This window comes from Anser brachyrhynchus, assembly GCF_964034855.1.
Source record: "Anser brachyrhynchus genome assembly, chromosome: 19".
Lineage (NCBI taxonomy): Eukaryota > Metazoa > Chordata > Aves > Anseriformes > Anatidae > Anser > Anser brachyrhynchus.
The window spans coordinates 7,462,854-7,534,942 of NC_137712.1; the positions used below are offsets into that span (position 1 = coordinate 7,462,854).

General features: G+C 42.5%; 1 long non-coding RNA gene across 1 annotated transcript; it reads right to left on the minus strand.

Moving 5' to 3' along the window:
- Positions 1–12,714: 12,714 nt before the first annotated feature.
- On the minus strand, positions 12,715–31,739 carry LOC308180200. The gene is made up of 3 exons (XR_013940808.1): positions 31,533–31,739; positions 30,963–31,120; positions 12,715–17,155 (listed from the first exon to the last, which is right to left on the minus strand). It is a non-coding gene; the product is annotated as an uncharacterized lncRNA (long non-coding RNA).
- Positions 31,740–72,089: the final 40,350 nt, after the last annotated feature.

The following is a 72,089-nucleotide window of genomic DNA, read 5'->3' on the forward strand; positions in this document are numbered from 1 at the left end:
ATCGCTCACCGTGGAGCCTCTAAGCAGATGGTTGGCAACAGGGTAGAAAAGCGACTTGAATGTTCACAAAGGAAAGTGGGATCATGCTGCAAAGCCGTAATAGTTATTAATTATCTATTACCAGATTAGAGGTGCATTAGCGACCTGCACCACTTATTCAGTGCACTAAACCACACGGAGGTTCTCATAACATAATAAGGTTAAAGCAATAATGAAACGGTACAGGAACGTAGCACACCATAGTGCAGAGCTCTCGGCATCAGGCGGGCTCCTGGAAGAGCATTTTAGCTGAATGACACGAGTTCTCATGGAAGTGAATCAGGTTACATTACGGGCATGGAAAGGGGAGTGGATACCACAGAAATAACTGCTCACAAACATACCTAACATTTTCCTTAGGTGATGCTCTGGGTTACATGAATAACACTGGAGATAATCAAGCTCCTCTGAATGCTCCCATTAATTTTTGTGGCTGAACTCAAGCTGCAGAACTTGCTCAAGCAGGAGGTCATTAAAACAGATAGCGAGCTCGGCTAAAATGAGAGGGACTAGCCCTCGACCAAATCTCAGTCACTACAGTAGCTTAAGAAGATTTTTCTCTCTCCCTCTGTGTCCCGGTAAGGATTTGCAGAGAAGGTGATGGAGAAAAGTGGTGGAGTCTAAGAGCTAATGCTAAGCTATGCGGTGTGAACTGGCAGCCATTGGATGCAGGCTGGACATCAGCCCCACAGCTCAGCAAGGGCATCCCACGAGCACAGGGCCCAATGATCTGCCCAAGTGTTTTGTTATTAGCACCACTGGACTCCTGTCCAGACATCCCCATCAACACCCGAGACCCTGTTTAGGGGTGTGCAGTGCACAGAAAAATCTCAGTTCTTTCGCCAAAGAGCCAACAGTCATCAGAGCATCTCCCCCAAGATCTCCTTGTGCTCCTGAATTGCTCCCCTCTGGTGCTGCCCTCTCCTTGGAGTAGGAGGCAGAGCCTCGGACCAGTTTGGAAGCAGCACAGATTAATCCCTCACACATTAATGAACCTCAGTGAGAAGGGCTCCCTGCACACCACCTCTCCTCCTGACACACGTGCAGACACAAACATTCACAGTCATTGATGTCTAGGGCAAAAAGCACTTCCAGAAAGATCACTTACAACCTCAGACAGCCGGCACCAGAGGCACGTCAAAAGGCAGTTTTGACTTAGGCAATGACTACAAAGCCATTGGAGGAAAAAAAATAATTAAGTCTTAACCTTGTCTCAAGCCAGAATAAGAAAAATTCAATAAATCTTAAATTGTTTTCAACGGGGATGGACAGCAAAGAAATTAAATATTTTGGCAACTGGCCAAGTGTACATTTAACACAAAATGATGCCAGGAAAAATTAATCTTTTCTCCTTTTAAAGCCCCCTCCTCTAAGCTGACTATCCCCCCCCCCCCCCCAAAAAAAAAACACACAACACACACAACAAACAAAAACCAAAACACCTTAGCTCAGATGCATTTACTCTGAGTAACAACCCAGCAGAGTTTATGGCACAAAGCATGAGCCTTGTTTAGAAAGCATTTGGTTGGGGTTGCTGATACACAGCATCACCAGAGACCAGTGCAGTCTGCTCTGCTGTCTGTGGCTGAGCTGTCTTTCATCTACTGCTGATTTAGAGCACAATTAAGACAATGTCTATGAGATCTAAAGCAAGTACCTACTTCCAGGGGGATACTTCTAGATCTAGTTATTATCATGCGAGCACATGAAGTATCTCTTTCCAAATAAGCACCCAAGCCTGCTGATAGTCTCCTGACAAAAGGTACAATCCTGCAAAGTGCTGAGGATGCTCAATTCCCACCGAATTCATCAGAGGATGAAGGTGCGTATTGCATTGCAGGTGTTCAAATGCTAACATTCAGAGCTCAGCATCTTTCAGGATCTGGTCCAAAGCATATTTTCATTTGGAATTAAGAGCAAATAAGGTCATTACTTTTTTTTTTTTTTTCCTTCTTCCTTATCAGTGAATCAAATAAATGGACAGAGCGTTATTTTTCCCCTGAATATTATTTGTGCTTTTGAAAGATTCTGCTGGCAGACTGATTGCTCTGCAATATTTAATTTACTTATTTTTTAAATTTATGCTGCATGTTCATTCACTATTCTCTAGGTACACACACAAGGAAAATACATACATATATTTTTTGAAATATACCACACCACAGAGATCTAGGTAAACAGAAATAAAGGGAAGGTGGAAAGTAAGCTGAAATGAAAGGCTGAGCCATAAGCACAGCAACATCCAGTTCTTCTCATTGCTTGGCAATTGTCAGTATAAATACAGCCACCATTACCTATTGGGAAACAAAGGCACAGAGCATGTCTGCAACCTAGCTGATACCTCCGAGCACTTGGAGCAGTGTTAGGAATATAATCGAGTGGTCCTAGTATGAAAATCTTGTTTTTTCCCTCCCTGTTAGAGGACATGATTATGTCCTATGAATGTTCCCAGCCTTGGGATTACCTCACTTTTCCAGTGCTCCATTAACAAGATGTTCTAAAAAAAAAAACACCAAGCTATCTTAATGTTGCATCTGTCATAAAAGTTAGGTACAAATCAAAAATCAGTTACAAAAATATTGGAACTGCAACATAATTAAGTACACAGATGTCTAAAAGCCATGCTTGTGCCAATAAGCACCAAAAAAAAAAAAGTCAGTTTGGAAAACTTATATGCATATATATAAATACACACACACACGCACCCAAACCTCAAAAGCTAGCCTTCAAAACCAACTGCATTTAATCTTCTTGTAAATTCTTTCCTTTTTTTTTTTTTTTTCCCAGATAAAATTAGCAACATGCTTATTGATTTTTGTGTAGCTGGAAATGTATAGGTAGAGCTAAAAGAAGAGTAAATAAAACATAATGGTCTCTCAGGGTTAGATAAAAGAAAGTGCTTATAAATGCAGAAGTCCATGAGCAGAACAGAGACCGTGAAGGGTTCAGGCAAGAGGCCAGGAAGCCGCCTGCATACTGTAAACTATTATTTGTGTTGAAAATCTCCAGGAATTGACTGAGTACCAGCTTTCTTAAGCAAGACCTTGAACCAAGATCTATACAGTTATAATCATTCCATATTACTTATATCACTGGAATTTCCGTAAGAATTACCCTGCCTCGTCTTTGTAAACAAAGGAACCAGTGCAGGTGCACGTGGACAGATTAAGCAAATTGGTTAACAGGGGTGACATGATGTAATGTTGTTAGTTTAAGTGATCTTTGATCAATAGCATTCATGACAACAGCTGAGATTGTTTGTCCTTAATGCCAGGAGGTATTTTACCACTTCAGTAATCTTAAAACTAGGGGGCTGAGTCCAGGAAAATCAATGTGGAAATGAAACTCTACATCTGCAGTGGAATTTGCAAAAAGGTGGGATGCAAAAATGGTCCAAAGCTCAACAAGAGTTGGGGCTCCTTGGATGCATTGTGCATTCACCTATTAATTCTTCAGGTGACAGAGCAGGTCATTTATCTCCTCTTAGCCCCACTTTCAAAGTCAATTTTAGAAATGAGGAGGGCACAGGAGTGCAGGTGCATCAAGTCAATAAAATCTAGGGTGAGATTCAATATCTGAAGTAGCTAGACCCCAACCATGTTGGGATTTTTATAAGTATAACACCAACATACACCAAAGGCAACAACTACAACACATGACAAATCAGGCTTTAAACCTATACAGATATTTAAGTATGCATATGTATGGATATTTAAAAATATAAAGTGTCTTTATCAAAACTAGCATAAGGAGAGAGCTGCCTGTAGCTGATAGTTCTTGCGGATCAATGTTGCCTTGACCTTTGCGTGTCATGTTTTTGATGCTGTTACATTTTTTCGCAGAATCAGACAAGCTCAGACTTCTGCAAAGGAATTTACTGTATCTCAGCGATACAGACTGCAGAGCATTTAACCTTCCCATCCTGAGTTTAAATGGGGTTGAGCACACACATGTGTTTCTGCATTGCTGGGCTGTGGATAATTTCTACTTCCCCAACCAGTCTCATAAGTACAGGGCAGATCCTGCATGCAAAGTGACTTCAGAGTCAGTATACACAGGACAACATGAGCCACAATGCACAGAAGTTGAGTAAATGAACCTTTTAGAGCTGTTGGATTCACATAAAAAATTAAATGAAATCCAATATTTTTACACGACACAAAGACGGCCAAGAACTGGAAGACAATCTATTGGCTTGACTGCCGGAACACAGGACCATACCCAGCTCTCCTGCACAAAGCTCAGTCACTTCTCTGTTTTCCCCATCTCCCCTTCCTGCAACATCAGGAGCCCCCTGAGACAGACAGCGCCCAGTCAGGATGACATGAAGGAGATGGGTCCATTTTGGGGCCTCTGGTGGTTGCTGTCATGCAAATAATTATTAATATCACAAATAAAGCAACGAACATGAGTAGCAAGCTCAAGTGGGTAATGGTCCGATCCCGTATTTATGACCTCACCCTGCTGCATATTCGCTGCATGATGGTGACCACACCACTCCTCTGAATGCTTGTTACCACCCCTGCCATGGGGAGGTAACTCTACCAACCAGCGTGCCTTAAATACTTGGAGGTGTAAGTACTAGGAGCTTTGAGATGTAGAATTTGTACCAAAGACTGCAGTATTATTCAACACCCAGACATAATCAGCAAGAAGGATGACTCAGATATGGCTCTCATTGCTCCAGAGCAATAAAAATATCTTCCACAATAAATTTTAAAAATTAGTCTGTGTCGCTTCTGAGTTACTGGAAAAGTAACTTTGCTTGTTCTGTTCTCATAAATAAAATGTCATCAAATTATCACAAACAGCGTGAAATGTTGTTCAGCAGAGGCAATCCATAACAAGGGGTCTTTTTGTGTTCATAGACTTGGCTATGTGGTCCTACTGCAACTCACCTGTGGACTGAACCCTCTGCAATTAACTTAGTTCTGGTGGTAACCAATAGCTATTAAATTCACCCATCAAAAGCATTTCCTTATGTAGAGCATCAAGTGTTTAATCTCAGACCTGAACAACAGCACCAGAAGGTTTTATTTATCAAATCAAGTCACACTGTGTAAGTGTCAAAAGAGAGATTTAAAAATAAGGTTTTAAGACTATCGGGAGAAATTGGAGCGTTCCAGGTACAAATAGAGAAACACAGTCTGTCTGTCACATGGCTAGCAGCAGAGAGAAATGTAATCTACAGTAACAGAACTGCTTTCTCTTTATTTTCACTTTGCTCAAAGGGCACTTTTCATCTGCAGTTTTCAGCCTGGTGGGTAGCAGCTGCAACACGGGCTCCAAAGTTGGACCCAATCATACAACACCATCCTCATCTCACCCTGCAGGACTTAGGCTCAGGTGAGAGACGGTAGGTAACTCCACCTGGCCCCAAACAATTTGCATCCTTGCAAGGAGGAACACAGGTGAAAAAACAAAACAAAACAAAACAAAACAAAACACTTTCCTGCAATGAGATCTGCATGCGCAAGGGCTGGTCTGCCATGACTTGGGCTTCCCTGATTAGGACCCCCTGCAAGCCATTGTGTGGCTCTGCAGGGAGCTGTCTTCTGAGCCTACATCTCCTGTGGCATTGCCCTGAAGCTGGCATTCTGCCTATGGCATTGCAAACGCTGATCAGTTCTGCTGCTGTGCATATAAATACGTTCATTTATTCCCTCTATTCATTATTTCATCTCTTCTCCTAGGCAAGAAGCAAGAGTAGTGCCTATGACAGTCACCCAAGAGTGCTGGGACTGATTTTTCTTACCAGTTCACATTAATACCACCTTCCATGCTGTGCACCCCTGCCAGTCCTTTGTCCAAGAAGTGCTGGGGGGCACTGCCAGCTGCCTCACAGTCTCCAGCTCCACACCAGCTCTCCCATTACTGGCAGCAGGGGCTGTTGCAGGTTCAGCTCCCTCCAAAGGGCAGAATTAGTTGCATTTTGTCCTGGAAGTTAAGCGTGACTTTCAAGCTGAAGATTCTGTTTGGTTTGTAAGACCAGAAATAGGACTGTGGATATTAACTGCTAGCAAATAATTTGTCTGATACAATAAAGCAGAACATCACCTGCTCCCTCTGCAAACTTTTCCCTTTCCTGATGCCATTGAAAATCGTCTTTTCTCTCCTATTTCTGAGAATGCAGCAAGGGAGACTAAAGATTTGCTGTCGTAAGGCAGATACCAGGATCCATTTACACCTTCTGTGGGGAATGGGGTGCTGGCGGCTGCAGATCAATTTGAATTAGCAGACCCTTTAATTCCAAATTTCCAATTTATTTGCTGTGCAATCAAGGCAAGAACATAAGGGCAATGAAATAAAAATCAAGGTCTCCACTCAACAGTATTTGGGAGTAGATTACCTATGGTAATGTGCATAATTTTCCATCCCTTATCTGTCTTCCCCAGACAGGTGACCCAGCGTTATTAGCACTGTTTATATCATTAAGCACTGGGCTGGGATTATAGTCCAAGTGACTGCACAACACTATGCGAAATTCAGATCTCCTGAGCACTTAAACATCACCCGCTAATCAAGTTCACTTAGGCTGATCTTCCATCGCCAGCTCTGACTAATCTGGGATGTGATAAAAAGGCAGGTAGCCTCCTCTGTCCCCTTCCCAGCCTAATCCACGTAAGCAAAGACCATCAAAAGCACGCGCACGCTGCGAGGAAAGGGGAAACATCACCCGCAGACGGTCAGAGCTGGGGCAGGTGGTGAGACAGCACAAAGACATTTCAGCGCTGCCCTGTGAACGTCGTTCAGTGACATCAGACTAAATTAGGGGAGGAAAAAACACGCAAATACACCTGGCTGAGAGGCACCACTGGAGGAAAAGTGCTCTCCTCAAGTGGAGCAGAGCACCAAGATGTGGCAGCATGTGCCATTTTGTGCATCTGCTTTATCAGTTGGAGGTCAGGCCAAGCAGGTAAATAGTGCTTATCAGCAAGGATTCATTAACGTCTTTTCACTGCTGCCACAGATGCTCTCCCGTGCTCAGGTTTGTCCCCGTGGTGCGCAGGAGACAAATATTTGCAGTGCAGGATGGGCTGTTTGCTTTTAAGCGAGGTGTGCTGTGGCACAGGCACTGCTCAGATATGTCCCTGGCTCCCTGGCTGCACGTCTACATCCCTGGGGAGGTGTGAGAATGGGAAGGAAGAGCTGCTCTATCCACGGCATCCCGCTAAGCGAGGGAGCTGCCTAAATACTTGCAGAGCATCTGAGGTCGAGAGTGAGGAACATACTAAATTGGACAGCTACATACTGTCCTCTACTTCTTCTTTGACAGCAGAGAAAGCCAGGGTGCAGCCTCTTTGAACAGTGAGCAGTCCAAATTTTTTTTATAACCCCCCTAAGGTGTGATGGGATAACAGATAGCTCCATTTTAGGCACCACAAAGCAGTCTGAAGCGCTGTGTCCCCAGATATTTGGCAGCAGTGCAAGGCAGAGTCTGCACCACCCAGCCTGCTTTGCCCATAGAATTGTCTTCCCTGTATAGGATAACTTTATTCTGGTTTTGTTAAGAATAAATCTATTTCATACATAGATTAATTTAAAATAGAATAAACCATACTGCTGTTACTATAGAAATGTACTAAGATATAAAATAAACATCATTGCCCTGTAATTATATTTCAGAAAAAAAATATTCTATATTTAAAATCAATGAAATGTCAACTAACATATGTTTCCAGAAAGTCAGGGGTATTCCAGGCCAGGCCTATTGCTGATAGCTGACGGCTGAACTCTGGCATCCTCCTCCCACGCTGGGAGGTCTCCTTCTCTTTGAGAAATCTTGCTGAACCTAATGAGGCTCCTCAAGATACAAGGTACTTCTCAAAACAACAATATCAGAGTATTAACACTGAGCCCGCTTCTTGGAACCACTGATATCAGCAGGTGTACTTAAAGGGAAGTGTTTAATCAGAGATATAATGAAAAGAAATGAGGTGTGAGAGTCTGACCCCTCAGTATGGAAAAATCTGTTGACTTGAACGCTGATAGCTGGGCAATGAGAAGTGCTCAGCACGGGGAGCCACAGCAAGCAGCTTTCCTCCCCTCTGCCCCAAAACCTGTCTGTGCCACCTCCTGCCCGCAGGAAGGGTAGGGGAGATGTGTCCCGCACAGCCCTGTGGCCTGGCTGTGGGATAGCCAAGCTCTTGAGAGGCTGCTGAGGTCTCACTCTGAGCCCAGATAATGCCTGAGGCAGCAAGGAGGGATTTTGGTGTTTCTACATGAGTATCTGCTCACTGCAGAGGTGACTGGTAAAATACCCACAACTCACAGCTCATTTCTTAGCATATCAGGAGTCATTGCCTCAACGGAGAGAGCTGCAGTTGCACTATGGACGGCTGCACTCCAGGTGCTTTGGTCTTAACTAGGTGAAACAAGTCACTGACCACACTGCACGTACACACTTCTTCCTACAAAGCATAGAGCAGAACAGCAACCACAACAGCCTCCTGTGCATTTTCCCCCAGAACAGCCACTGCCCGAACATCCCTATGCCTCTCTGGGTCAAGCTCCATTTTGCACCTGGAAGTACAAGGAGAAGAGGAAGGGTTTGCCTGTAACGCTCCCCAGCAACATGCATAGCCTTAACCGCAGTCCTGGTCTTTCTCCCTGACCTGCACGACTGCCCTCTCCAACCCAAAGAGAGGACATCCATGTACTTTTGGAATTGAGGGGTCAGGGATGGGGGCTGCAAGCACTAGGCATTCCCTATCAGAGCAGAGGGGCTGGGGATGCTCCCTGCTCTCCTCCAAAACCAGCAGCTTCGCCCTGTGCCAGGAAGCTGTGGGTTGTGCTGCTCCCCACTTCTGCCTGTTGTCCTTTGGCAGAAGCCCCTCACCCCAGGAAGCATGAGGCAGGGGGTCTTGTTGGGGCAGATTTACCAAGGGAGTGGATTTTGGCTAAATAAACAGATCTGCAATGTTCAGCTGAAGATGGACATATGAGAGAGCCCCTCCTCCCTTCTTTGTTTCTGAAGTTAAATAAATAAAAACCTGTTGTTGCCCTAGGCATGTTTCTGCTGGATGTTCAGCTGAAACCTCAGTGATTCACTTAACAGTTGTGAGTATGATAATAGCGATAATAAAAAAACAAACACCACAAAGGCAAAACAGAGGGTTGTGCAAGACTTCATACTGGTTGCTCCAAATATCTGAAATGCCATCACATTTTTTTTTTTCATAGGGATGGGTGAGTTGGAAAGAACTGGCTTGTTTCATTCTTATTCTCTTACTTATTTGACATTGTTTTGATTAGACAAGAGAAGCTATTGGCACTGGGTGTAATAGCTTTTGTACCTCTCTTCAGTGTCAATATTAGATGCAGAATTCTGCTCGCCTACCAGCACAAATTACTCTAACTCACTGAAAAGAAAAAAAAAAGCAACTTTGGTAAAAAAATGTTGCTCACTTGGAAGTTATTTTTTATGGATATTGAAAAAGTCTTCATCTACGCTGCAATCCCACAACCTGTGAAAACTTCCCATTTGAAACAGATAGAAAACTGCTAGTCTATGGCCAATGTGGTTTATCTAGTACCTCCCTGAAGATTACTGAAGTTCACATTTCTTGAGGAATAAGTTACAGCTGTAAGCATTATGGCTCCCAAAGAAGTTGCTAAAATGTGACAGAGGGAAGCCTGCCGAGAGCCCTGGAATAACAACTATGGGCTGCGAGACCCAATCCATTCATTTCAAGGAGTGATGCATGTCATGAAGGTGAACACGCAGGTCCTTGCCCTGTCCCCTCTCCAGTCTTGCCAGATAGCACTGGCATGGTTCTGGTGTTTGAGGCATGCATCCTGTGAAGTAGGAGATGGTCTCAGGATGAACCCTGGCTGATTCAACAGAAATGTGGTCCACTGACTGCTGCTCTGAGCAAAAGCATGTTTGATATTGTCATGGACAAAGTTTCAAAGTCTGCAGGGCTGGGGCTGGTGCCAACATCATGCCTGTGCCACAGAGAGCACAGGACAGCTCACACATCAGATGGGAGATGTTTCAGCATTACCCCCAGACAGCTCCCTGTGCATCCACAGCACACGCTTGTTATGTATCACACCGCACTCAGCAAATACACTACCCGTTGCCCCGTGTGTGCTGATTGTAATGGTCTGCGTTTCATCTGCTCAGGTGCTCATTTTGAACTCATTGGAGCTGACATTTTCCTAGCTGCATCGGAAGCAGAAGATCTGGCAGGATACATTTCATTCTTCATAAACTGTAAATGCTGACACTTCCCAGCCTTGGCGTAAAGCGACGTGGATGCAGCTGTGAAGGAGATGAATGAAGCCTGCATATTCGCCGAGGTGCTCACTCATTTTCCCAGCGCACTCTCCCTGCATGTCATTCTGAAAGCAACAAGCATCACTGCCTCTTTTGGGTTGTCAGTTTAAAATCTCACTCATGTAGGTGCTCAAACACAGGTGACAAAAGGGAGCCCTTTTTGAGCTGACACAGCACAGCAGCACCTAGCAGAGCTGCACTGGTGAGAGTGCAGATCAGAGGCAATCAAAGCCTTGTAGCACTTCAAAGCATTCAGATTTACCAATGATGACAATGGGGAAGAGTCCTAAAAATAATGGTGTGGAAAGGGCTGTGTTACCTTGTTATACTGTATGCTGGGAACAGACTAGTTTTAAAAGCAATTTGCATAATTTAGCTTCTCCACTCTTAGAATAGCAAATTAACAGTTCATTTTATGACTCTACCAATCAACACCTATAGCCCATTAAATTTAACAACAAACTTGCCTTACGAAGGAGGTTGCAGCTGAGTCTTTCCATAAGGCCTCCTTATCACTTACTCTTTCCCCTGAATTGTGTTTCTTTGTTTTATAAACTAGCATTTCTATTTTCTCATTAGCAAGCATGATGCTAAATTAATTCCAGGTGTTAATTTACACATTGGGTGCTAAATTCAAAACTCAGCTCTATTGGTGTCAATGGAGGCTAACTGTAATGCGTTTTCCAATCTCCAGAACAAATCCAGAGCAACCCCATGCTGCTCCCATTTACTGCAATGGGAGCCTCTACTACATCTCCTCTGCTCTCTGCTACTGCAGAGGAAGATGGTGTAGCTCCACTAACCTCATTCTGTCCCCAATTACTGCAGTATGAAGAGAAAGAAACTTCGCTGAGGGGAAAAAAAAAAATAATACTCAGGGTGTATGTTGAATATAACTGGAGGCAAAAATTGGCACAAGAACCAAAAGCACAAAAGAGCTTGTTTTAAAGGTTCATTTTCAGGACCAGTTTCTGAATATGGGGTCATTTTAGTAAACAGATGAACATGCTGCTAATTGAAAGGAACGCCACACCACATGGCTTCACTTGCAAAACCATTCGGAATGAATTATCAATATTTTATAAATACGTTAAGGTGGTAATAAAAGATGCATGATGTAGTGTGTAGGTAGGAAGCCCTCCTGAAAGGAAATGAAGAAATTATAGATAACCTTGACATGTTGAAGTTATGCAGTTGGAATTGCTAAGGAGAAGGGTTTTAAGATCTTTCAAGGTAGGAAAGTAATAAGAATTCTTTAAAGGAACAATGTCACATTGTTTAGGCTTAAAATCTGGTTTGCTAGTAGGGAAATGCATCATCTCTTATAGGGATAAGTTTAAACTGTGAACTTTTGATAGACATGTTTCTACTCTACTCCCTATTTCATCTGGGCATAACTACCCGCCCAGAAGTATTTGGACAAAATTGTGCTTTTCCCAAAGATCTGGACTGAGTGACAGAAGTGGGGTAACACAGCATAGACTTGCACAAAAAGGCAGTGGTGAGAATTCATGTTTCCCTGGTTGTTCTATTCTTGGCTGATAGGAAAGTGAAATTTCTGTGGAGCAGAACTGATTTACTGCAGGTCCTCATGAACTACAAGGAAATCCATGCAGCCTGGGCTCCGTGGCTCCATCTTACTTCCGCTACGATGATGATGATGATGAGCAATGCGATAAAGACTACACAAAGGTGTGTTTGCTATGAAATCTTTAGAGCAATAACTTTTACCTTCAGCCTCCAGACACTGGAAAGAGACAATTGCTTCCAAAAATTACTGGTCAGAAGGTTGTGCTGGAGCTCAAGTTAAGAGGAGCTGTGGAATGAAGACCACAGCTGCTTTGCTACGCTTGTGCAAAAGAGAAAGGGAGGCAGAGGTGGATTTGGGGAGGAGGCAGAGGTCTAGTTATTGGTTTGGAGCTTCTAAATATCTCCTGGTCCTTTTGGCGATCTTCTGCAGTGTGGTGTAAATTTGCATGTGTCTCTGGAGTTATAAAGGCATGTCTGAGCTGTGTCACGGCTGTGTTTGCTAGGGCGATCCACCTGGGATCACCTTCCTATTGGTTCCTAAACCAAGTGGAGACGGACAGCACTGATAAAGAGAAAAATTTGGAGACTGCTAAACAGAGAGAGACCCTTTAACACAGACTTCTTGAGGGTGGGAGATTGCAGGAGGGAAAGGTGCCCTTCCTGGCTCACGTCTCCATGCTCGAGAGCAAACAGCTGGCAATGAGGCTCTTGGCTCCGCTTCGGTTTGGCCGTTCTTGTGCCCGTACAGTCCCCAGGGTTAGCTTTGAATTTTAGATCCCATACTCCCTTCTTCCAGGAGAAGGGACTCAATTAATGAGCACATCCTTTTATCAGAAGGATGTGAAGTGCACTTGTCTTCCACCCACAGAGCGAGTGTGGACGTGCCTGAACGCCAGCTCAGCCACACGCGCTCCAAACAAGCAAATCCAGCGTGGATGGGGATTAGAACTTGGAAGGATGTTACAATTCGGTCTTGCTGCCAAAGATTGCTGTAAACAGCTTCAGTTTCTATTCTTCCATCCTTTGAACATACATTGCTGTGTGTTTGACCTGCATGTTTTTAGAAGAGGTGGTGCGCTCTGTGAGAACCTCGCTGGCACAGGTGCACATAGCTGAATTTGCACCAAACTGTGCCAAGTTTTGTGACTTGACTAGCAGGTTAGCTGTGCTATTTGTTAAATAATATATATGCATAAGCATGCCATACAAAGCACAAAGACATGCTTCTTCCTTGGTCTAAATAATAACATCTCCTGGCCCAGGCAGGCGCTAAAAGCTGATGCATAGGTGCCATTTGGCCACTTTTGTCTAAAAGTAAATCAGGGATCCGTGCAACATGCTCCATACTTGGAGAAATTGAATCCTGAAGTGCAGTTCCTACCCTCTACCCCATGTGTGTTATTCTTATAGGAAATTATATCTCATGCAGTATTGTTCATATTCACCCAAAACACCATGAAGAGGCAATGCCCTAGATTAAAACAGATATTCAAAATGTCCGAAACAGTGGAGAAAAACAGGATGAAAATGTGTTTTGAGAAACATTTGTTAATTTTCCACTGTTTCAAGATTTTCTGCATTTTTTTCAGGTTTACTAAAAAAAATCCCTATCAAATCCCTTTCAGTACTCAATTATAAAAAAAATTTGTTGCCTTTTATTTTAAGGAAAAAAATCAAAAATATCACTTCGAGTCTGCTCTAGCAGAGATGAAAATAATACCCTCCTCACACAAAAACATAGGCTTCTGCTACATGAATAAAGTGCTTTTAGCATTATAGAACAGATGAGGTAAATGAGCACAATTAAGTAACTTCATATCAAGCAGCGGGGGGCCATGGTAAATACACACCAGACAATTTGTAACAGCGCTCATGTTTAAACATTCTCTGGGTCTCTGAGCCCCCAGTTTTAATTTAAACAAATACTTCAGTGTATGGAGATAAATAAAATGAGAACGATAGCTCTCAGTCTGGCAGGGCCCAAATGTGAGATACAGTCTACACTAAATAAAAGAATTATTTATGTAGGTAAATAAAATATGTTTGGATTCCTTCTCTGTATGCAGATAACTCTATCCATCACTTTTTTTTTCATGATTTTAGTTGAGAGGTAAACAATCCTGAAGGAAAAATAATGGGAGGGACATTGATTGTACATTGTAATTTTGGGACTAAAATGATTGACAACTCTAAAAATGAGGGATGTGTCTGAAGTATGTTCCCCATAATTATTTTTCAGCATCCTCGAGGCAGTTATTTCTTTTTTTCTAAACAAAGGGAGAGAAGACAACACCACTCTTGCTATTCTCCAGCTATTACCAGCAAATGGTGACTTTTTAAATGCTGCTGCTGCACTGGGCACTCTTTCAGTGAGGTGGCTGGAATTATACATTTCCTCTTGGGAAGATGTGTTTTTCCTAAGTCCGTAAACACGCTGTTAGAAGACCCTCTCTTCACAATTAGCTAACCTGAATCTGAGCTGTAGGAATGAAATGGCAATGAAAGAGACCCTCCTCCATGAAGCTGGGATAATGCTGACCAGGTATTAAATTCATGCAAAACACACACTGACCAAAGAGATTAGAAATTGAGTCACTGAACCAGGAAAACTGCTGAGGAGCAGAACAGGCTGATCGGAGCAAAAAAAAAAAAAAAAAACAACAAAACAACCAGACGTGATCAAACAAAATTCACAACAAAAAATACCAGCCCAAACCCCAGAGAGAAGGAGAAAACCTAAAATCCTCTAAAATTGGGCAAGGCAGCTTTTGAATGTCTCAGAATTTGCCTGTCTATATATAAACCCATAATGAGATCATTCACATCTACAAACAGTAGGGTACATAAACACTTCCTTCCTAGAGGCACATCAGAGGAGGTTCCCATCATGCTGGCTATGGTATAAACATATATTTGACATGCTCCTTCTCTCCAAAAGCTCATTTAATTTCAGGGCCAAGTTTTTCCTTTCTACAGTGCTTTAAGCAAAGGATTGGGCTTATTTTGCAACATTTGACTGAATTTGCTTGTGCAATGCCAGAATCCCTCATTTGCTACAGGTTTGGTACAACACGTGTTATCCAAAACAGAGTAGCCGGGACAGAACATGAATCCAAACTCATTTTTACATTGGGAATTTCAGAATTTTTAGGACTACCCAAACAGTAATAAAATAGGTAGGACTTTCTTGGGCCTTTTGAGCTTCTCTTTTTGAAGGAGGAGTTTGGACAAATCTTTCATTTTCTCTTTTCGTATATCTCCATGGTGCTTCCTGGTTCTCCTTAGGGAAGGTTTGAAGATCTGGAATATCCCCAGATCATCCACCCTCGTGAGATTTTAAATTACAGGGAAAATTACAGGCAAAAAGCGTAGGAGAACAGGTTCCTCAAAGAAACGGCTACAGCTCAAATCCCTCAGAGCTTTGTTCCCAGCCTGGTTATGATGACTGAATATGTTTGGAGGTATGCTGGTGCATTAGGGGATGGGGAGAGGTGGGAGCCCAATCAGAAAATGAATTCTTTGAGTTTTACTCCACCCATGGCAAAGCAGGGCCAAAGAGGTAAGTATTTCTTATCACACTATTGGGAAATATTATCTTCTGGTGAGGAAAAAAAAAACCAAAAAGACAGCCTTTTTTCTTTAGCATGTCTCGTTCTGCAGTGGACTTTTCCTAGAGTCCAGATTCTACTGCTGCTAAAATCCCCAATTATAGTAAGAGGTACTTGCAATACAGGTTATTTTGATGGACATAATACCCAAAACTAAGCTTTTTACCATCTGTTCGTCCCTAAAATTTGAAAGCAAAAGGAACATATTTCACCACTACGTCAGTGAAAAGTAAGATAAATGCTATTTAAATGCATGTACAGCATATGTTCTTTCTTCTATGCCACATTCATCTGTAATGCTTTACTCATTTCTCTAGAGACACAAATCAGTGGAAAAAAACCAAAACTTTTTCCCATAAGAAGCCCTTACACTAAACCTAGTTTTCTGAACACAGGTGAGAGATGGGAACACTATTCAAACTGCAATGAGACTGAAGTAGATGTTTTTACCCCTCCAATGCTTTCTCTTCCCCCAGCTTCAGTGACAGGAGATAGGAAGTTCTTGGGCACTTGGGAATCTCAACAGAATAAATCAGATCAACACAGGGCTGGAAGGGTTTGTGCTGGGACTCAAGGGTATAGCGGGAAGTTTTTTATTCCCAGCTGATACTCTGGCAGCGTCACCAGTTTGCAGGTGGAGAATAGAAGGGAAGTGAGCATCACAAGTGTCACTAAAGAGCTGCTAAATCTTTCAGCACAGGTAGAGAGACATCTACCTGGTGCATCTCCACCTCTCCTTGCACTAGCAGCATCAGCATGCTAAATCACATACAGGCTGCTGCAAAGGTGTGCATGGGGAGACTTTTTTTCCCCTGCTTCTGATGTCCTCCCAGAGCCCTGTTTGCAAATGGATCTCGTCTGGTGTGCATGAGAATTTGATAGATACCTGACTTTTGCACAGCAAATCTTGCTTCAGTAGAACAACTACGGTACAAGGTCAAAGCTAGGACATAACCCTTGAGCAATGTTATTTTGAATGCTCTTTTCTCAGTCCTTCCCTCCCTCTACCATGTAAGCACCTGATGCAGCGGGTAGCCCTGATCTCAGATCCACAAGGAGCCCTGGAGCAGGCACCAGTGCTGTTAGCTGGGAACATGAGAGGAAGTCCTGTGCAGTGTGTTTAATTAGTTTATCTTTGAGAAACTCATCTCTTTAGGCTATATTGTTGTGGGTTTGTTGAAGCATTAGCAACCCAAATCACTTGTCAGTTTCAAAAATGTAGGTTGATAAGATGAAGGAATTTGGTTATTGCCTCTGCAGGAAAGCAAGAGTCTTTGAGTCCTGCCCATTATTTCCTCAAATCTGCAGGCTCATAATCTGTATGCAGTAGCTTTGCCAGGAGTTTTAAAAGCAAGCTGCCTCCTGGCTACATATACAAGCACACAGATCTTGCACACTGCTTGGAGACTCTTCAGCAAATCTTTGGTTCATTGAGGAATGCTCTACTTTCAGTTCCTGTTGCTTGCCCACTTCCCAGGCTGCTCGTTGTGTCAGAGGCAAGACCACATCTGAAGTTTTATTACTGCTGGGTCATCCCCAAGAGTGGCATTTGGGACTTGGAGAGCTTCAGCTGACCAAGCCTGGACAGATGCTCCTGCTCTCATCACACTGAAATGCCCAGCATTCATGAAGTTAGGTCTTTCAACTGCTGGCTTGAATTGACAAACACCTCCATAAATACACCAGATCAGAATGCCTTTAAAAAAAAAAATGGGAGGAAGAGAATACAGGGCAGATAAGTGCTTGCAAGGAAGAACTATTTTATTTTTTTAAAAAGTTTGAGAAATGTAACATGATTATATTTCTAGCTCCACTTCCCATCTGTTCACCTTCCAAAGTGACATTTAAGGGAGCTGAGTTTACTATGCTAGAGGCATCAGCAGCACTGGATTGAGTGGATCAGATTCCAGACTGACTCTAAAGCTACTCAAACCTTGCCTAAAGCTCAGCTCTTATTTATTTGTTTTTCTACAGCAGAAGTACCTTGATCTCCAGAAATGCTGCCCTTTTCTTGTTTGCATCCCTTTCTGCTGAGAGCATTTGCTGTCTTTTTACAGTACATGACTTGGGAGAAATGCTCAATCCCCCTTTACATACCTGAAAGCTCTTTGGATGACACAGAGCATACCTCTGGCACTGGTTGTGTAGGGTCCAGAGTTCAGGACCTATAGACCAACACTGAACCAGGTCCAGGGTTGCTGTACTCTCCAGCAGACACAAGGGTACAACCCAGCATCATGCTCAGAGTCAGCAGTTATAAAAGTGTAGACTGCAGGACATGTCTAGACTCCTACATCTTCTGAAACAGTGGTGTCTGATGCAAAATAGGAAACAAGCACATTCCCTTGCTCTGTAGTCTAAGCAGGAGAGATTGAGCTGCAGTTGATTTTTTTCAAGCCTACAAAGAAGTGGGAACATTGATGTTGCTGTGTCTTGTGCAGTACAGAAAAGTCCATCTCAGATTTAAACTAAGGGGTCACGAGGAACAAGTGTCTGAGGAAAACAGAACTCACAAGCACTGCAAAAGGTGATGGCAGAAGGCACGCCTGGATAAGCTGATGTTCACCACAGGAGAAGGAAAAATAGCCTTGTGAGGACGCAGGCAGAAAGGTGAAGATCATCTTTGCACTTCACAGCTGTAAAGGCTGAGGAACATAGAAGCTTTTTCTCAGACAGTGACCTAGCCCAACAGCAGTGGAGAGGAACAAAAGGAAAGCAAGCATGATTTAGCTAATAGGTACTCAACTGGGAAACCTGGAGATGCAGTGCCAAGGCATTGCCTTCTCCGTTTCCTTGCTAGTAAGAGCAGGAGACTCATTCTGCACCTTCTTCGGGAAACATTTCTGGGGGCAGGTACAGAGCTCTCAGCAGACAAATTCAGAGCTCAGGTTCCAGTGTACATGTATCCAAATCCTACAGTTGCCTCTGCAAATGTTTGCTTTTATTGACTAATGACAAAATTAGGGGGGGGAAAAGGAAGCAGCCACCCACACTGCTTCTGTCTCTTTTCTTCCATCTCCCACAGTGGCAGGGCTCTTGCAACATTTTATAGACCTGTAATTTCCTGGCAGTTTATATAGCATGAAAGTAGAAGAAGTGATAAAATATGCAGTTTAATTGGAAAAAAAAGAAAAAAACATGTACTAATCTCACTAATGTGAGAGATTAAAACTGTAAATGTGTGAGTCTTCAAGGTGGTTACACAGATTTTAAGCAAATTTTCCTTCTAAGTGTTTCTATTCAAACTCATATTTTATGGTATCCTGGACCTTACAATTGACTTGCTTTATTTTTATGAATGATATTCAAAATACAGTATTGTCACAAGGGATTCTCTTACTCCAGATTCTTTTATCATGCAGAATTTCTATTAGCATCTCCAAGAATTTTTTTTTTGGTCACACTACGCTGCTTTAGTGGCTGCAAGCGCTATTGTGTCACACTGGCTTGTGTTAATAGCTCAAGCTGGAGTTTACCCTTTGTGTGGAAGGCTAGTACAAGGACTGCGTGTTGAAAATCTGCTAAAATACTGCTTTGAGAACTTGATACCAGCTGGAAGACTCCTGCATTGCTCCTGTGAGATGCTGGCAACGCATGTCACCCCCATTCCCTTCAGGCACTCTTCCCACCCCACCCCACCCCCCACCCCATGTAAACTGTTTGGCACAGGACATGCTCCTCCTCCTACATTGGTACAGTGCCTGCCCCGTTTCATAGAGACAATGAATAGAATAACCTATAAGGGATAAGTATCTGATGGTGCTCTAACAGAAGTGGTTGTAGAAGTTAACTGCAGTCCCAGAAGATACTCAGACTGGTTCAGTATTAGGAGCTGGAATTTTAACAGACAGGTGATACCAAACTGTGATTTTTCTAGGATAGTCATAAACCAGTTACCGTGGAAGAAAAGGGACTTTTTTGGAACAGTAGCTGTACTACAGGAAACTAAACAGATCTGAGCAAAGAGCTTCTTGATCCTTCTCTGTTCACAGCAACCTCTTAGTAACTCCAGTGAAGTTATTTCAGAGTCTGGGATGGACACTGGCAATAAGTCTGCTGCCCAATATAACCTCAAAGTAAACCTGCGGTTAGGATAGCTGTGGTCCTTCAAATAGCCACAGGCTCAAGTGAGTCAGGCAAGGGCACAGGCCAAGAGCCCCTCACCACCACGCAATGCCTTCATGCACCAGCACAAGGCATGCATGAGCTCCCAGGGCTAAACCTGCTCTGACCATGCCCAGGAGCCCAAAGCCTGACAAGGAACAGCCAACAGTGGAAAGGACCCAGAGCTCACCACAGTGGCACAGCTGGGGACAGGAGGATCCCTCTTAGATGTCTCACTGCAGGAGTGAACACCGTTTCTTCTCTGCAAAAGCAGATACCTGACTTACAAGCCCCTAAAAAACACTAATCTATAACCCCCCCCAAACTCTTTCAGACCTCACAGACCCCTCCATCTGTAACACTACCTGCATCCACCACTAGGACATGCTGAACTGTTACGAGAATTGACTTTGGGACCTGGAAGTCCTCCACAGATCTCTGTGTACCAGTTATATTTTAATGCTAGAAAAGGGAAAAAAACCTCAACATCATTTTGCAAATGTTAAGCTATTAAACTAGCAAATGATTTGAGACAAGAGTAAGTATACAGGGTCAGCTTCTCTTTCAAACACTTCTAGGGTACATTATGTGTAGCATGCTTCATGCAAATACCATGGCCTTGAGGTTTTCCTTGTGGCTTTGTTCATTCTCTCATTTCTGCAAGGAGGCAGGATGAATAAATAGATGTTTTTATCACCACTTTTTTGCTTTCAGAAAGTTCACATATTGCATTTTTGACATTATGTAAATTAAAAATCACCATGGCATTACCTGAAATAAACTATTATATCACTCCTTTCACGCTGCTCTAGTTAAGATACTGTCAGCACTTCCATTACTAGCCCTTATTTCAAGGAGTTTCAAACTTGGTGGTAGAAAGGTGGGGAGATTTTTTTGGATGGAAACTTTTAACAAGTTCCCAGCCTGGGGAGGAATTTCATTTTCTTCAGATGTGAGCAAAACTACTTGCTCATTACAGTTAAACAATAAAATGGGAAGATTCACCCTCCAAAAGTTTGGAGGTCTAGCAGAAGCCTGATGAAAGTTTTTGAATACTGAAACCTCAGCTTGGAAGTTTCATTGGAACAGTTTGTGGTAGAGGCTTAGAGCCAGAAGTTGGACACTTAACACAGCCCAAAGACCTGTCTGTAGCAATTTATTTTCCATAAAATTAGCCCAACTGAAGTCTGACTGAAGCTCTGGTCAGTGGTACAGATCACCTCCTGTGTTAAGAGTCCAGATGCCCCAGGAATTTGCTCACCACACGGCTGTTTGGAGCAATAATTACCCCCCATCTGTATGCTTATAAACCCCAAGAGGCTGGACATGCTCCCCACACCACCCTCTGCTCTGAGGCCTGCCTGGGCACAGGGTTTGTCTGGTATATTTGCTATACTGTATGACCATGAAACTTCCCTTAATTGGTCTACAAACATATATTAATCACATGATTATCTGTGTGTATGAATCTTCAATAATATAACAAAATGCATGATGTATCACTGCATGCCTTGTGCTACAAATTCCATTTTGCTTTGTGTGTACTTTCTGCATGTGTACACACACAAAATACAAATGCAATCCAATGTTTCAGGACACTGTTAAACTTGCACCTTCTCTTGAAAACCAGCATTTGGGTCAGCAGGGTAAGACAACAGCTCTAGGAGCCTGCTCAGGACATGTTCTCATTCCCAGGGAAAACTGCTGAAGATCCCAAAGCAAGAAGTTCTAGTGACCAGGTGTCCTCAAAAGCTAACATGCAAAACCCACCCACCATACTGTCTGCAATGTGACTCAAGTACTACCAGCTGAGTTTTGTTTCATAGCCTCATGTGATTATCCCATTTCCAGGCAAATAGCTTACCAGTTCTGGTGTCAACAATCTTACCAAAACAGTGCAAAATCAGCCAGACTTTGGTGTTGGGGTATCAGAGCCAACTACCTCAAGGAACAAGGGCCGTCATGACATGCAAAAGCATTGCTTTAAAGCAAGCGCTTATGGCCCCGCTCCTGCTTGCAATCTCCAGGCTGAACTCTACACGTGTCTTTTGGAAGACATCTGTTTTCAGAAAGTCATGCAAAAAAAAAGTAAGGAGAATAAATTTCTCCTCCATGTCGGGTATAACAAGGAATAATGGACTTAAATTACAGCCAGGGAGATTCAGACAAGACATTAAGACAAACTTCCTAACAGCAAGGGTAGTTAAACACCAGAAAAGATGGCCTGGGGAAGGCATGAAATCCCCACTCTGGGAGGTTTTGAGCACAGATTAGACAAACGCCTGACAGGAGTGACAATTTTGATGCTCCTTTGGGGCAGGGGATTATATCTTGATTTCCCTTCCAGCCCTGTTTCCCACAGCACTCTGGAAATCCTTTAGAAATAGAAAGAATACATATTTTGACATCTTACGTCCTATTCTGCATTCTTCCATGTAATCATCCAGGCTGGGACACTGCACCCCAGCTGTCTCCTCTGAATCCATGTGTAAACGCCATTAGCTCCTCAGATGTACCAGCTCCCCCGCTGCTGTGCAAACCCTCCTTAGGCAACCATCACCTGGTGCTGGCTTTAAAGGGTTCATCACAGTGGCATCTACCAGGAAACAGGCTTCACAATGAGCGAGCACCAGTACTCACAGAAAAGTTGTTTGTTTTTTTTTTTTTTTAATTAATAAAGCCTTTAGCAGGTGGAACAGTCCCTTTCTGCTGGCTGCAGTGGAGGTTTCTGCTGAGTTGCTGCTAATGCGGCTGCGTTCCCTGGTGGCAAAGGGATGAGAGCCCAATTTATGATCTGCAGGAAGTTTCACAAGCAAAATGCAAACAGCCAATTTCAGACTTTGTTTGGAAATATTTTTCTGTTTCCTGCTGCTGCAAGAAGCTAAGAAGAGGGGGAACAAACCCAAACAAGAATTCACTCAGCCTTTTCAGTGCCACTCATTTTTCCACCCCCAGTAAAACAAAACTCAAGCTACAAAACCAGAAAGTGACAAGTGTTAGGAGAAGCAGATAGCCTTCCCCAGCTGTGCTTTGCTCTGCAGCCCCCCTTCTTCCTCACACCTCCTTTCTGGCCTGCCCTCTGCACCATCCCACCCCAACTGCCCAGAACCTGCAGGGGTTCCTCCTGCCTTTAAACCCCACAGCACCAAAGGTTGCTTTGCACCCTATTCAATTATACACTTGGGTTCCCAGCCAGGCTTTTAGCTGCATCTTAGTCTAACCATGACAAAATAAAACAGTATACCACTTTTTCCAGCCTAGGCTGGAATTACAATTTGAGAAACTGCTGAGAGGGCTTGCCTGGTTCAGGTTTCTCAAGGTAGATTCCTGTGATCGCATACTGCATGGCTGACAGAGAAGACTACAAAAGCAGATGACATGGAGACCCATACCTTTTAAGTTAATTGCAGATGGGCTGATTCTTTGGCTTGTGCAAATCTCAAGGCCTTTGATTCTTTGTCTTGCCCTTGAAACCCAAAGAAAAAAGTAAAGTGTTTTCTTCTCCTAGTATCAAGCACCCATCTTGGCATGCACAGCCCTTACAAGAGCAGAGTCCATTACACAGAACCTCTGCTACTGCTCAGCCTCTCCACCTTTGAGCTGCTTACACAGATTTCATGTTCAGAACACAGACTCAGAGTTTCATACTAGCTGTTCCTCCATATTTCTATCATCAGCAGCCATAACACTGGCAACTATAAGGACAGACAAAAGGGACTCAGACTTTTAAAATATATGTATGTAGGCACATATATATTTTTCATTTTCGGATGTTTCCCTTAATCATATCTTGAATTAATGCAGGGCTTGTTCATTCGGAGCTCTCATTACCCTCTTAATTAACTGTGCACAGATGGAAAAAGTCGGAATTGCTTCACTTGAGTTGTTCTGCTAGTTTTAAAATGAGATGGCAGATGGAGGACAAGGCAGAAAGGGCTCAGCTCAGAGGTAGGAGACAAGTTTTCAAGCTGTCACAGAAACGTCAACAAACGCTCCATCTGTTTATGAGGAGTACCAGGCAGAGGCAGTTTTAAGTGCCATCTACAGACGTGAGTTCAAAGAACTCCAAACAATTAGCAGCAAAATGAAAGTTGCAGATTCAGTTTGAGATGTACCAGGACATTGTCAGCTCAGATTGCTGATGGTAGAGTTGGGAGCAGCCAACACAGTGCTTGCAGTGATATTCTCAGACCAGGATGAGCTCAGGATCCTCAGGGCTGTGTTGGTTTGCAAAGAAAATATCCCTAAAGCTCTGCATACAAGCCTCAAAGGAGAGATGCTCCCAAAGGCCCATAAAGCAAGTGAATCTCCTGAGATCAATAAATTACCCCCAAGGAAAGAGCTGTGAGATGGTTCCCTAGGAGCCCACTTAAAGGGAGGGTCCTCAGCTGAGGACCTCAAATGTAGGCACTGCCTTTGTGGAAAGAGCCTCCTCTGATTTCAGCTTTCCAGAGGTTTCCTATGTGTGAGACATCCGGGGGAGAAGAATATTAGTGCTGGACTTTGGGAAGTATGAGCTGTTGGGATAGCACTTGGGATATAGCTGAAGATGCTGATAGTTGGGATATAGCTGAGGATGCGTATGCAAAGTCACACAGGTAAGAAATAATAAACTTCTTTCCTCTCCCTTCCCAGAAAAGCCCTTCTTGAACTGCTCCAGTGGGATATTAAATTGTTATTCTGTCAGAGATAACATGCACATGCTGATCCTAATGCAGGAGGGCACTGCACTGTTATTAGTGCTTTAGAGAAGCAGTAGTGTTATGTAAGATAACCATGTCAGGGCTATGTGTAGTACAGTGGCACTGGATATTTAAATAGCCTCAGAACCCTACAAGGAACACATCTGTTTTCCTAATACAGAAGCCAACTTACGTGAGCAGTATACATCTGTATCTAGGCTTCATTGGCTTATATATGGTTAGCAGGCATGGTTATTTGAAACTGAATGGTACCCATGTGGTTTCCACAAAGAGCTGCTGGAAGAAATACACACAAAAATACAGTTCTGCACAGCTTCCTGTGATATACCTGCTAATTCTTTTTCCAGTAAATCATGTTCTTTTGGAGTAAGATCATATGTTACAATGATAGCAAGTTCCAGGCCCCCCATCTATAGACCTTTCATTTCAAAACTAATACTATGGACTTGAATTCTAGCCAGCTTCAGAAATATCTGCATCTGCCTCAGGTCTTTTTAAGACTTTTTTTTTTAATTATAATGAACTGTTCCCACATGTAAACCAAAAGTGAGCCTCTGACAAACACTTATGGAGGACATTCCCAGCAAAAGCCTGAATAGAAGGTTTTCTATTTCCTTTTGATATAGAGATAACTCTAGCTTGCTGTGGTGAAGCAGGACAGCTGAGGAGGTATCTTGCGTTGTAGGGCAAGGTGGACAATTTTTGTATCTAGTTTTGCTTAGAGATAGAGTTAAACCTACATCTGAAGCAAGACATTAAAGGTCTTTCAGCAGGGTGTGAAGATCCACATGGCCAAGGAGAAACCATCGTCTCAGTTTTGCCCTCAGTGCTATTTTTACTTTGTTCAGGCCCCCTAAATGCCATCAGCCCATCAGGTGATGCTCAGGCTGCAGGGCTAATGGCTACTGAGAATTTAAATATACTGAACAATAAAGTTTTGTCAAGAGCAGACCACCACAGGTGACACTAGGACACTACAGCTGCCTGCAGTTCATCAGACAGGAACCCAGAGATGTCCGAAACCCTGCCAGAAAAAGGATGTGAAAGTGATTTTCTTCAGACTGCCGCACAGGAAGCTTAAAAAGCACAAACCTCACAAAGCTTTTCTGTAGGGGAAAAAAAGAAGAAAGCAAGAAGAAAAAGGCAAAACTGGATAACAGCAGAAGTTAATCTCTGTGCATGTTCTTAGTCTGACAGGAGAGCACCCTTCCCAGGGGCTTCTTATCAGAGCCTCAGTTCCCTCAAGGTCACAGATCAGGGTAATTACACTCTGATAAGCATAGTCCTTGCTCATTTGCAGTTAGATACTGTGGTTCCTCATATTCTGCTCTGAATACTGGGACAGCATCACAACCCCACAGCACTTTCAATAATATACTTCTCCAAACTGGTTGGAAACCAAATGCATGACATGCAATTCTGGTATGTAGTGCTTTAGGACTCTTAGGCACTAAACAGGGACATAAGATGCCAGTATTTTGGAGTATGATACTCTCAAAGGCTCATAGCAGACACAGGTAAAATCGTACAATCCATATTTTGAAAAACACACCACAGTATCTGCTCTAATCACCCTTTCTGGTCTTGTCATAAAAATCTTGAAGTATCCCATTATGGAAACACCTTCTGTGACTGGAAAGGGAAAGGTCATTTTCTTGTCCTGGGAACCCTGCAGTGAGCTGAGAGATGAATCAGTCCATGATGCTTCCTCCCATGCTGCTCACATTTTTGGTAGCTTCCGATGCACCTTACAAATTTCTCCACAGAAGTGAATTGTACTGTAGAGCCCGCGTGCACTCTAAATACAGGACAGTCCCTCACGGATCCCAGACACTTCTCCTGCCTCTTTTCGCTCTTGCACACAGAGGCTGAGTAAAGTAAAGGATAAGATTTCTTCCTTAGCCATTACCAGTTCTCAGATTCAGCAGATATTCCCCCTAAGGATGCTCTCTGCGGAAGAACCCAATGCGCACAGGCCTGCTGTCAGACAGCCCAGCCCCAGAGGCCTTCTGCACCCTGGCTGGGCTGGAGGTCACTCGGGAGAACACCCTGAGCCACTGCTGGGTTATGAATTCATTTTATGAGTGAGCAGAACAGTTTCAGTTTAGAATATTCCCCCCCCCCCCCTTTACTCTCTGCCTTTTTCCTCTTTTCTAAAACAGGTACTTAAATCATTCCAATGAATAATAAGGATGCTCGCCAACCCAATTTAAGGCAATTTCCATTTCAGTCCCAATATCATCCTCAAACATACTTTTCCCTTTATCTGTGGAATGGACTGTTCTGCACAGCACCTTAAATAGAAAGTGCTACGCTAGCTAAATGCTGCCTTTCAACTATTACAATAAATATCTGACAGTGAAGAAAATAAGAAAAGAGGCAGGCGGGGACTGATCTGCCTTGTCATATGCTAGCAACTTGGCGCTGAAAGCTTTATCAGTCCATTAGCTGCTGTTAATTTCCTTGTTCTTCATGGCAAAGGTGGCCATAATTGGTGGAGCTGCTGGAAATATCACATAAATGGGGTGATTCACACTCAGAACTGTCACTGTAATAAAATCCCATTTAGAAAATGTCCCCTTCACCCAAAGGAAAAAGCGAGCTTCAGAACCCGCCCTCCCCGTTCCCTTGTAGGAACACAGAACCCATCAGCAACAGACAGGAGCGCAGATCTGTCCGTCTCTGAGGATTGGTCATAATTTGAAAGAGACATCAAGTCTGATGGCCCATAATCAGCTCAGACAACAGTTTTGTTGTGTGTGTTTTTATTTATTTATTTTCTAAGTGGGACTTTGCAGACTGGACAGAAGCCAAGAAAACAGAGATAAATATAAAATTAACATGAAATTCCGTCCATTACCGGTATCATTATAGTGTGCGTGCAAGCATGCACGTTCTTGAGGAAGCAATGCACGTGAGAAGAAATAAGTAGAGTTGGCATGGGATGAAGCAGCACACCAGGAGTCAGGCTGCATTACTCAGCAGTGCTCCCTCTTAGAGGTCAGAGCTAGACTATAAAAAACACATTTCACAGGTGAACGCAGAGAGGTGGGGGAACACCTTAGCTGAAGGGTGAATCATACAAAGTTGAAACAAAGGGTTTGAAAAAGTGCATCTTTAATTTTCAGTATAGTACAAGATTCATACAGAAAAAATCCTGAATATTTACTTCTGACAAGTCTTGAGAGATTTGTTTAGAAATAATCACAGATGTTAGCTAGCTTTGTTGGAGATAGAAGAGTTCACAGAGCTGTTGGATTTATTTTGGAGTGCTAAAAAAATGTATTTAACTTCCATAGAAAAAGCATGGTAGAAAGAGGGATGGGATCTTCCCTGTGCTTACAGGCAATATTATATTAATTTCCCCCAAAATTTGGAACTACTTGCTGTGCACAAGGATTGCCCTTGCTGAATTCCTGCCCAGAACCTTGGCCCCCAACAGTGAAGCCTCTAATTTTTCCATTAAGACAGTTAAATACTTGAGATGTTCAGTACCAGCAGAAAGCTCAGGCTCAGTTACATACACAACACCTGGGTCTTGATAAACTCTTCGGAACTCGTCCATACTTACAACATATTCTGGGAACTGAAATGGTATGTCCATCCCTTCTGGTCTACCAGGCAGAAATATGTAGCTGGCTGGTAGCTCACTTATTATACACATGATTAATTCTCCATACATATCACTAGTTAGTAGATTTCCAATAATCAGAAAGCAGCACAGGTATCTCCAAGTATTTTCACTGGGTTAGACAGGGGTCTTCAACACATCAAGGATTCATGCCATGCTGACACCAAGCATCTAGCTGTCAGCCCAGGTACATGCCAACCTTCTAACCTCATGTCTGCCCAAGAAGCACAATACAGAAGACATCAAAAAAATCAAGGCTTACTGGTGATAAACATCTGAGCATGACTCTGGTCCTTCTCATAAGGAGGAGGATTTGTGGTCATGGGTTTGGTGTTTCCCCTTCTGACTGGGCTGGTTAGGTGAAGCCTGTCATTGAAAGGACTGGATTTTGAGTGTTTTGCAGCTGTGCTTCCTACAATATTTACTCAGTGTCCACTGGAGCAGTTTGCAAAGCCATCAGCAATCACTCTTACCTTCCTGGGCAGCCTGAGTGAACAGTGAAATGAAAGACTTTACTGAAGTCTTCAAATAGCTGGTGAGATTAATCTTGTCAAGTGTAAACACTTCTTGACTCAGCAGTGGGGTGGGGAATATGAGGCCAGTCTTTTTTTTTTTTTGACATATCCGCAGCTGTCAGTTTTCCGAAGTTAATTTTCACAGAAGAAAAGGCATTGTCTGGGTGATATGGTAGAAAAACCTAATGTCAGGGAGAAAGCTACCCTGCAGTGCTGTGATGTTAAGAGGGGCAGCGTGTTTGTTAGCTCTACTCAAGCAGACATTACTTCGGTAATGAAAAACTTTCCTGGAAAACAGCATGCAGGGGAAGGGCTCTCTGAACTTCCAAAGGCTTCTACCTCCTTCTCAGCAAGGAGGTTCAGTGGCAGATACGTATGGACAATTGTGTTTTCTTTGTTACAGCTAAAACAACTTGAGAAGTGTGCTGCCCTCCACCAACAGGACTCTGGTCAAGGATAATCCAATAACTTTGGGAAGCTGTCACCAGTTTTTAACCCTTTGAAGAGATGAGGTTTGTTACAGCCTTGCCTGCCAGTCAAGAGTCTGGACCTCATCTCCAAGCCAGGAGCTGCACTAATTACCAACAGCACCAAGTCCAGACAGATGAGTAACTTAAAGGCTCAAGGGAAACATGGCAATTCAGCAAGAAAACTTCATCAGGTCTCAAACAAAGCAGGTCTCATTGACTTCAGGAGACCTGAAGCGTACATTATGAGTTAAGAATGCACAGAAGTGCTTCGCTGCACACTAGTACTGTGATCTGGGGAGTATTGTATGACCCAAACAATTTTTTCTATAAACTTGAAGCTCTGGGAACTCTCACCAGCTCAATAAGACACAGCAAATTAAGACCACCTGAATGACACCGATGAGCACAAAATGCTCCAGTGAATGACTGCAGCAGCTCATGCCTCTCAGCATTGCCTACACCAGACAAACAAGTACCTGCAGGTCTCCTGTAAACAATACCCTGATTTGGGGCCTTAAGCATGGCCCTAACAGTTGGTGCCAACTATTGTGATAGCTGGAACGAGCCAAGAAAAGCAGGAATCTGGCTTGAAACCAACAACAGGTTCTGAAGATTAAGATGTTTTAGCCGATGCAGAGGTGTAGCAGAGAGAACAAGAGAAAGATACAGAAGCAGTAGAAGAGAAAAAATGCACAATGAACAGGACGGAAGACTTTACAGGAATTCACAAAGGGGCAAGCCTTGGAAAAGTTATTGTGATCTTATTGTGAAGGGCCACAGCAGGACCAGACAGCAAAGGAAAAGCATCTTTTGTAACATCATTGACCTCCCTTCCACAACATACCCTCCTTTCTGCCAGGATGCCTGTGGCTGTAACACTGTAGTCCATTTACATATCCTTCACAAATCACTACGTCTTTATGATGATCTGATTCAAATAAGTAGTACCACACTAAGAATAATCCTATTTCTCTCCTTGATGGCATAATGAAACACAATTGGGCCCCACATCTCTGTATCAGGAACGTTGTAATTTTTTTAAGTTGTTCTAAAGTATTTATTGCTTTACTATACCCTCTTCCTTTGCAAGAAGTATTTATCATCACAAGCAATCTCACTGCAGTGTCACAGATAGTCAGTACTACTTTTGACTCTTAACAGTATACACAAAACCAATTCCCCAAACGCCCGGTAATTGAACCATCCTTATCCAATGGTCTTTTCTCCTTTTGACAATCTGAAAAGATAAGATACAACCTTTGAGTTTTATTCATCCCCCTCCCTCTATTTTAGAAGTGAATTGCTATTCAAGGCTACTGAAAAGTGCCAGATTAAGAGAAGAGTGATGGATGATACACTTTAAAACAGGTAACAGCATAAAACCTTCATGCCCCTATCCCCCCACGGCACAGTATACAATAATCCACAGCAGGTCTTTAAATAGTTTGAGTTCTCTACTGAGTCTTACTGCCTTTTACAGTGCTTCTGCAACAGAATACAAGCATGGCTTCAGGATCTTGGTAAGCAGAAGGATCGTAGTATTACAGAGTAATTGAAGTTGGAAGGACCACTGCAGGTCACCTGGTCCAGCCCCTGACTCAAAGCAAGGATGACTTCAAAGTTACATTAGGTAAGCTGATAATAGTGATTATTTAGGACCCCTGCGGTCTATCTGTATAAAGACAGCTCAGGCTAGCTTGCTTTTTGCTACTCCTTTAGCCTTGCTCAAGTCAGACCACCTCTTTATCTCAGACAACTCCATCTTCTCTCTAGCTCAAAGACACTCACTCAACTCCAAAAGAACACCATTTATTATGTTTCCCAAAGGGTTTTCTAAGTTTAAACAATCTTGTCAGAAAGGGGGAAAAAAAATGCATGAAAGAAAGGAAGAACCTCTCAACCAGAGCCAGCAGGCAGAACTGGACTAGAACCAAGACTTCATACAACTCCTCCCAGCCTGCCACCAGCCGAGCACACTTTCTTCTCTCCCAGCAATACCCAGCTTCACAAAACCAACAATATTACACTGACCAATAAACTTTCCAACTAAAGACCAACAGAAACCAGCATTGTACTTTACCTGGCTACAGTTTTTGGTCTCCACGAGCTCAGGGTAGGCTAGAAACAGATGCTCCTATGTGGCAGGGGGGCCTACAGACAGCCACAGGTCTTCCCTTTAGGGGCTAGTAGGGCTTGGTGCCTCCCTCTTTATAGGAAAGAGGCTAATGTAATTATCACCTGAAAACAGCAGAAATGAGGTCACTTGCTTCCTGTGTAAAGCTTAATTTTGTATAATTTATTTTTACATTTTCTAATTGAATGAATATTAATTAACTGGAGTTTAATGCAGAAGATGAAGACATTAAACTCTCATTAACAAACACTGAATCCTATTCATCCCCAAACACTTCACATCTGCAGCATTAAGTTATCAAAGGAAAAAATCTGCTATGATTTATGTCGTTTTCCGGTGGAAAAAAGGAGGCAATGAATCTGCTTTATCAGTTAATTATCTGCAGCGTGACACATGGCTCCTCAAGCACCCATAGTTGGGATGTGGGTCCTGGTGAGGCACCAACATGCCAAAGCCACCTTGTTCCCTTGCATGCAGTGGCAGCAGTGAAGCTCCAAATGGGGCTAGAAAGCAAACCTGGGCAATGTATGGCACTATTTCTTATGGTCTTCAGCATGTGCAGGGGAATGTCACGGAACTGCAAGCCCCTTCGTTGCTCACCCATATTGTGCTGGTGGAGAAATAGCCCTGTGACTAACAACTAATAACTAACAACTGTTAGTAACAGGGCTATTTCTCCACCAGCACAACATGAAGGGCAGTAGCTCTCTTCCCACTTGTACAAGTTCCCCAACCTGCTAAATCAGCTGCGGCTGATGGAGGCATCACGGCTGGTCCAGGCAGCGTTACCAAGCAGGGAAAGCTCTTAATGAATCGAGGAATGAGCCCAGGCTGTTAGCAGAGATTCCTGCAGCTCCTTCAGCAATCACCCTAGTTTCCTGCGAAGGGAGACGTGTCAAATTCTTTGCTGGTTCAATTTACTTTAAATATAAACACTGGGAGATGTCGCTCTGCTTCAGAAAATGGAGCATAGCAGGAATGTACTAAAAGTGTCCCAAAAAGTAATCCAGTGATTTTAAAGTGTTCCTTTCTTGTCATGTCATTTATAATTTAATTAGTGGCAGGTTGTCAAGCAATAACTATAATCGATAGATTTATGCACTGAAGGAAAATAGCTACCTCATTCTTAAAGCAGCAGAGCAGTTTCCTCTGGCTCCCCCTGAGCTTGCTGCTGGTGGAGTTGCCATCTGCTGATAGTTCTCTGGAAAATCACCTGTTCCTTTAAGTACATTTATATAAATGAAACAGAACATCTTCAACACTATTTTTTTTTTTTGGTTTCAGCAGGTTTTACATTTCAATAGCATTTTCATTTTTCCAATAGAAATCTTTTCTGAATGTGAAACCAGAGTGTATTTCTGAAAGTAAACATTACACTAAAATGTAGCAGCAAAAATAATCAACTATAAATTGTAAAAATAGCCCAGAGAAGTATGTCTGAGAACCAAAATCAGAGGTGACAGTGAAGACACTGAAAAGCTTAGAGAGAAAAACAACTAAGATGCTGAAGTCTGTTTCATATCAACAGGAATTCAATAAGCTGGAGGAAAGGCAAGGCAAGAATATCTAGAAAACTGGTAGAAAACAAAGCAAAGGAAGCCCAGCCACAACGCCCTGCAAACATACCTCAGCTGAAGCAGAAAATTGAGCTGTTGATAACAAATAGGAAACTAACACCCGAACAATAACGGACTGTGACACCCAGCAACCTGAAAAAGCAAAATTCCTCTCTTTTGGAGAGGACAAGACACAGCAGCGATTTAACCAGACTCCAGTTTTATTGATTTGAGTATCTGCTGTCAGACCCAAATAGCACGGCATCAGCTAAGAAGCACAACGAGGAAAAACTCCTGGTGAGAGCAGTGAGAGACATGGAGCTGGCTGCAGTGGTGGGACTGAAGTTGGCCAGATCCTAGGGCAGGCTGAGCTACACCTTTTCCTTGGTGTGAACACACCTGGAAAGCCAGAGGGAATTTTAAATAAATATTTGAATTTAACCTGGAAATCTTTGAAATGGAGAAACTTAGAGTGAGACGGCTGAAAATAGGTTGGAAATGGACTTCCTTTGGGCTAGCAGTTATAGTTAGGAGCTTCTTCAGTTGCATCTAGCTCCACTCACACTGCTCCTCTCCCTGGGAAGAGACCCCGCAGCATTCAGGTCCCTCTTGTACATGGCAAGCTCCGCTGCCCTTCTGGGGCTGCTTTCTCCCCATCCAGTGCACAGTGCTGCAGCAAGACAGGCAAGAGACTTCGTCCTTGCTCCCCAGCCATTCCCTTCTATCTGAGCAGAGCACACAGCAGACAGTAAACAGGAAAATAAGCATCTGTCATCTGTCACGTGGATGGCAGAATTGCACCTAGGAAGGCCAGTAGTTGCTGATCTCCACAGCAGTGCAAAGGGATGCAGGGAAAGGTGATGGATGGTAGCTGAGACCTTTGTGTGGTCCTTTTGGTATATTGAAAGACTTTTGGATATCTTTTTTTAAATGTTACAGTATTTAATTTTGAGGTGGAATTTCTGAATCCAAGTGATGTAACATTGAAACATGAAAATAATTAAGATTAGCATTATACTTTTAAAAGATTATTCCTCCTTGTGCAAAACAAAACATTCTGACCAACTGAAAGCAACTTGGCTGTGATATTTCATTGAAAAAGAAGACATAATGACACCAGAAGAGCTCAGCTACTTCTGAATTTATTTACTTTCCTCTAAATGGAGTTTCCCATAAAGCAGAAAACTCTGCTCCTGCCCAGCTCCCTGCCTCTGTCTGAACTCAGTTCTGTGACATGACACAAAACAGCGGTTCTCCCCTGCTTCTTGCGGTGATGCAGTCTGCTTGGTTTTAATGAAATATGAGTAGCTTAAAAAGAGCATGTTAGCACTGGCAACATAATCCCTACTCCTAAAAATCACATCAAAGTGACTGCGCACTTGGACTTGCCATCTCTTGTTGAGATGCAAACACCAGCTATTGCTTCCGTGTTTCAGGATTTTACAGGACACCTCAAGGATGCTGCTGCTGAACTGAAAGGCCCTGAGGAAAATAAAATAAGGATGTTCTCTGTTGTAGTTTCACAAAGGCAATTGTACCATTCAAGGACTCACTGAAGATCAGCTGCTATAAAAAAGGCCTGCTGGAAAAAGCCAACTAAAACCCCATAGTTAAATGGACAATTTGCCACCTACAAAGCTACCAGCTTGCTTGATAAATGTTCTGGCTTACAAAAAGAGATATATGCTTGTAGTCTTCATGAGACAGGAGATCTTTCAAGAGTCTGTATCAGGTAAACTCACATTTCTGTAGATGATGAAAGCCTGGTGTAGAGCTCAGCCAACAAAGGAGCCACCGAATCCATCAGTACTGATGGGCAGACGGGAAAGATGCAAAGTTGGTGGTGTCCAACCAAAGGATGTGCAGACAAAAGCAGGCCTGAAAGAAGCCCGGTTGCTAGATGTGAACAGGTCTTTCACAGGCAAAAGGTGTGTTTGATAGCCAGAAACACATAGCCAGAAGCACAGAGAAGAAAGCTGCAGTGGTACTAAATGTGTCTGGAGGTGACATGAGGATGGACAAAAGGCAATAGTAACTTACACAGTGAAGGATGTACACATACAACACAGTTCCTGGTGTCAGTGTTGCACCAAACATGGAATTACTGCAACAGAAGACAGGAGAGGTTTTTTACGGAAAAGTATAATTCTGAGTGAATTTCTCTAGACTTCTTTATTTTTTTGATACAAATCTAACATGTCACTTTTTGAAAATAGAGTTTAATAAAGCATTTCTGTAGATGAGTTTTCAAAAGATAAAAAGCATTTCTGAAAATCAGTTTTCAAAAGACAGCAAAAACAGGTTTCATGTTTTCACAGTAATGTTTTTTTTTAGCAGACTTAGGGAGAGTTTTGAAAAATTTTCAACAATCTCTGCCAATAAAATGAAATATTAAAAGAAAAGAATTAACAACACATCTGTTAATCATGACACCTTGAATGTTTTCTTATTTTATTTTTCTGTTACATCTCTTTTCCTCTAAATTTCTTCTGCTTTCTCTGCTTCAGTTGTAAATTCTTCACAGCAGGTACTGTTTTCTTATAATGCATTTGTCCAGCACCTCACATGTTGTGAACACTAATGTGACGTGAATAATATATAATACTCCTCTCTGGAGTGCAGGATATAACTCAGAAGCAAACGCAGATGATGATGGCTTTGTGACAGTGAAACACAAATTCAAGACAAACCTCACTGCAGCATGGGGTCTCCACTGTGGCTCATGAAAGTAAACGCCAAATGGTCTTCCTGTAACAGAAAATCTAAATCATTTCAGGCTATGCAATTGCCACACATAATGCTCTTAAAAACTAATAAAAAAAAAAACAACCCAAACTCATCTCCATCTGAAAGTGTAGTGCAAAGTTTTATTTGAGTTAGCTCCTGCCAAGAATAGCACAGAACAGCCTGGATGCAACATCTGCTCTCATAGTGTGAGAGCCAAAACATCTGGTAAAAGTAGCTTACACCCCCACCTGCTTTACCTATACTAATTTTCTGAAAAGGTAGAAATAACACGACTCTTGTGTTAATCCCTTGGTGGTCAGAAATAAAGGGGGAGAAAGTGTATTTTCTCTCAGGTATCATATTCCAAAGAAAAACACAGCTTTCAAGGAAAACTGTGTGGATTTCCCTCTGGTGTTATCATACAGCATAAACCTAGCTTCCTGTGCCTTTTCCACTGGGCTTCATGGTTTCTCTCGTGTCAAGGTTTTTCCATGATCAACAAAATATCTGGGTCCTGAAAACACTGTAATTATGGAGGAAAGCAAAGTGTCTTTGCATATCAGAAGAGATATTGCTGCATCTTTCTCTGGCTAGAGAGCAGTCTTGCTTCTGTTCCCAGTAAATTCATGTCTTGCTTTCCAGCTTACCACTTCCATCTTAAAAGAGGGACACAGGTGAGACAGACTCAAAACTGCTGCAGAAGGCTTGGTTGCAAAAATCAAAAACAGTTGTAGACATGATAGGGTTTTTAGCAAAGGATAGAGGTGGAAGCAGACTTCTGAATGCAGCAGGCAGAGCTATCATTTAACAAGGATAAATGAGGCCAAGATACCTTAAATTTGTCCTGTTGTCTAATTCTGGAAGAAAACAGATGACAACCATCCTGCAATCAGTGTTTGGAAATATACAACAAAAGGAAAAAGCTTTATTAACACTGGAAATATACTCTTAGCTTGGATTTCCTTTTCAACACCCAGCTTGTTCATCTCACAGTTCAATGAACTGTTAACATCACATATTTCTTCTGTTCCAGCAGCAAGTCCAGTTACTTTGGATTCCGCTAACTGCAGACAGATGAGATTCAGTCTTCCCAGGGAGACAGAGGAAGGGGGAGGGCTTTGGAGAGTGGGAGGAAGGGGACGAGAGAGACTAGGTCTCAATAGGTAGCTAGCAACAGTGACAAGCTGCTAGTTGGACTTGCTGAGATATGATTGTGCCGAACGCTGCATCTTGTCTGTTCTTTGTGCATAACGTAAATCTGACTTTCTGCATTAATATGTTTTTTAAACTGTGTCAATCTCCTAGTATTCGGTAGAGTTGGAGAGCTCTGTATATATAGCTTAACAGTGGAATACTCTTAATGTGTTTCATGTTCCAAACCAGACACATTTTCCTGTTCCTTAACAGCCCAATCCAGTCTGCCCTTCCAGGCAAAGCCCAAGAAATGTCCTTGTCCAGTTATGCATGAGAAGTACAAACGGGCAACCACTTTCCATAATAAAAATGTCAGATTTCCTAAGTAAAAATGAAGTCAATATTCTGTAGTATCAAGAATCTTTAATAAACATGAGGGTCCTTGTGGGACAGCAAGTAGTTACAGCTCCAAACTGCATCTGTAAACAGAAAGTTCATAGTTCAAGTAAAGGAAAAGATGCAAGGACGGACACTGGCATTATCTGTATTTCCAAACAATTTTATTTTGCTTTTATCCTTTGTCTTTTGCCAAGGTGTCCTTTGTTGTATACATAATTGGGCAACACGAGCATGGAGAATTTAGACAACTCATTTGTAAAATTAATATTTAAGATTTGAGAGGTCTGGTTAAGAAATCTACCCTCACTAAAAGAGCATTCCTTATGCCTTAAGCTAGCAATCCACCAAGAGCCACCTCTCCATACACATTCACTGTTGGATTCCAGCTTAGAACTGTGGCAGTAAGCAGTCTGATGCTCCCAGGGATGGGTGCTTGGCCTCGTTAACATATAAATGATTGCCTGGAGCCCACCCTTCCCACGAATAGATACCCGCCTTTGCCAACATTGGAATGATTGCTTCTCCTCAGGAAGGCAGGTGTCTTTGTGTCTCCTCTGGGTCCACCCCTCCTCTGGGACAGTTCTGATAGAATTGGACTTGGCAGACATCAGTTTAGCTCTAAGCGTGCCAATTGCGGATTCAGTCTCTGGCCTCCAAGAAAAGAGCAGATGAGAAAAAGGAGCAAGAGACTGGGCTCCCTTCTTCTAGGAACAATACAGATTTTTGGTACTACCTTCAACTGGTTTAAAAAGAAATGCATGCTGCACACGAATGTGATAAACACAGAAGACTTGTCTTGACTTGCCAGGAACTCCAAAGGGTGAAACAGTTCCATCCTTGAGCTGACCTTGAAGGCATTTTGCAGGTGAAGCCAGACTCTGTCTCAGATCTTTTATTCTAACCCTAGCAAATCCCCAGTCAAAACTTGTGTCTTGTCCTACACTTGTAGTGTTAAGTATGTGAAAATATGATTGAACTTTTATTTTCAAATGCTAACTTTGGTCATGACCCACTGAACTTTCCTCTCATTGCCAACACTGTCTGTCTTTAACTTTCACAGATGAATCCCATGTTTTTTATGTCATTAATCTGGGAAAGATGCTGTTAATCGTCTATTTTTGATCACTGAATTGAAAGGAAATGCTGGTGACATCCTACCCCTCTGCTATGGTGACATTTGACTGGTTTCATGCAGAAGATGAAATTCAGCCTCATGTGGGAATTGCAAAATATAATATTTTTTTCTAAACATTAGTTCCTCACACATTTCCCTCAGGAAGAGAGAGAAAAAGGAATAGCCACTTAGCATTCAGGAGTGAAAAAAGCTGAAATCTAATGAATTCTTCTTCCTCTCTGGAATTAGAGAGCAGTTCAACATTTCTGATTAAGGACAAGAGAAAGACACTCCTGTGTGATGCCGTAGCCGGCTGTGCTGTCCTTCTAACACAGAAGTGTTCAACATGCCGGAGGATAATCAAGAGAATAACAACACTACCAGCAGGCAAGAGTTTTGGACTTGTCATCTTACTTGGCTACATGCAGTTAGGTCTCAGTAAAGATGACTTGCTAAAAATCTAACTAACGTATCAAGGCTCATTGGGTTTCGCTGAGCTCCTACCTCTGTAATCACCATTTACCAAATTAGAAGAGGGGGAAAATGAGCCACTTCATCTCTGTGTCATATAATGAACTTTTTTGTGTGTGTACCAGAGAGGGTGATTGCCGCTAGGTATAATTATTATAATAAAGATCAGTAAAAACTCAAGTTAAAAAGGAATTGTAGCTATCGAGCCCACCAGCGCGATTCAAATGGAACCAGTCCCTGTCTTGCACAGAGGAATTCAATCCGCTGATCTCACCCACCGTAACAGCCCATGAAAACCAAAGTAATGATCCTGTCCAATGTTTGTTCATCTGTCTAATGTAATTCAGATTATTGATTCTGTTTGATGTGAAATCCACTGATTTCACTCAATGTAATCAAATCAATTAATCCCATCAACTCCAGTCCAATCCATGAGATTCATCTAGCACAGTGATCAGACAGAGAGCAAGGCAGGCATAAAGATAAATAATAAAAATCAATAATTCTGTAAATAACGTTACAGCACACTAGATGTTTTGCAAACAACTGTGAAAGGCAAAAAGAAGTTGATATTCAGCCCACATACATTTTGCAGAGACACCGAAATCAGTAAGATTTGTGCCATATTAATGTTGGCTAGGAGTGCCTATTCCAGAGTTTTTTGGATGGTTATGGCCCCTCTGAATGGACTTTGGGCCAAATTTTGAGAATTTTATTAGCCTTAAAAGATCATAAAGTATGTAATAAGCATGGTTTGGAGGATGTTAGAGACAAGGGGTTCCATTCTGGGGATATGCTGATTAAGTGGAATGGAAGATGTGTGGCTGGAATATACCTTCAGGATATTGGCTGAGAGGGATGGAGTGAGCACAATGAATCCTTGATAACTTTCTCCTAAAATTGTGTTTTAGCTTTATTTACTCCGTTTTAACATTTAGCACAGCTTTGCAATGGAAAAGCCTTGCTGTTGCCTTCAGATGAATGGAAGGGTGCAAATATATATTGGTAATTGTGGATTTTGGTTTACAGTTCCCAAGACTATTTTCCTTGTCAATGTGGAAGCACCAAAACAATTTCTGAGGGTTTATATTTCCAGACATACTGTATTTGGTAGTTCAGGGTTTCCAAAAACAGAAGCTGTCAGGCAGAGAGTCAAATTTCATGGCTGCCTTATTGAAAAATGATATGGAGTGAAATAGCTGAAACCTACCTTATCCCACTCAGCAGTGTAAACTGTGAGGCTGGAAATTCTTGGTGGAAATTTTCAAGTTATGCAGCAAGCAATGATACGCAGCTAAAATATGGTCACCAGTCTTAGCATACCCAGTGGCACATGAAAATGGGGTGTCGCTTCGATGTACTGACATGAAGGGCACAAGTGAGTTTCTGGACTCAGAGGACACATCCTCAGCCTTAGGAGACCTGAATTCTTCTTTCCCAGCTCTGCCACTGGCCTTGACCTTCAAATCACCTTCCTCTTTTGTACAATAGGGGAAATGATACTTATACGGTCTATAAAGAACTATGGAAACACTGTGTACAGTTGGTATTATCAAATATCTCTTGCCCTTTAATGCTGATGAACATTTTGCTTCTCAGCATAAAAGGAAACCTTCTGCAAATGTTTCTATTTGAGAATAGAACATTTAACGGATGAAGAAAAAAACTCTGTTCTTTTTAACAGAGTTAAGGACTTCCCTGGAACAGTTTTTTTTCCTGACTGAAAAGAGATGACGGCAATCACAGCTGAACAGGAGATCTACCACTTGTCTGTCCACTGCTTCCTGGGCAAACAAGACTCTTAAACACAAGCACCATAAACAGCCTAAAAAAACATTATAGGGGAGAATTTTGAAGGTTGGTAAGGGCAGGTAGGTGTACTTTTCTTAATGCAGACTGATCTGGTCTAAATCCCTAGCTCCACATACTCCTTAAAAAACGGCTTCCTATATAAAACAGATAGGCCACATAAGAAAAACAAGACAGAAAAGAACAGAAAGGCCCCAGTATGCAACAGTCACAATTCCATTAGAGGTCTGCTCTCCTCTTGCCCCTTCCAAAATGTCTTTCCTTTAACTCTTTAATTAATAACATTATGTGCTAATAAAAGATCAAGGAGGTGGCAGCTGTACTCCAGCCTCTAATCCACTCATACGTTATTGATGCTGCTGCTCCTGGTGTTCCATCTGCTTCTCTAATATTTGTTCCATGCTGCATTGCTGGAGACATTTGAGGCCAACATCTAAGATAACCTACAGGAAAAAAGAAACCCAGTCCTGTGCCATGCAGAATGAGCTGGCTGTGTTGTTCTTTGCTCATTTGGATACAAGAATTTGGATTCCCTGCAAGCAAGGTCCAGATGAGGGGTGGGTGATGGATAGCGAATATGGTGAAGGTGGTGTGGTTCAAATTGTCTGTCACCTCTTTGTGACTGCTGCATTGAGTAACCCTTGATGGCTTGATAGGCCTACTGCTGTTTTCTTTCAGATTTAGGGCTCCCAAAAAACATTTTTGTTTAGTTCCTTCATGTGTCCTTCAGTTTTCTGTTTGCCCAAGTGGACAAGCAGACTTTTCACTCATGTTTTTTTTTTAGTGTTTTATAATAAGGTCAAGGGAATTATGTATGCTGGCCTTGATGGGAAGAGTGGCTCAGGCTCATTGTTGTAAATTGTTGTGAATTAGGGTGATACCAATGCTAATTGTCTTTTGCTTGCTTCACTGACTCTTTAAATAATTGTCCTCCTCCTTGGTCAGTTTTTTCCTTGCACCTCTGAGAAATTTGTACCACAACTCTTATCAGTCTCCTTCCGCCCAGCCAATGTAAAGTACATTGCAGCTACTAAATCCAATTAATCCTCCCAGCACTCCCCAGTGAGTGAAATTAGTTACTTTTTACAGCTGGGCAGTCAGGGGTGGAGGCAGCCTTCCCAGCAATGTCTGCATTATCTCTCCTCTATGGAAAACCTGTCATGCCTCGTGAATAGTTGGGTCTTCAGGGGTGCTGAGTGCCTTCAATCACAGCACTCAGGGTGAGGAAGGGAGCACCAAGGAAAAAACAAGTGATTTGGTTACAGTCAATGCTGATCTGAGTTTGAGAAAGTAGTTCTGTCTAGTCTTGTGTGAGGTGAGATAGGATGCATCCATACCCCATCTTCAAGCACACACAAAAACCACCCACCTCACCTGCAAGGGCTAGCTCAAAACCATAAACAGATAGGATTCCATTTATCTATCACTCCATTTCTATAATATTGTTACTCTACCATTTCCCACAGGATTGCACATCCTTTGCAAGAGGAGTGGAAAACAAGGTGTTGAGCTTTCATTCAAACAGTAGGTTTTGCTAGTTTCAGATCCTCAATACTGGATGCAATAGCTATTTGCAAATGAGCTGAAGGATTTATTTTTCTCTTTCCTTAAAAAATAAAAGTTAGTCCCCATGAACTGCAGACAACTTTCTCAGCTTCTGTGTGTTGAGTATATTCAAGTTTGATTTTTTAAAAATTCTCCCAAGCGATTAGAAGCTATTGTGGCCTAATCAACCAAGAAATTTAAACATAAAGTTTGCTGAAATCTCTCCTTAAAGTACAGCTAAAGCATATTTCACTTTTACTGCTCTCAGATATTTACGTCTATTTTAAATACAAAGAGCCAGATTCTCTGTTGGCACAAATCAGTATAGTGTTACTGGTTTTATGATACACAACTTGAGAGCTTGGCCCTCTATTTTATGATCTGTCTTCCTTTATAATGATATTCTGTATTCTTCACAAATCTTCCAGTGGATGAAAGGCATGGTAGATGGCTTAATACATCCCATGAACTACTTAGTGAGGTTTTCCGATCCCCTGGGTATGTTATTATGTTATTATTACTTTTATGTTTGGAAAGCTAAATGACCTAAGCACATGAACTCCAGAAAGAGGGAACCTTGGCTTTTGAGATATTTAACCTACTGCAACTCATTCCAGTCTTCCTGAATCAAACACAACTTTATAATGGATAAGTGCTTGTAGTGTACGTAACAGCTTCCATTGTGCAGCATGCAAAAAAAAAAAAAAAGCTGCTTTTGATACATTTGTGACAGCTTCACTTCAAACAAGGAATGTTCTGTATCTTCCAGTACAATTTCTAACTCAACCATACACTGAACCATGCTGATAAAATAATTATATGGGAGTGTGTGTGTGTGGAAATAAAGATACTCAAAAAAACTGGCAGAAGACTTTGACTAGACTTGTAAAGGGTGTAAATATTGGCATAATTAATACATTTCCTATTTCGTGAGCTTTATTAGCCTCAGTCAGTCAGAAATAATGGGGAAAAAAGTGGGCAGGAATGGAATGGACTAGTGGGAGCCTTTATGTTCCCCATGTGCCCGTATGTAGGTTTGGGAAATTGCCACAAAAATCCACTTTAGGTGGACCTGCTTGCGGAAATGCTCAGGGTTGTTAGGAGAACCACAGCATACAGACAGACATCAGGTTTTAAACAGGCTGTAGTTAAGCTGTTCACTCACTGCATGATACTCCACTAACCTGTGAAGATTTTAAGGGACTTCAGGGCTTGCATACTTTATTTATAGCCAAAACACAAAGAGAACAGTAGGAGGACGGATGACAGAGCTTTTATAGAATTAGCATGGATTTGTTCAGTTGTTATTGAAATGTTGCATAAATTCTTGATCCTGGGAAATGCTTGGCTAGACACTTGGCTTCAGGCATATGGGATACGGGAACATAGGACTGCACATGCTACAATCCACTAAATATTTTCTAGTATTTGGAAGTGCAATACAAAATTGCACTTCCAAAATTGCACTTCCTGCAATACAAAAGGCCAAACGCCACAAAACCTTCAATATGCCAGAGGAAGGAAAGCAGATGAGACCAAGGGGATCAGCAGGCTCTTAGGTTTCTGCCACAAAAGGAGGGAATAGATTGTTTCTTTGATTTCAGAAAGGATAATTCTCATGTTTTAACTTAAACCCACAATTAAATGCTTTTCTGGCCTGACTTTTGCTTTCCATCATCCTAAATGGACTGATCTGTTATTAGGAATAACATACAATTTAAAGAGCAAACAAGACAAGTGAGATAGAACAGGGAGCACAGAGGAGCATGGTCATGAGCACCACCACATTGGGCAAAGAGCATGAATTAAAGTGTAAGAACTGCCTTCCACTAGGACACCAATCACAAAACAATGGTTGTTTTAATATCAATTTGTGTTGATGCGGTTTCCCCAGAGCAACAAGTGGTGGGACTTGTGGAGAAATGGCAGCAAGACAACCGGGGGTGGATTACAACTGTGAACAGCAAGGGCTTTTCATTCTTTTCATCTTGCCAGACATGCTGTCCCTATTAAAAGTTAATGTTTGAAAATCATCTGTTTCTCTTAACCTCTATTTGTATTCTGTAAATGGAGCAGTAAATGTAACTAGTGCAGTTGCTGTGAGGGATGAACTCCTACTGGCTTGGTCAGTATGAAGTCAGTGTGCTAATCGCTTACAAGCCACCCGCAATCCAATGCATTCATTTAAATAGGATTCGTTGTCCTCTCTGTTCAAGTGCTGTGCATCTCAGGCTATCTCCTTGGTAATCCTTTTTAGATTAGTGTCAGAGCCCCAGATGAAATCCTTGCTCATTCTCTTGCCATGTTTACCAGGCTGATTTCCAACACTGTTTCATATGGATTAGGCAGAGCAACTTAGTGCTCATATGTTTTTCAGTGCATCTCAGTACCTCATGAAATTACATTATAGATTCATTGTATAAATAGAAGACTGAACACAATTACAGTCCAAAAGCCCCAAAGCAAAGGACTAGAATCTGAAAGTAGATGTGACCAGATCTTGCTGTGTGCAAATATCTCATATTAAATTGGTCACACATTTGTTTATTTAATCTCTGTTTTCAAAATTTCCATTTTTTTTTTCACAGAAAAAATAACCTTTCTTCACACTTCAGCAGAAAGACAAAGGCAGGCAGGTGCACATTGGCATAATTGCTAGGTCAGATCAAGGATGTCAGTGGTTCACCTCAACTAGGGAAAACAAACTGCATAAAGATGATTTAAAGAGAATGTTCCATTGTTTATCAAGGTCCCAGCATTTTAATCATAGCTATTATCACCACTTCCCTCACGGAATCATAGAAAAATTTGAGTTGAAAGAGACCTCTGGAGGTCATCTCCTCCAAGCCCCATCTCAAAGCAGGTCCAATTTTGAAGTTAGGTCCATCCACATGAGGATTAAACCAGCTAAAGTGCCATATGACGCGGTGAGAATCATCACTAAAGAGGGTCATTGAGTTTTCTTTTACTTGTAAATAAAAAAGTTTGTGAAGGATGTTAGTAACACTGGGGCCTACGCTGCTTGAGGATGCAGAAGGTCATGCTTCTGATGGAAAACTGCCTTTTATGTTAGTGCTGGACTGCACTGACAGACCCATACTTTTAAGATACTAATTGATATTTGAAATTTCATTGCTGAAGATCATTGGACTTCCAGTTGTTGCTAGAAACGTAGGCCTTTCCCGTTGATGAATATAGCTCCCTGAGTGGAGATTAGCAGAGACAGCTATCATTGGGCCTGTAGGTGAATGGATTACCCTTGATTTAATAAGAAGTAACAGGCCATTATTTCTAGAGCTACAGGATGGAAAATGACATCTGGATTCTCGATGTAAACATTATTCATCATGTCGGATGCTTTGCTATTCTTGCCAGTACGCTATGCTCTGACAAGGCTGTTATTTCTAGGGCAAGTGAGTGGTGAGTGCAGCATGGATTTATTTGCACATACCCATTGAGTTTATAAAGTCTTGTGTTCCTTGATACAGCTGTGTATTGGCCCAGTCAGTTGGCCTAATCAAGAGCTACCCCTTGCTGCCTAGGGCTGACTGGCCAGATCCTCTGCTGGTGTCAGACAGCCCCAGACCATTGACGGCAATGCAGCTGTGCAGAACTGCAGGCTTAGAGGTTTCACATCATATAGAGGCTTCCCGCAAACAGCCAGGAGAGGCAGTCACTGCAAATCCCCATCAAGAAGTACTAGGATCAAAGCAAAACAAGATGAGAAGAGAGGAGCTGCCAAGTAAAAGCCCGGTGTCACAGGTGTGATGGGCAAGGACTAAATGACTTTCGCTAATGCATACAGGGGGTTTTCAGGTTCCTGTCACAAAATCCACGTCTGCTTTTTGGAAGGAAGAGGAGTTGGAAGGTACATCCATAAATCCTATCAGTGTTTGTTTACACTGAACACCCAGTGAACCTATTGAGCTGAATGTTTTGAGTTATTTCTGTGCAGCTTGGCAGCTAGAAGGCCTCAAGATGGTAGATCATGATACGTGGCACTTCCAGTGTATATTTCTGACCTCATGAAATGGTAATTTAAATAAGGGTAAAGCCATTCATTTCTACAGGAGATGAAAGTCTTCAGGAGCTGTTTAAACTCAGGTGATTCAAGAAATCCCAAATGAGCAACAGAACTGGTTGATTTTTATGTTCTGTTAAAAAAAAAAAAAAAAAAAAGTTTTTAAAATGAATTCCATTCTTTGTTTCCTCAGTAACATGCAAAAAGAGTAAATGAAATGTTGACTTGTTAATACAATTATTTCTTATCCTTTCTCTCCCTTCTGACTGGCAATTTTGGAAGCAAAAAGGAAAAAGGAGGGATAAAGGGAAGAATAATATACACACAGCAGTTGCAAGACTGGAAATTAAAATATTTTGCAGGAATTTTAGAATAATAATGTAAAGGGTTTTGCAAGGGAAGCTAACACTCTCTAAGTTTGTTCAGGTGCAACTTTTCAACAGCATAGAGAAAATTTCTGGCACTGGACCTATTAGGAAATGAAATGCTGGAGTGCCAAAAAGGACCCCTGAAAATTACGTTTTGTCCCTGGGAGTGTTTAAGGAAAGGTTGGACATGGTGCTTAGGGACATGGTTTAGCGGGTAATATTGGTGGTAGGGGACGGTTGGACCACATGATCTTTGAGGTGTTTTCCTACCTTAATGATTCTATGATTCTGCAGGGAAAATGATGAGCCAAAATTTTCTGAGAAAAATCTGGAGGCACAGGATTTGGTACAGATTATCCCAACCCAGTGCAGACTGCTTTGAGTTTCTACTGCTGTGGCTGATATTGGCCGTAAATGTCCATCCCACAAACACTTACATATCTACTTACACACTTAATGGTGTGGCTAACGCTACAAGTACCCGTCACTGTTGAAACTTGGTTAGTGCTAAGTTAACTTCTGTGCATGGTGGAGGTTTGCGCATTCAGGCTTTACTGCTGGTGAGGATGGAGGTGTTTATATGAGATCTCTACCATGCCTCCCTCATTGTCTCAGCAGAAATGAAATGCTGAGTGATTGCTTACCTGGCTATAATTTCCCATAAGCTCTGCCGTTGTGGGCAGATCAGAAATTGTAGGTGGTCCGGAAGCCTTTGGTAGCAGTGTTTGCAGTAGGTGTGCTCTGAATATAAGCCCATCACAATTGCAGATAAAGGCCACAAATGTTTCCATTACACACAAACACCTCCTTGAACACTGAAATGCCACTAGACTGCAATCATTTATAACAGCACAAGCTTGTTTTTCCCCCAAGTATTACTGTCAACGTGTAGTAATGAATTCATTGATTTTACCATTTTTTATCAAAACAGTTATTTCAGAGATAAATGTCCTTCATTTGCAGTTATTAACTCTGCCACACATAGGACAGCTATTGGAATAATTGTCCAGTGTGGGCAGAAGAAGAAAATACCCATGTCCTTCCCTTATCTGGGACTGTTAACTGAAGTGAGAATTACTTACTGAGACATTTTGGAGTCATGGACCACCCCTTTTCTCCTACTTCTGGATGTGAGCAAATTTGGGAAATATGGCATTTCCAGTCAGGGAGCAAAGCCAGTCCCTTCCCCCTGGATGCTGTTGTTTTTAATTTGTTTAATTAGCTGGGTAGCAAGTTCTTCCTAGTCAAGATGAACAGAGTGATGGTGGCAAGTGGTTGAATTGTGCATGGTGGACCCCTAAATGATCTAACGGGTGCAGCCTGTGCAGCACAATGCTGTGGCCTTGGTACTTCGTGAGCTGCTCTGGGACTGATGCACCCTTGTCTTTTGCCCTTTTGCTACTCAAAGGAGCTGATCCCTCCCTGTGTTTTTGTACTTCAGCGCTGCCTCTTTGCAACTAAGAAACAAAACCCAGAAAAGCTGTCTCCCTGTAAAATCATAGAAGAGCTGTTTCCCAGAACTGGGCTGTCGCTGTCCCTTTAATGAAGCAGTCACCAAAGGTCAGCACTTTGGAGACCCTGATTCTTCACTTCTGAACCATTTGTTCAAGCTGTAAGTCACGCTTTCCTCAATGCTTGCCCACTAAAAAAAAACCCCTCCAGTCTGCATTTGAAGGTTTCCTATAAGCTTCACTGAGATGGCCAGACAGGAGGTAATGGGCTGAGACTGGAGCACCGTGGATGCCTGCTTTCACGGCGCAGCGGGGAGGCAGCAGACGGAGCTGCAATGCCGCTGTCTGGCACTAATTCAAATCGCTTGGGTCCACTGAGGCATTTAACTCCAGCACCTGGGTTAGGGCTACCAGAGCGGTCTGGTCTCTCTGCTGGTGCTCAAGGCAGCCCCGGAGAAGGCGCTTCTCTCTGAATAAGATAGTGAGTGGCAATCAACAACAAGCTCATGGGACCAGAGAGAGAACTCTGGATCCTCCAGCAAAGTGAGAACATTTTGGCCACGAGGCCAGATCAGAGAGTGAAAAAAAGCTACTACTGAACCCAGGTTCAAATCCAGATCGTTTTGACACTGCCTTAAAAATTGGAGACAGATAGCAGTCACTGGTATTGCCAAGGGGTAGGAGTCTGGGGGTATGATCCCTTCGCTGGGGAGTTGGGAGCAGGAGAAAATTGCTGCCTGAGATCCGACAGTGACACGCACAAAGTGCCTGAGCAAAATGCCTCTTCTGAGCAAGACCCAGTTCCACATTGTTAACCTCTTGCTATTGTTGAACAGTTGGAAGCTGAATGTTGCAAATTAAAATTACTTCCTTGACTAGCCAGAACAATCCTTCCTCTCTTCAAGGCTCTGATCCTTTCCGCTGGAGAGGCAGTGAGCACTTTTTAATAAGGCTGGGAATGTGACACAGTATGGTCCCAGAGCTAAGCAAATTGCTGTGGATACTCTGAAGACCCTGTTTCCCACACACATGCTCTTGCAATGCTGCCATCTTTATGCAAGGTTCAGTTTTGCAACCACTCACCCCATGCATTTGTTTTGCTCAGCTGAATGAATGGAAACACTCAACAGTTATGAGAGGCTCTGATATATTGCTTTGTGCTGGTTCTATAGAGGGGTGAGTATATCCCAGGGAAAGCATCCATTTTTCTGCTTATTGCTAGGTTTCCTCTACCTTTCAAGGCCATCATGGCATTTGTGTCTCCCTTCCTCACGAGTGCAGCTTGCAAGCTGGAAGGCTTCTGTTCAGTTTGGACCTCATCTAGAGCTGGACCGTGTCCATTACAGACCTGCAGCGAGGCAGTGGTACAGACTGTTCTCGCTGCAAATGGAAATGGCTGTGAAGACGGCTGCCAAGCCTGGTACTTGAAATTAAAAGACTGTTGAAAACAAAACAGCAGTCTTGCACCAAAAGGGGTGTTGTATGCATAGGAGATGAGTCTGAGCCCAGCCCCATCGGCGAGGAACAGCCGGAGTATGAGATAGGAGCAGAACACCTTGCCTTAGTTTGGCTTTGCCAGAAACAAATAGACAACATCAATGCACCAATAAGCCACAAACCTTTCAGGGTCAGAGGGATCTGTCCAAGAACAAGAATCAAAATAAAGTTATGCAAGAGGAATAGGGAGTCTAGCAGAATGAGCAGAGAGGAAATGTGGACTGAACTTCATTTCTCCACAGTTCCCTTCATGCTGGCTGACCTGCACAATTTCTTCCTGTTGCACCTCAGAAGTGCCTTGCACACACCAGGTCTAGGGAAGAACCTGTGAAGGCCTGATCTTGCTCCACTGATGGAGCACAGCTAGAGTTTCCAGGGAACTGGAGTCCTGCTGGAAGGAACTGGAAATGGGAGGCTTGGGGTCTTTCATCAGTTTATGGCCTTTTGTGTCACAGAGCCAAAGCTCTGTGATTTTTCTTTCTACCTTTCATCTGTCCTGTCTTGTTTCCTCATCAGTCCGTGACTGTCCCTTGCTGTGTGCCTTGCATTGCTTTGGCTGGATCTTGGCTGTGGCTGAGGTCTGGACAGCCTTGGGTATTTGGCCTGGAGGGCTGCTCTCTACTAAAAGGGCTTCCCTTATTACACAGCTTCTGTGTGCAATATATGGCCCAGGTTATAAAGCTGTAGGCTTCTCTCCAAACAAGTGGCGATGTGAAGACAGCAAGGCTGATGTCACCATTTGGCTTAGGGTCAGCACATCATTCCCAGGTCTCTGTACCTCTTGAACATAAAAGATTGCTTCTGAAAGATAATAAAGTCCCCCTTTCAGCTCAAGTCTCAGCCATGCCTGCAAACGAGTGGTCATGCCACAGAGAGCCTCATGTGGCAAAAACTACAGATTGCTGTCCCCTTCCAAGTCATCTTCATTCTCCATTCCTTTTGCTGTAGCAAAGAAGTCAGGATCTGACTGCATGGGCAAACATTCTCCTAACGATGCTGAGCATTGATACCACGGTATGCAGGAACTGTAGTGCACATCTACACAAGCAACAGATATATAAATAAATAAATACATCCTGTGCAAGGAAAATTCCGCATATTCATCCCCCTGTTTCCTTTATCACTTATTCTGTAACAGCTGTTTAATTAATTGCTTGAGTGATTTCCTAATACATCTTATTTACATACAAAATTACAGAATAATGGTTTGCCTTTGAGTCGAGTGAGAATTTAATGTCTGCTTGCCATGCCTCATGGAATATGGTTACTCAACAAGAAATAAAAGTTCTGTTTGGTTTTGGCTTTTTCTTCTTTTATTTTTATTTTTATTTTGTTTTCAAATATTTTTATTTTTTTCCTTCATGTATTTTCTTGTTGTTTTTACAGGCATTACCAGATGATGCTAGAATGATAGCAGCAAAGAGGGGGAGGATTGCTTTTGAAGGTGACTCAAATCCTTGAGGGAAAAAAAAATAATAAAAAATAATGTAACTGAATAGGATCGCTTCTACTGAAAAAGTCATCTAGCATCAGTGGAAACAATACAACTTTATCTCTGCTGTTCAGGTTTATTCCCTGGCTGGTGGAGCTTGTCCTGGAAGAACGAGGCTGTGTAACCAGTAGTGTCCCGCTTTGGTGGTCTTTTCACTAAAGGACGCCTCTTTTACCTCCTGACATAGAAACCTTTTCATTGGATCGCAAGAGCATCAGGCAACCGTGTCACTGCTGCTGATAAGCTTGTGTCAACTGATGTTTTTCTTTCACTAACCCGATTGCATTCAGCCTGCAGCCGTACCCATGGACACGGACCTGTGAGCTGAAAATTCCCTCCCAGAGAAACACTGGACAAGCACATCCTCCCAAGTTAGCATGAGGTAACTTTGTTTTGGATTTTGTTTATTGCCCAAAGCTTAGTGTTCACCTCAGTCAACTTGGGGCACCTCTATGATGTGTCTAGATTAAGGGACTGATTCACTGTGACCTCTTGTTCAGTCAACAAAAAGAGCCAGGCACCCCGGGGAGCCAGCTCACCTACATCTCTGTTGCCCTCTGGATGTGCATCCTCCTCTTTGTTGGCTACAGTGAAAATCTTGAGCCCTTAAGTTTCCAATTTAGATGCCTAAATTGGAGTAATTTCAAGAGCCATGCAGGCCCCTCTTGCTGATGAACATCACGGGCTCCACGCAGCATGTCTAACGCATCTGGCCTTGGCTCTCCTGAACGTTTGGGTCCATGTCTCAGGATGGTGCAGTTATGGGCCAAGGTATGGGCTGGCTGCATGGGAAGGTGTGAGAATCTAGACAAAGTAAGGAACCAGTTTGCATGGTGGAAAACCATCCCAGATAGATTTTTTCACTTAACACACCTAACATAGGGCTGTTGCTGAAAAACAGCCCATGGTCCTGAAGCTATAGTTGGTCTTTTATTTCGGGTTTCTCTTGAACACCCCCCAGCACTGCAAGTAACAGCAGCAGGAAGGACGTGTGGGCCTGGGGCAGGGGGGGGATGGCGTGGCCACAGGGAGTCAGCCAAGGGCTTGACAGTCAGTCCCATTACTGAGATGCAAGTACATATCTAAGCACCTTCATGTCCTTAAATGCTTGAATCAATAGCTCTGACATAGATACTGCCATTAAGTGTGGCCTTACATATTTTCCTGAAGACCTGCATGTTTGGATTCTAGAAGAAGAAATGCCTTCTGTTCACTACCAGATCTCACAGGAGAAATCTTATTACTGTTCTCTCAAAAAGTCTTACACCATATTTTTGGTTGCTAATGATTCATCACTAGTATTTAAAAAGTTCTTTTTTTCACCATGCCTGTGAGGTTTCTTTTCTCACCACACTTAGGGCAGCTGCTATTAAATCCGTATCAAGAACTATTTCACTTTTCACTAACTGTAAAAGGTGAAAAATATTACTGTTCATTTTTGTTACTATTTCTTTCTAACTATATTCACTTAATAAGATATTTGCTTGCAACACAGTCTGTTATATATTCTGTGTTTTATAAAGTATCTCCTGGGAAAAATAACAGGGAAACACAATTTTTCGGCACCATCTCCTTTTATTAAGAATAATGAAAAGGAAACAAGAGTCATTCCAGCAGTCAAACATTCTTCTACTCTTTCTTATTGGTCTTTTTATGATAACTGGGTCTCTCAGCACATAATCTGAGCTGCCTGAATTCGTTTGTGTGTTTACATTTGTCCTTTTAGTTGCATTGCATGTATCATTGTAGATCCAATACATAAAGGACATATAGTGCATCTAACACTATATCCACATGCACAGAGAACAGAGATCTAACCAAAATACTGGACAGGATAATCTCAGCAGTGAGGTCTAAATTCATCCTCAAATTTCACAGCTCAAAAGGAGAGTTTGACTATTTTACTTTCTCTGTATATCAGTTGCCTACAGATTCACAATATAACAAGTGCTGCAGTCAGTGCTGACTGCTGCAGCAGTCACGGCTTGGCCTACTGGCATTAATCACACACAGGTAGGAATACATGCCAAAGGCCCACCCGTGCAGCCTCTTTCAATGGATTTGGTATCTTCAGGAAGGACAGGAGAAAGCAAGACAGCCTGTCCCTGAATTTTGCAAGATACCTTCCCAAGCTGGAGTAATACTCATCCCTCTGTGTCTGTCTCAACATGATGAAAGAATGTACTAGTGCTCGTGAAACAGGCCAAATGGCCGGCAGCTGCCACTAACAGGTCCTGTTTCAGGCCATTGGGTAGCTCACTTATATTAAAGCTGTAATTTATACATTTGGCTGGTATTCAGACTTGTTTTAAAGCATCGATCATTCCTGAGTAGTCATAGATGATTCAGACTTACTCTACAGGTTCTTCTGCCAGTTATTGATCCTGAAGACATTAATTATCAATTACAAAAGGTTTATTTCTCGCAACATTCACCACTAAAAGATCTGCATATTTATTTTACCTAGTGATTTATTGACACATCATTATACATTTCATGGAAAACTGCATTATATAGATGGGAGTGGGGAGGAAAGCCTCCAAAAACTCCACTCCAATTAGAAGAAATCACTCAAAGAGCTGTAATGTGATGTTTCTTGGGTTTTCATTAAACATGAAGACTGGAAATTATCTTCCAGTTCACCCATGCCCACTGGGGAGTTGCCTTGCAGGTGGAGCATAAATTAGCATACAGTTTATCAAACCTCCAGTGTTTCATGTGCTCCCTAACACACTGGCATTAATGAAAGGACTAGAGGTGAGATCTGCCATACCCTGGGGCAACCATATGCTAAGGAATAGCTCAGAAGTTGCAGTGTCTTCTACAGAGAGACAGCTGGTACCATCAAACAGAACATGCCATTATCTGACTTCCACTTTTCCCTAAATGATTCATTCCTAGTACTCCAATACTTTCTAGAAACTATCACACTAATGATGCATAGAAGTGAAAAGTAATATCAGATTTAAGATGCTTTCTTATTCCTTCTTTTTTCAGTATGTTTATCAAAGGTTATATATTATTTTTAATAAAAGGTTGTTGCAATGGGTCTTGGTAGGTTGAAGACTTCTTGTAGCCAAAGGCCTAAGCCTGGTGTTCTTCATTATTATAATACAATGACAGGGTAAAGGTTAATATCTTTCATTGCCCATAAACGCCTCTTGCATAAAAAGCTAATGTATCATGACATCTAGCACAAAGCTTTCTCCACTGGACCGTACCATACCTACTGACAGTGCTCTTCTACAATGACTATTAAACATGTTGCTAAACATTTGTGGTAATGGACCTCCAAATGAAATAAGAAAAAAAAAGGACAGAAATATCCAAAATAATTGTGGAAATCCAAGTAACTATAATACAGTAGATGTAACAGTCCCTTAGTGTCCATTCTTCTTATTTGCATCGTTAATTGTTGTCTGATTAAAAATCATTATGAAGCTGAAAACAAGTTAAAACAGAGAAACAAAACCTGGCATGGTAGGAGGGATAGGACTTTATAAATCACCGTGAAAGCTAAAGCAGATTCCAATCTGCAAAGCAGTAATCATTGCTTTTAATAAATAGAGAGAAATGAGGATGCCTAAGCACAGACCTTGCACAGTACAAAAGGTTAAAATGAAGAGATCGATAGAGTCCTGTAAGCTGAATAAGGCAAAGGATGGAAATTCACTGTATGCTAAACTAGCATGGAAATCTGATCCTTGAAGTTAGGATATATTCTACTGTGTCCCTGGAGAACCTACCAAAGCAATGAATTATCTGAAGAGCAGAGCATTGTTCAATGGAAATCTGGGCTCCTGCTCCTGCTATTTCTCCTGCCATAGTCCAGATGGTGGCTGTTTCCAGCACATAGGTTTGCTTCAAATATGGACCTGAAGATGGAAACCCTCAATCGTCTTGCCACAGTCCATTAGGCGAGAGAGAGCACAGACCAGCTGATGGGAGAGTACTGATCTCAAGTTGGTATTTAGGCTTTTCTGCCACACCTCAGCAGCCTTTTCTTTCACTGCCTCCCTCTGTGCCATGTTACAGCTTTTCCTGAGGGAAAACAATAGGGCCCAGATCTTCCTCATTCTGTTTTGGAAGGGCTGAGCCCACTGCTTCCAGAGGACTACCGAGCTCATGAGATCAAGACATTCCTCCCATGGACATTAGGACACAGGACTCTCCCCATTTGTGCAACATAATGCTTGATTTAGTCTTGTGCTGGGCAATGCTGGCTTATAAAAGAACAATCACAACAAAAATGTTTTTCTAAACTTCTGGATGAAATGTAAATATAATTTTAAAGGACAGTATAGAAGAGTAAATAGATGTGTGAAGCCAGCAAAAGGTTAATAATCCCAGTATAAAAATTCTTAGACAAACTCTCCTGCAGTTGAGCTGTTAGCAAAGCTATTAAATTTAATTGCAGTATAATTACATAGCCATATACCTAGCTGATACCCAGCTATCAAGCACACACAGCGCAGGTTTAACTGCACGCACACAATACATGGGGGTTTGCCTCAGGTGCTACAAGCATCCTGCAGCCAGATGTGCTTCTGCCTTCCCAGCCAAGCTCTATCTCTGTTACAGACATGCTTGGGACGAGACAGGGAGGTTCACTGCAGGATGCATTAGTACAAAGAGGGTCAAGTTGCTTTGCTAAGAGAGGGTGAGGAGTGCGATAAACTGTATGCCTTTATAACAGCAGCTGTGGCACTATTTGCAGTGCATAAAGTTAACACACCAGTCAGTCTTTGCAGGATCAGGGCCAAAGCAAATAGCACATTTCGCCCTCCTGGACTTGTCAGATATGTTTAAATTTTCCTGTTAGGGATGCTGCTGTCTCCTGAATCACTCTCTGCCCAAGGGCAAAGAGCCCAGAAACACGGTTGTATGCATCCGGACTGTGTCTTCTGAGGACAGGTTTTGTATGGCAAACACTCCAGGGGGCTTTGTAGACTGGGGGCTGTTTTGTGAGTACGCAGGTTCACCTTCCTGGCATGACCAAGCTCGGAGATGGCTGACTGCCACACTGAGCACACTTGGTGTTTTGGTGGGTAGGACTGCTGCAGACCTGCATACCTAACCCATGCTGAATCAAAAGCAGGCTCCCAAGATGGGGAGAGGAAATTCCCTCCTTCCTTTTATCCACTGCTTTCATCTGGCCTGGTATTTCTTAGATCCAGATGAAAGGCAAGGCACTGAAATATCTCTGACTAAGGATGTTTCTGTGCCCATCCAGAAGTGCCATTGGGAAGAAATATAAAGCTTTTTAGCAAACTTATTTTCTGTACAAATCTCATTTCAACTGTGCAGATGCTGGGACATTGGGGAATGTCCACATCAAGGCGTATGGGTGCTCATTGCAGTGTGGGGACTCCAAAACATCTGGGCAGGGCAATACATACAGTGTGTGGAGCTTACTGACTGGAACAAGAACACGTACGTGGGTGTTATATGCCATGATTTGCCATGAGGCCATGGAGACTTCTTTAGCACAAGAGAGCGGGCTTTAGTTCTGGGCTTAACAGCAACTTTTGGGAAGCGCCAGCATTGCAGAGCAGTGAAATCCCTGCTATGGCTGTGGATCTCTTACAGTGGGCACAGGAGGTCAAACTCTCTGGCTCCCTCTGGGCTTTCATTTTACGGTTTTAAACAAACAATTACATTTAAATAAAGAAAATGGCTAGAAGGAGCTACTTTGCTGGGAACTCACTGAGCTCATCAATTATTGAATACGAATATGCATGGAAATCTTGCCGAACTCCACTTTCCTTACAGGGGCTACCAGGAGAGCTTGGGCTTTGGCATTAAGTGGGAGCACAGGATTTACCATGTCTCCTGAGATCACCCATGCATTTTGGATCATTTCCTGCCTTTGGCAGTGGCCAATCTGTGATGATTCAGTGGAAAATGACCTCCAGCCCTGAGACATTTTTCACTAGACTAATTGTGTAATGCATGAAAAGAAGTTACTTCTTGATCCCTGTAGGAATCCACTGCTGCCTTGAAACTCTGATGTCTTTTGCCTTGGCGTGTGTTATTGCTAACTGTACAGCAGACCGCACTGGCAGTTCCAAATTCCTTATGCTTGCTGCAGTTTTTTCATCTGTGTCATTTTACTACCAGGAGCCGCTGTTAATACAAGTATTGTTACTATCCATTAAATCCTTCCCTGCCCTTTCTGTCCACCACTTTTTGCATTTGGTCTTTAAGTAAAAGAATAAAACACTGCTGAGTATTACAAGCCATGCTGGGATCTCAATTGCCCCTTGGTCAACGTGGCAATAGCCAAAAAATGAAAACTTAAAGAGTAAATTGAAAATTAATATTCAGAGTATGGATGTGCCCACAGTGGGCAGGGACAAAGCAGTGTGTAACTACAAAGTGAAACAAAAGAGGGATGTTTTTTCTCTGTACTGTTTGTTTTAATAAACCCCAGTTACAATAATGTAGATATTGGTGCTTTCATTGCCAAAAACATCTGTAAGGGCACCAAAGGTAATATGGGAGGGGGTGGGGGGGGTTAGGAGAAAACAAGGGGTTCCCTGCTGCAGGGTAATGTTGCTGATAAAACAAGATTTGAGATGAATAGAAGATGGGGAAATGGTCCTACCTCCTGGGCAAGGCACACAACCAGGGGCAGGAATTGCACAGTGAAGCTTGAGGTGTCCACACTCTGCTTGAGGCAGAGGAGATCAGCTACTGGAAATTCACGCTTCTTCAATTGTGGCGCTGGAGATCATCCAGCCTTCTGCTTCTCCTTTTCTTTCATGCTGATTTTGTGATCACAGAGATTTCTGCTTTCTTTGCCTCAATTTTCCTTAAAGCTTAATAAAAATGATAGTTAGAGTAGCTTTTTAACCCAATGACTGGCTGTTCAACCTGAAGGACCCCTTCTGCAACCTAATCCTAGCCCTCAGATGTGGTATGTTGTAAGTACATAGCTTTGTTGTGACTCAGGAAGTGCCTTAAATTGATTATTTGCAGGTGATTATTCTTAAAATAACTAGCTGGCTATCCATGGCAAAATTCTAGGTCTGGAAATGAATTTTTTTTATCTTTTTATTTTTCCCAGTGCTCTGGAGAATTGTATGTAGCTACAGATATTCTAGATTTTAAACATCTTGCGAAGCTTTGTCTTCAATTTGGTTGGCAATATCACCTCTGCTCTCTGAGAGCTCTTAATGCAGCCCTGCTTTCCACAAAGGGGATCAGGTTATGGACAGAAAAAGCTAGTGTGATCTGGGTATTTTATGCAGGTGTTGAGTCTACAGGCACCTGGCTTCACAAAAGCAATTAGGAGCCTACGTGTCACTGACTTCATTATACACATAAGCTTGTGTCTGCTGCAAACATATGGGAAAATGTGCTGCATGCACCTATCCATGTAAGAGGGAAGGTATGGCTTACATCTTGCATTTATTCATAAATGGATTTCATGTATGTTTATCTTATGTTATTATGCCAAACTGTACGGCACAAAGAGGCAGGTCCATGCACGTTTTGTCTGGGCTGCCATTGTACAAATGAAAATCAGGCTGAATAGTGCTTGCTATTATGGGCCACGCACCTATGCATGCCATGCAAATCTCTGTACAAGTTAGCATGCTTGCGGAGAGTGTGAACATATCTGTAGCCACAAATATGCCTGGCTGCATGCAGCCCTAATGGGATGCCTATAAATTCTTCCACCCTTTGTCTTTTGCAGGGGTGGGCTGGGGATGTGTTGTGCCGGATGCCTGTAGCTGTAAGCGTGGTTCTGTGCTGCGCAGTTATCGACAGGGAGGCGTAGGGACCTGGATGCCAACATGCACATGTGTTGTGTGGTGCGTATTTGTATACAAACACAACTTGTTTCTTTATGGAAACCATACCTTAGCCTTGCAAAATCGGAAACAAGACAACTGTGGAGACTGCATGCATAGGAATTAGTCAAAAAAATTGATCTTATCCAAAGACTACAAAAAGATCATTCAGCTCTCCTCAGCAGGGTGTGGAAAGAGCTGGCACAATAGAAAGGACTATCTTTACCATTTAATTATCTGTTTCTTTCAGACACTTGTTTCTTCAGGTGTTACAGCACTGAGGTTTGAATCTGCCCCTGGAATCCTGACACTTTTTCAGCACACACAAACACAACATCTATAAGCACAGATTATTCTGACTCTTTCAAGTATGCATGGGAATTTAAGATACAGGCCCTTTGGGAACCCAAAAACATATGGTGGTCATATTAATGGTGATCTTGTACTGTGAACCCGTACCTTCTGGGCACTGTTGTGTTGTTGTACAATATTCATTGTGTGATACATACTGAAAAGTCAAAAATCTGTTTATGATGCAGGTGTATACTAGATGTACTGGGAATATAGGTCATTCTGCATTCGTATCTGGATATTTCTGTGTCTGGTTGATCGAATACAGAGGAGCCTGTGTAAGACGCAGGGACACCAATCTTCTCTTTCTGAATCCAGGCTGGCAATGCTATGAAAATGCTGAAGATCCCAGAGCCCACAATGCACCCATGTCTACAGCTGCCTTGACTGGACAGGGAATCACAAGAAAATTGGTCCCAAACCCAGAGTGCTTCCTCAGCAACATCTGACACCTAAATCTTGGCTATTTGAAAGAAGAATTTGTGCCCATTCTTTGTCCTTGGTTCATGTCAATCTACCTCAGGTCTGGTTCAGTGGAAAGCACCTGAGGTCCATCTCTTGGTGCACATCCTTTACCTGATCTTCAGACAGAGAATGCATCATTTCAGCATCTCTCCTGCACCAGGTCTCTCTGGGACACAGTCTGATGTAGTGCAAGGGGAATGCTCATCCCCCTGTGTCAAACTTTGAGGAAATAGTTCAGCTGGCTCAGCAAAGGGGGAAAATCAGTTGGAAGAACCCACACAAATACAAGAACTTGAGGGAGCCTTAAACTTGTAGGTGGATTATTCCTTCCCTGCCACTATGAAGGATAGACAAGGGCATCTTCAAGACAGCCGAGTTTGTCCACAGCCTCTGAGGCACAGGTGCACCTTGGCTGAGGCACAAACTGGTCATATTTTTATTCTTGTTTTCCTTTATTTTATTAACTGGCTTGTCTTTTATCATTCCCAGCTTAATAATTATCTGTGGCTCAGTGAATGAGAAAACTGAGAGGACAAAAAATATGCACCTAGGTGTATGTAAGAGCAAGCTGGCATTGCCAGGCAAAGGTCTAGTGAAAAGTACTTTGCCCGCTACAGTGGACAGAGTTATAAATAGATACATTTTTAGGCAAACATAAAATGCTCTCCCAGAGCTTGGGTCCTCCTGGGATAGACACAGTCAGGAGAAGTCTGGAGCAGCATAATGAAGCCATTTGCTGAACGATATTAAAGAGAGTGTGAAAATACATTTCAGAGAACGCACAGCCAGTGGAGCTCTACTTAGACAATAACCTGTGCAGGGGTCTTTGGTGGTTGTCTGGGGAAATCAAAGTGCTCACCAGCATCACGCACTGCTGCTTTCGCAGTCCATCAGTATGTCAAGCTGCCTGTTTTACCCAGGTATCATCATTTTCCACTGCCTCTCCTCTCCTCTCCTCTCCTCTCCTCTCCTCTCCTCTCCTCTCCTCTCCTCTCCTCTCCTCTCCTCTCCTCTCCTCTCCTCTCCTCTCCTCTCCTCTCCTCTCCTCTCCTCTCCTCTCCTCTCCTCTCCTCTCCTCTCCTCTCCTCTCCTCTCCTCTCCTCTCCTCTCCTCTCCTCTCCACGAGCTTGACCCCATTATTTGCTTCCGTTTGTGCTTTTTCACTCTGGATACAGAGGAAAGGGTGTCAATAAAGCACCAGGGAAGTGGCCAAGCTGGTTCTCAACCAGTCACAAACATGGGAACCCATCAAAGCTGACCTTTGCTTCCCTCTGGCCTGCCTTTCCCGAATTTCCTGAGTCTTGTCTTAGCCACGGGAAGAAAAAAAATCTTTTTTTTTTTTTTCCTTCTATAGATCAGATGATAATAATGAAATTTAGTTGTGCTTAAGGTTGCTTAAGCTACCTAATATTCCTAAGAATCCAGAGACAGCTGTGCAGTGCCCAGAACTCCTGCAAAAGCCAGTTTTTCAAAAAGACATTGGTTTCCACATAGGCTGAATATCTTCTAGCAGTAGGTGCAGTGAAGCTGTCTTAGTTAATCCATGTTAATTAACTTGTTATCAACTTAAAATTTTTCTTTAAGAAAGGCTTGGTTTTGTATTTTTACTTTTTTTTTTTAATGGAAAAATGCAGCTTGTGTTAAATAAAAAAAAAAATGCACAAGAAAATGTTAACCTTATTAGTTTTTGTAATAAGGGAAAGAGAACGGCAACGGTTTGATTTGCTGTTTTGAAACCAGGGTACTTCAGTTGGCTCGAACTGAGTAATGTTTTTTTAATGATTTATTTATTACCTTTCTGGATCTAGTTCAACATTAAGCTGTATTTTCCTGTGAAACTGAAACATGGAAATTGTGTCTTAGATATCTCCTCTGCCCAGCAGCTAGTCTGGCTGGCTGGAGCAGCTCCCCTGTGTGGGGTGCAGTCCCCTGGGATGGAGGTAATGCTGCCTCCTTGGTGCCACGTGCTTGCTGGCAGTTCTGCTCTTTGCAGTCTGTCAGAACATGGCCACATCTCCTGCCTGGCCTCTGCTCCATGCCCCGTTCACATCTGATGTGCTGAAAAGCTCTAAATTATCTGATGCTTAAAAACTACCTGCAAAAAGCCCAAATGTAGTTGAAAGGTTAAAGTTGGGCCATTACGCCCAGCTAGGAATATTTCCCTTGTTGTAAATTGTGCATCAAAATGAGCTGTGAAACAGGAGCACTTGTGGTTGCCGTTGTCTTCCAGAGCTAGACCTGCACTCCTAGGGCGTCTGTCTTCCCCTGCTTAATCAATAAGCGGTCTCAAGATTTTCCTGGTGGCTGAGGCTTTCTCAAAACACAGAACCAGACCACAAGTGGCTTGGTTCACCCTGATGGAATCTCATTTTGCTTCCCAGAATTGCCCCAAATTACACTGATGCAACCACAAAAGGTGTCCTGCAGTGTTTTCAAGGATGGTGAATCATCAACCCATATGCAATGCAGACCTTGGTCCTCTGTGGAATTAGCCTCAAATGGCAAAATTACATGTCATAGCTTCTAAATTTCTCATGGGAAGATCTTACACCTTTTTTTGCTAGGGCTTTAACTAGGCCAGTGGTAATTGCAGGACCCAAAGTTAGCTGTGCTGGTTATCACCATCCTTCTTTATATATTGCAACTACAAAGTGTCCTACTGGCTGGTGCAAGGAGGTGCCTGGCTGCTGGGGAAGTCTGGCCACTAGGAAAAGGCAGGAGTGCATGATTTTGGTGGTAAGTAGGCCACCTAAGCAACAAAGTGATCCCGGATGGGCTATAAAACAAGCGTGTTATTACTGCGTATAAATGAATAGGAAGCGAGTGGCTTCAGAAAATTTATTTTCTGTGGCTTAAACCTTCAATCGACCCATCACTCTCTCGACAGCTGGCAGAAGAGAAAAAAAATCCCCTCTCCTGTGACAGATCAAAGACTTTATGACGAAAAGGAAGCCAAATTCTGTTCTTCGCTACACAGAGACAAATAGTGTACAAATAACTCGCATGTCAAGCTGGCCATCTAGAACTCGTACCCATGTAAATAAGAACAAAACATGTGGCTGCCGAACTCTCTAAAGACGTCTCTGTGAGCTTTATATCACCATCCCAATCTCCCTGCTTTGCCATTCTGTTCCCAGTTCCTTTTCTCAGCAGAATGGTTAGCTGCCTCTCCAACTAATTCACTTTATTTGCTTCAGTGATTGTACCTGGCATCTTCTCCCATATCTTCGCATGGGCTTTCCTTTAATTCTCTTCTCTCTGACTTTCTCAGGATATGTTCTCCATGGTATTAAGGATGGATTTACTTTTGAGCAGGGAAAACTACAAAGTCATGAAAACCCTTTACGATTCTAATTAGATCTGAGTAATGTATGGTGACAAAGCCAGCCTTACCTATACCAGTAAATGGAAGATCTGGGAACCTTTTGTTTTACTGCTCAGTAGAGAACTACGGAACTATTTTATTTAATTATAACCAGGGACAATGTAAGTAAGGAGCAACCTGCGTGGCACAATGCTGCAGGCAAGTCAGGCTTAAACAGAAGACTTGAGAATCTGTCGGTCCTCATGGCATATTGTGCCTCAGGGTTTTTTTCTTTGACTTCAGACAAGCCACTTAAATTCCTCTGCCTCTGCTTCTTCGCAGGTGACAGGCAAGAAGAATGCATATGTGCTTTGTGTGGTAAATGTGCACAAAGAGTTTTTAACAGTGGCAAGTTTTATTAGAAATCTTGTCATTGATATCTTGATACAGGGATGAAGGACATGAGAGAAAAAGAGGGAGGCAGTGGAGACCCCTCAGGTGGTCTTAGACCAGTTGATCCTTGTTTTTCACAAACAGTTCCATTCCAATTTCAAAACAAACCCATTCCAGTTGGTGCAAGGCAGTCTATGTTGTGCCTCAGTTTCCCATCTCTCACATGGAGACGACGGGCAATACAGCTTCTTTGTGTCCATTTTTTACTCTGCTTTCCAGGGCGTGTTCTTCCTTTTGTGGTGCATGTACACCAAGACTAATGCTTGATCGAACCCTGAAGCTTTGAAAATTAAATGTCGTGCCATCCTGCAAGTTGTTTTCTTCACCCATAAACAACTTTATCTGGTAATGGAAGAAAGTAGACAAGAATGCATCTGAAAGGAGGGATGTTAATAGGTTAAAATGAATCCTCCCACCTTTCCAGAAGTGAATGCACATTTATCTGAATTGCTTGATTGGAGTTGGTTATGTAAATGAATTGTTAATATCTACACACGCTTTATTCTGTTACAATGAAGTCACAAATCAAATTAGGACAAAGATTTCTCTTTAATTTCTAAGCTTTTCTTCTCTTTTTTTTTCTTTCAATTACTGCACTTTGTATAATTTTTCATCTAGATCTGACAGCTTATTAACAGGATTGAAACCCACAAATTAACATTTTTTAAGCCCACAATGAGAAGAAATGCAAACAGTCCATCAATATATATATGTCCCCCCAGTTTGTATGTTCTGGTGATTCTTAAACCTTAGTCTCAAGTCTCTTCCCAGTCAAATTTGGGTAAATCCATCTGTTTCCTTTACAAAGCTGAGAGCTAGCAAGGTCACACACGGGAGGCAAACTCATTACCATGGGGGGAGTTCTGGCAGCTCAAAGTGGATGCAGACCTTTCAATAGATGATGGAGAGGAGTGGTGAGCACAGCTCCTGTAGACACCTCCAACCTGGCATAAGAAACAAATACTCCCCTCTCCTGACCTGCCTGGATACAAAACATTAAAGAAAAGGGTAAGAAATAAATAAATAAATAAAACACAACTGCATGTGTTTGCAGCAGATATTACCCATGCTTTCCAAAGACCAAAACAATCCAAGAGAGTTCAAATGGGGAGATGTTGTGTGAGTGACTTCAATGTACCCTATGGAATGGATAACAACTCAAAGAATAATTTCGTTGTAGAAGGCATGCTGAGAAATACAATTTCCATTGCAGCAAATCTGGGGGGAAAGAAATCAGTGTGATGCTGTTTGTTCCCTAACTGCAGAAAGGCATTCACAGGGGATAGCATCAATTGCCTGTGCAGTGATCTTGCATGCTTTTGAAAAGGAAACCTACTCTCTTTATGGAAGGGGATGTAGCAGTCTGACAAAGGACCTCAGCAGATTAGATCGGACTTCTTCCTGGCTCTAAGTCTCTTTTATTTGCTTGCTGATAAATTCTTTCAACACAACAGACTTCACTCTTTTTCCTATCCTCTTGCCTTCCCCACTGATATTTTCATTTGGATTTCTGTGGAACACATTTTGGAAGTCCAGTTGACTCTTTAATCAGGTGGAATCAAGTATACAAGGGAACTGCAGAAATAATGGGAATAAAAACCTCAAGGTATATTATTTGTGACTATGCTATAAAGCGCTCTGCTCATCTCCTTTGCATGTGGCAGGGGGTCTGCTTGGCGTACGGGGTAGGGACTGAACACCCCCAGAATACCAGGAAATACAGGGAGAATTTTAGGAAGAATACCAGCTCCTGTGCTTCATAGCATAAGGTACCTGAGAGCTGAGGAGACACTCGCCTGAAGTGCAGGTTCTCTCTCATTTATCTATTCTAATTATTCAAGCATTTTTTCTTGGAAGCACATGGTGGCAGTTTCTGACAGATGCAAAAAGAACTAGATAGGCTAGGGCAGAAACCAGCTATTCTCATTTCTTGTGCACCAGTACTTTCCCCCACATCATGGGCTGCCCCTCACAGCCACCACTCCAGGGGCAGTTTCCAGTAACTCTACGTGTCCTTTTCATGAGAGTGCTGAAAGGCTGTTTGCACATTTCTGTGGTAAATCAGCATTTTTCGGGTGCAAAAAGTGTTTCACTGAGAATTACCTGAACAGAGAATCTATTAGGAATTGCCTTTCACTCCAAGTGAGACTTACCCAGCTGTATCTCTGATAACAATTTCACCTGTTTCTTTGGGGGGCACAAAGGACAGTTCCTGTGTCTTTTAGTGGGTCTTTGTGGGAGAACTGAATCCTAGCAATTATGCAAAGTTATGAACAAATTACTACATGCCCATGCCTCCAGTGCAGACTCTGGCACTAACACATCCCCGTGTGTGTGCATGGCCAGAAGGCCAGCAGCTGTGCGTGAGCAGCTCAGCACGCAGCTGGGCACATTCTCTCCTTGTCTTTTTTGCATGCTGCCCAAGCCATGGCTTTGGGGTATGTTTAATGATTGATTCCTCTGAGAAAACAACACAGGGGAGAAATGACATCTCCCTCTTTCGACAGTGAGTTTTTTTTCTTCACTTACTAATTTGTTCCCTTGAAATTTGCACTCGTGTCTACTTTCTGAGCAAAAGAAAGCAAGACTGTGCCCATGACTGCCTTTGCACACTATCTGCTTTGCATGCATGGATAGGGTTTTTAGGAGTACAGGATCAGTTTTTTTCCCTGTGTCCAGTTCAGAGACACAATGAAGAATCCAGGTTATGGCTGGAGATACCTTTGGAGAGCAGCCCCGTGTTTGGCTCACCTTGTTGTTCTGTGCTGCTGCGAGATCCTGGAACAATTGGCACAATTAGACATGCAGTACAATTTGAGCAGCAATACCTAGTCACAATGGAGCAATTAAGACAATTACTGTACGTTTTATGTAACGGGACAAATGGATCTCACTCTTAAAGTCTTTGAAAATCTCCTATAAAAGCTGTAATAATGCATTAATATATTAATCCTCCTAATCCTGTCAAACTACCCAAGTCTTTCTGTGAAGGGGTTGACAGGAGATCTCAATATTAAGAGGAATAGCAGCAGGCACTTGCTAGAGTTGCTTTTTTAACAACTTGCCTATATCAGGTGTTGCAAATCACTTTGGTTTAGTGTATGAAGGGTGAGAAAATGAAATGGAGAAATTCTGGAAAGTCTCCGTAGACTTGGAAAAGCTCCCCTGATGTGTGCACATAGACAGTCTTATTCAATCCAGTAAAAATATGACTGTTTTTCCTGAGACACAGAACTGAAAGGAGTGGACTGAGGCCAGGAGCAAACCTGTGGGGTTTGTGGTACAGAATTCACCAAGCCAAGGAGCAGTCCCTGCTAATCCTGCTCCCTGCAGCCCCCTCGTGACCACCTCTTGAGGCAGCCCCAGCCTCTTCTCACAGGTGCGAGCTGCCGCATCTGCAGTCCAGATACTCTGGGGACCTGATTTGAGTATAGATCATGAGAGATGGGCCAAATATAAAGAAAAAAAGAAAGGATAGAAGTAAATGTAAATTGAAAAAATATTTTGGAAAATAAAGATACAGATAGCACAGTTGCAGTATTGTAGTGAAAGAAGGATAGAAATAAAAGAAAACTGTTTTTCTATTTAGCTATGCTTAGATAGATACAAGAGATTTCCCTGATTCTCTATTATCCAGCTGGCAAGACATTTGCAATACCTCCTTAATCATGTGCCTATGTCTCCTGCTCTTTGGCAAAACCTATGTTCTTAAACTGATGCCAGGGGAGAAGATACTGTTTTGGATATACAATATTTATTTATTTTTTAAAATCCCACTTGATATACAATTCCAAATGCAGTCTCTCCCCACATGGATACCTCTGGTTCCCAACATAACTTCAAATCAGTTTTAACCCTCCACCCACCAGCCTACCGACTGCCTCCATGCTTAAGTAACTCCTTAACAAGGTGTTAACCTCTTGTAAGACAGCATACTCTTTTCCGCCTGGCATGGCAATGCTGAAATCTCAGTGTGAAGCCTTTTCCACGTAGCCGACCTAGCATTTCATAGCAACAAAAAACTTGACAATCACATTTATACAATAATATACATCGCGCTGATACAAGTAGCTCATTAATAGCTCTTAATTGAGACTAGACACAATGGCTAAGCAGCCACTTTGAGAGGATAATGGGTGTGAGGTGAGTGACCCCTGCTCAGGCTTTGAGGGATTTCATGGTACCTGGGTTTTCAGAACAGCCTAGGGAAATTAGACGCACAATAGCTATCATATTTCACAGAGAATGGGATACCTAGTTTGGATTAAAAAATAAAATTCTCAGTTTTAATCTTCCTTTATTTTAGGTCTTGATCTGAAAGTCAAGGCTAATGCTTCCTTTCCTAATTTAGAAGTTCACAGATCCCTTAGTGTCTGTGAATTATGTAGATTCCAGTTTAGTTGGGGCTAGTTAGGTAAAGTACTGGCTGAAAGCACAGAACACGTATAAGCAGAGCATGCCTTCTGCATTATTACAAAAGTACTGTGCAAAAGAAAAGGCTTGGACCTGCAACCCCTCCCTACGGGTGAGCCCTACACTCCCCCCTTTTAGAAGTGTCTTTGGAAAATGCTGCCCTCATCCCAACCTGGGCTGATTTATGTTGATTTGCAACAGATGAGGAGCTGTCCCTCCATAGCTAAATATTTTTGGGAGTTATATAAAGCAGTTAGAGAGTGAGAACAGAGGTTTTGCCCTTTTTCCTGTGAGTTTCCTGTGAACGTTTTTGAAGAGAAGCTTTCTCAACAAAACACCAAAGTCTATGTGAAGGGACAACATGAAATTGCCTGTTGAGAAACGCAAGAGAAGTGAGAGTGCTGAGTTGCAGGGGTGTGCATGCCCTGCCCACATGAAAGGAAAAAGAGCAAGGGTAAGTGCTGCTTGTGTTCCTAAAATTAAGAATGAGTTGACTTGTTGAAGGATGGAGGTGTTAGGGTTACTCCTCTTTGAGGCAGTTGTGCAAGGAGCCTGGACTGTCACTGGGGAGAGAAGAGGATTTGGCAGCCTGATGCCTCCAGCATGAAGGTCTTCACTAGCGGGAGAGCAGCAGCAGCTAACAGCCACCCATCTCCCCATGAGCATTTAATTAGGGTAAAAGTTCTGTCCTCTGAATGGAGCCATTTGGCAATACAGTGGTGGTGTGGGTCTCTGACGCGCAGTCCAGGCGTTGGGTCATATGGGACACCTCAGGGCCCTGTGACTCAGTGTTAACAAACCTCCTTCCCTGTCAGGAGTCAGTTATAACACCCTGACCAGCCCCTGGCATGCACTGAAAAGGCATTCGTGCAGCTTAAATTAAGTAATGTCCTGTGGGAGGGCTGGTGACCTCAGCACCTCATTCTGATAGCAGAATATGTTTACAAAAATTAAGGTTATTGATTGCAGAGATTCTTTTCAATCGGCCTATTAATGCTCGTTTTATGTAACAGGACAAATAGATCACAGTGTAAAGTCTTTGAAAATCCCCTGTGAAAGCTGTAATAATGCTTTAATGTATTAATCCCCTTAATCCTGTCAGACTCCCAAAGAATTTCTGTAAAGGCTGACAGGAAATCTCAATACTAACAGCAGAACCAGCAGCAGACGCTTTTCAATAGGTGGTTTTTAACTATTTGTCAGTCTGCTGGCTTTAAAATAGTCCTCAGCAGAGGGTGAAGGGAAGCTGATGTTTGTGAAGCACGGGGAATGATTTTAAGAGGTTTTGTGGTTTGGCTTGTCCTCTTATTTACATCATTGTAAATCAAAACTATTTCTGGTTGTTAGCATGGAGGTGAGGATCAGTATTTTACAGGTTGTTTTTCTACATCTCCCTCCATGGTGTTGCTGGTGCCTGCATGACATTGGGGGGCTTCACCCAAGCCCCCAGCCTTGGCTCCTGCCTGCAGGTGCTGATGTTTGCCCTTGGCTCTGGGGCTCAAACTGCTCTGTGTGCTACCGTGGGTTCGCTGAACTCTTTGAGGAGTCTGGCCGTGCTGGTTCGGGGGTTATGGTATGTAAATCCTCCACCAGAACAGCCATGGATCTCTTTGCTCAAGTGGCTGAATGTAGGGAATAATTTTAAAACAAAGGAAAATCAGATAAGGCCACGTTAGCAACGTAATGGCAGTGCTTCTTTGAAAGGTGGCACCTCCAATTTCAGACACGTTCTGAGCAGTCTATAATTTAGATGGAGCTCAAGCATTTAGTCTGTAAGACTTTGTTTTTCCTCCTTCACCTTTTCTTTAACTAGTAAAGAAAATGACATTCTATGTAAAATGTAATAACCAATAATGAATCCTTTAAAGTGCAACATTATCTTTTCAGCACACATTTCCCCTGCACCTCTCCTAATTATTTGATTAAATATGTGCCTTAGTGGTTTTAGTGTTTACTGGAGTGATCAGGATGAATTCATTTTCCTTGTAGTGAACAGAAGATTGTGTAATTGGGGATCCTGTGCAGTTACTTGCCTTTGTGATATGGGAGGAAAAAACAAAACAGTGACAGCTATATGTGGGATCAGTACAGCCCCTGTATTAACTCCGAGCTTGCTTTTGATTTCATTTACAGCAGTACAAATGGTTAGTAATTTCACCAAATCAACAGACTTGCTCTGAGCATAAAAACAGACACTACATCCTCCCCCCTGCTACCTCTAGTGCAGCTGGTGTCTCAGCATCTTTCCTTCCTGGTGAGCTAGTTTAGGAGCAGATTTTTCCATTCAAGGGCATAAGCAGAGCACAATGAAGTCCCCCCTCATCACAAAGCCCTTCTCCCTGATTGCAGCATTTCCTGGTGGAGCAGTGGGGATGGAGCAGGTAACTCTCTAGTTGGGAGTTTCAGACTCTTTCAGATAGACACTCCGCTTTCTGGAGTGTCTGTTTGCAAATTAACATCAAGTAAAGCCTGCCCAGACGCGTTTACCCTCCACCAGTGCATTGCTGTTCTCTCCTTTCTTATATCTGTATTTTCTTTGGTCTGGACTCCTCACTTGGACAAAAAACTCTTGATATGCTTTGGCTGGAAACTCCCATGATGAACAATGGAAAACAGCTAAGAAACGAAATTACAGTGTGCTGGAGGAAACGTAGTCCACCCACTGAACATACCACACATGGGAGAATGAAAACACAATGAAGTCAGAGTAGAAATGCCTGTGAAGTACTGCAGCATCATTTATTAATCTCTGGTTTAGTGTACATGATGTGTGAAAGTGTACAGTTTAGAGGTTTTCATGTAAAGATCAATGTTTTCCCCGGGTAGGCGGAATAATTATTTTCTGACAAGCTTAAACTCTGAGTCACCACCAAAAGAGAAAGCCGCAGTCCTGGAAGGTAGCTCACGAGAAGCATCTCCAGCAGGAGGGCTCTCCTGATGCTCCAGGCAGAGCATGGGTGGAGTGTATGGCTCCTCACAGTCCCCAGCAGATATAATGGCTTATCCTGACTCATGCATTTTCCACTTTATCCCGTGCATTGATAGTGTATTTGAGCTACTTTTACAAGAATAGCATTCACCATTTTCTTGCTTAATGCCTCGGCAAAAGCTTTTTTTTTTTTTTTAATAACTAGTGCAAGATGCTGTGCCAAGAAAAATCTAATACTCATCCAGAAAGGATTAACTAGATAGCATAGCAATACCCATCAGTTTACCCACAGAAGAATGGAAGTAGTTTCCTTTGGTGTAACGCAGTTTAGATAGTATTTCACCTTAACTTTTATGTTCAGACTGTTTGTAGTTCAGAGATAAGTCTTTGCAAGAAAATCGATAATAATTCATGCATGTACAACTCACATCAGCTTCCACAGGACATTAGGTTTTGTATTAACATAACTGAAAATTGGAAAGTTCCTTTTTCAATAGAGTAGAGATAACTACTGTTAAGTGCTTTTTCACATGTGTGTGTGAGTCCCATATGAGGAGGCAGATTGTAAAATATAGCTTTGTAGGTACATTGTTTCATACAAGCTTTGCATTGCAAGTGTTTCCGAAAGATAGCATCAGAAATTCATGACACATTAGACTAGCTTCATTAAAGACACACAGAGATGTAGGTTTCATCTAGAGAATTGTAAATGGCCAATTTGTCATTTCTTTACCTGTTGATCAAATAAGGATGAGAAATAAGGGAATTTGTAGGTCTGGGACTGAAAGGGAAGGAAATGTCTCCTTGGTACCATAAAATGTCTCTTTAATTAGTAGAGGAATGTCAACAGAACATAGAGCTTCGTGGCCAGGAATTCAAGGGAGAGTAAATATCATATAAAACACAGGCAGTGTTGGCCTAGGGATTATAGATTCCCCAAACTGTTTTAAACGATACCTCTACTTTCTCTTTGTGATGCTTGCATTCACTGTTCTATGAAAGAATGAAGTAAATTATATTTGTGGTTTAAAGGATAAAAGATAAAATATGGAGTCTTTCACTGTTTTGTGATGGCTTTAAAATCTAGGCCAGGTTTGCAATGATCTGTGACAGGTCAGTTCTGTAGCTCAGGTTTATTATGCTGAAAATCTGCACTGCAAGGCATATTCCAACATAAAAGAAAAGCACTGCTACCCCTAGAATTGAAACAAAGAAAAATAAGCCTTCTGTCGGTAAAAGTTCATGCTTACTTGTCATAAGATAGAAAAATAAATAAGCCAATCAATCAAGGTTCCCTTTAAGGTACAGAGCAAAGTGTAGCTACTGGCCCTGGTTTCGTGCTCCTTGCCTTCGAGGATTGCTGAGGTTTGGGGAGTGGAAGTGGCAGGGCTCTGGTCAGCTTTAGCCCATGCACTGGTTTCACCACAGCCCTTTCTGCCATACCTGCTATGCTATCTGAGATGATGTGGTTTACAGGTTTACATCATGTCAGCCTGAAGACAAGCATGAGCCAGTGCTCAGAGCTTGCTTCCAGTGCTGGAAAACAAGTAGAAATTCTCTGACGGTGCCCAGAGCTGCATGCAGACACCTCAGGATGCTTGTGTGTGCCTGGGCAGGTAACACCACCATCACTCTCCATCATATAAGCCAGATATGCACCATGATGTTAGTGGGGGGTCCACTGCTAATTAACTTCCTCCCTTCCCACATGATGCCATCCTTGCCTATCTGTTAGCTTCTGCTGAAGCCGTGGGAAGCTCTCTGTTATTTCTGCT